The sequence below is a fragment of the Thamnophis sirtalis genome, unplaced genomic scaffold, assembly GCF_051295495.1.
Source record: "Thamnophis sirtalis isolate CommonGarterSnake01/CBP01778 unplaced genomic scaffold, rThaSir2_p1.2 scaffold_1, whole genome shotgun sequence".
NCBI classification, from domain to species: domain Eukaryota; kingdom Metazoa; phylum Chordata; class Lepidosauria; order Squamata; family Natricidae; genus Thamnophis; species Thamnophis sirtalis.
This window is the reverse complement of record NW_028261381.1, coordinates 79,099,759-79,158,534: the sequence shown is the minus strand read 5'-3', so window position 1 is coordinate 79,158,534 and position 58,776 is coordinate 79,099,759. Positions and strand designations below refer to the sequence as shown.

Sequence of the window (58,776 nt, the reverse complement as noted above, 5' to 3'; positions counted from 1 at the left end):
CTTTCTTCCAATTCCACCACGAATATACAAATTCAAACTTATTTAAAAAGAAAACAAAATATAAAAACTCTGAAAATTACAAAATAAATTACAAATGGTCTCCTATAAAGGAGTATTTTAAAACAAATGTATATGGTCACTCAACTTGACTCCAGGCAAGTTACAAAACTAAAAATGCACATCACGGAACCCATAATCCCTCCCATCCCGGTGACATCAATAAACACAATCACACCAACCCCTTGATTTGATTTGTATCCATCTACGATTTCTAGGCCTTTAATAAAACCACATCTTCAACGCCTTCAGGGCCTTCCTGAAAAATGTAATATTTTATATAGTTCTTGATATAATTTTTTTCTAAATTGAAAAGTTGAAACATTTTTAAACAAGGACAACATAGATTATTGCCTTTAAGATTTGAGAACAAGCCCTATAAGCACATGCGGAAGGAACTTGGGAGTTGAAAAGAAAAGAAGATAGAGGGGAAACATGTTACCAGTACAGTGTTCAGATCAGAGGTGAGCTACTGCCAGTTCGGCCTGGTTCAAGCGAACCAGTAATAGCGGGAGACTCTGCCCACCCGTGCATCCACAGAAGTGGCACGCGCAAGCATGTGCAGGAGTGCGCCCAAACCGGTAGTAAGAAAATTGGCAACCACCGCTGGTTCAGATATGTAAAAATGAGCCTTGGGGAAAATCATCAGAAATTATTTTCTACTGCCACATAAACTAAGACTAGAAATATTGGGTAAAAGTTGTACCTATCTAGGTTTCCTTTAAATACAAAGAAAAAAAACTTTCTGACGATCACTGTCCAAAAGGGGAGAAGATGACGTGTGGAGCATTCTTATAACTTTGTAGAGGGTTGGTTGTTTTTTTGGGAAAAGCAAAAAACTGGGCAAGCTCCTTTCAAGGATAATTATATGGTTTCTTGCACATTGTGGGAGGTTGAACTAAGAGATCCTTCGGTTTCTTTCCATCCTGTAATCGTATCATTCTATGATAGCTGGCAATTTTGAACTTTAATCAGAAACTGTATGAAATGATCATAACTATATGTTTTCTTGGCCTGGTTCACAGCTTCTTCCTCAGATATCCTCCTCCATAGTCACCTTTTCTTTTTTGATAGTCCAATCACAATAATCAGTCTGTAAATAACTTGGAAACAACAGCAATTCTCAAGTCAGTGCAAATTTGTTAAGAACGAATCTTGCCTTATTATTTAATCAGGTAACTTCCTGAGTAGATTAATGGAATGGTGTATATTCCATTAAAATAGATTGTCCCCCTCCCAAATCATTTGAAAATATTCATACCATAGCAAGTTCAATTTAAATGGGTAATATTACAGTGACATCGATACATATCTGGTTTGAAAATCATACTCAGTGAGTGTTATCAAGATGGAATAAAGGATGTCAGAAAATACAATTCTGGAAAATTCTATTAAGTGTATCAATTTATATCCTGAATGAAGAAGTAGAGGAAATGTTTCTCAATTTTTTCATGATGACATAAGATTCAAGATTCAGTGAGATTAATTTAATTCTATCAGACCTTGATAGGTTAGAGTAATAAGCCAAACATAATGGTATAAAATCAATCAGAGACAAAACTCTTCATTAGGAAACAGAGATTAAATGCTCAAATATAGCCCGAGGAATAATTGGCTTGATAATAATGAAAGATATAATGTAGTGGTATTTGATTACAAGCAACGTAAATCAATAATGTCACATGCCTGCAAAGGAAAAGGTTAAAAGCTATTTTAATTGCAGAAAAAGTAATATAATTTCCTAATCACAAGATGTAGCAATTCCCCTATTTTCTGCCCTCATCAAATCCCACATCTAATATTGTATTAATTACTATACAACCCCCAAAGGGCTCAACCAGACTGAAATAGATTCAGTGGGTGATAAGGATAATTATGACACTAGAAGCTAAATGCTATGAAGAGTAATGGAAGCAATTGGGAATATTTAGTCTTTGGAAAAGAATGGACAAATACAATGGACTCTCAAAATACCTGAAAGAATGTCACCCAGAAAAAAAGTCTTCTATATTTTCAGAGTTTAGCATGTGGAATCATAGATTCCAGCCATGGGAAAGCAGATTTCAGATGAACATAAGGAAAAATTTCCTACAATGAGCAGTTTCAACAGTGGGATCAATGACCCTGAGAAATAATGGCCTCCTAGTTCAAGTGGAAGATAGATAGCCATCTGTATGGGATTTGACTGGTGCAGGTGATTAAATCTAATGGCCTCCACTGTCCTTTTTCAATTCAACAAATACCTGGTTTTATTGTGATAAAAGTCAATCTGGACTGTTCAGGATCCTGGATGCTATCAAGGTATGTATTTAAGTCTGCTTGGAACTGACAATAACAATTACATTTTGCATCCTGTTGTTTAGATGCTGTAAGTTAGCTTGAATGTTATTTACTCTTCGTCTCTATCCATTAACTTTAATACAATGTGATACTTTCAGGAATACCTCAGATTAGGTGACATATTCAAAAGAAAGAAAGAAAAACACATCTGACAGCAATTAGAACAGAAACGTCTGTATTCTATTGCAAATACAACAGGCAAATAAAAGGATGTGCATATAGTACCTTTCCTTTTTCTGGCTGAAAAGACCACTGATGGACGCTGTTTTGAAACGGATCTTTGTGAAGCATCCGTAAACTCTTCTGAGCTCTGTAGCAGAGATGAACTGGCTAAAGTGCCTTTACACAGCCTGAGTTGGATCCCTCAGCATATCTCAAATATGGCTCTGTGCAGCTGAAACTTTAAATAGACACTGGCCCCTTGTGGGCGATGTGGTTACACGCATTTCTGCAGCTTCAACAATTTCACTTATTTAGAGACAGTGTTACAAAGGCACAACTCAAGGACACCACTGTAATTAAAAATTAAATTCAGCATGTTCTTAGACATCAGTCTTTGGTGTCTTTCTCTCTCTCTCTGTGTATGTGTGTGTGCGTGTATTTGTTAAATTTATATGCCACCCATCTCACTCAAGTGACTCTGGGCAGCTTCCAAACTTCATAAAAAACGAATGTGCAAATGAATTCTATTGGGGTAACATTTTCTGCCAGCTCAAGGACTGGTGGATAGCACTTAAAACTCTCATGGTTTCATTATTATTTTTGTCAAGAAACAGCTTATTTTTAAAGGGGAAGCCTCATATGATATCTACCTTTTCTAATATGAAGAAATCAGATTATTACTTCCAACTTTGCTCAGTAGATATTTATTGCACATCCTTTATGCTTCTGAATGTTTTTAGCTCCCAGAACATGTTTTCCTTGTGCTGATTTTAGCAGGAAGCTTCAATCACTATGCAAAGCAGGATGAACTCCTCAAGCCTTCCCTCTGTCAGATCCCTGGGGATGGTTTACCATCAAAAGACGTTACCTTATAAGAGTAATGGAGAAGTCTTGAAGTTGCCACTGGGACCTGAGCTTAATTCAAACTTAATAATAAAACATTGACGCAGACAAGTATTACAACTTCCCAGAGGAGAAATCTTTTATATAAGGCATATGTTGTAACAGGAATTGCCTCTCCCTCAAATTCTGCCATGTAGCCCTCTTAAAGGCAGAATCAGACCACTCCCTCCTTCCCTCATGCATGCACAGAATTCATGCTCAAAAGAAGCAATGTTCCTTTTCCTCTTGTCTCATTGCTCTTAAATTAGAACTATGATCTAGGAAGATTCTGTGCGAAAAACAGGAAAACATCATGTGAGAACAGTCAGTCAAAGGAACATCCTGGCTTCAGAAGTTGTGGGTGTTCCATAGTGGAGGTTTATAAGAAGAGATTGGACAGCAATTTGTCCAGAATGGTATACAGTTGCAAGAAAAAGTATGTGAACCCCTTGGGATTATGTGGAGTTTTGCATGAATTGGTCATAAAATGTGCTCTGAACTTTGCGTTTACTGGTTTCAAGAAGCACTGTCTGATGTGAACCATGCCTCGCAGAAAAGAGCTCTCAGAAGACCTACGATCAAGAATTGTTGACTTGCATGAAGCTGGAAAGGGTTACAAAAGTATCTCTAAAAGCCTTGCTGTTCATGTGTCCACGGTAAGACAGACTGTCTACAAATGGAGAAAGTTTAGCACTGTTGCTACTGTACTGTAGGTCAGTGATGGCAAACATTTTTTGGCTCACGTGCCAAAAGGGGGGAAGTGCATGGGGTTGCGTGTGGATGTACCACACCCATAATGCAATGCGCGACCCCCCCTCAATATGCATGCGCGCATGACCAGCGCTTCCCCATTTTTTTCCAGCTTTTTTCACCCTCCCCAGGCTCCAGAGGCTTTATAAGCCTCCTGAAGGTCCATGAAGGCTCTGGAGGACTAAAAACGGCCCTATGGACAAACTGGAAGTCACTTCCGGTTTGGTCGTAGGGTCATTTTTTTCCCTCCAGAGCCTTCAGGGAAGCCTCCGGAAAGCCACTGAAGGCTCCGGAGGACTAAAACCTGCTCTACGAGCAAACTGGAAGTCCATTCCTGAACTTCCGGTTTGCCCATAGGGCTGGTTTTTTGCGCTCAAGAGGCTTCAGGAAGGCTCCTGAAGCCTCCGGAGGGAGGGCCTCCGGGGGAGGGGGCTGTTTTTGTCGTCTCCAGGCTCCTATAAAGCCTCTGGAGCCTGGTGGGTAAAAAATGGCCTCAAAAAAAGGCTGAAGTCAGCTGGCCAGCACGGGCATACGCGCTGGACAACTGTCAGGGTAACACCTCACATGCCCTGACAAATGACTACGCTTGCCACTTGTGGCACAGGTGTCATTCGTTCGCCATCCCGGGTATAGGTTCTCCTACCTGAGTAGAGAGTTGGATTAGATCTCCAAAGTCCCTTTCAACTCTTTTCTATTTTATTATTCTGCTTCCCTGAAGTTCTTCTACACTCTGCTATGCTAATATACATAGTCCTCAACTTAAAACCGTTCATTTGGTGACCAGTTACAACAGCACTGAAAAATGACTTATGAGAGTTTTTCACATTTATTATTGTTGCAACATCCTCATGGTCACATGATCAAAACCCACACACTTGGCAACTAACTATATTTATGACTGTTCCTTTTGCAATCTTCTGACCAGCAAACTCAATTCAGAAGCCAGATTGACTGCAGTGATTCACTTAACAACTGTAGTAAGAAAGATTATAAAATGGGGCGAAAAACTCACTGTATAACTGTTTCATTTAGCAATAGAAATTTTGGGCACAATTGTGGTAAGTCGAGGACTATCTGTAGAGTATATATTAATATCTGAAATTAGAATTACTTGTCTCGATATCCAGCTCTTTATTTGCCATACTGAGCAAAGGAGATTCATTATACCTTTTTATTGTGAATATTTTTAGACCAAGCATTTTGTACCCATTGCAAGAAGTGAAATTTCTTCAGCCTCCTGCTTTCAATTTTTTTACTGATATTCAGTGGAATTTAGTCAAGAGTAAGATATAAGACCTTGACTCGGACAAGCATGATGATTCTTCATTGAAATAAATCACTTTTTAAGACACATGCGTTGTGAATGGGCGATGCAATGTCTCAGTGATTAAAGATGTTGTGTTTGTCATCTGGAAAGTTGTCAGCCTGGGTTTGAGACCAGAATGTCGTGCAACAGGGTTAACTCTCACTTGCCCCAGCTCAAATGTCACAGTTTGAAAGCATGCAAATGTGAGTAGATAAGTAGGTACCACTTTGGCGGAAAGGTTACTGCGTTCTGTACTTTCATACTGGTTACATGATGTAAGCACCTCTCAGATACACAGGTTCCCTCAATTGAGAATCAGAGATGAGCAACACTCCCTTGAGTCAGTCATGACTGGACAGGGGAAATTTTAAACTTAATGTTGTGAGTGGAATTGCTTCTCCTTCTGGTTTATAAATGGACACTACATTCAGACATGCACAACACATTAGCTTCTCCTATGACTTCCAAATTTACTTAAGAGCCTTTAATGAAGGGATTTTGTTGATGCAGAAGAGGCCCAGCTAACTTCAGGAATATTTAATTTATGGTTTCAGCTGGAAATATTACATGTGAGAGCTTGTTACTCTCTTTTACAATTGTATTTATTTACTTACTAGCATTTTTTCAATTACTATATTCTACATTTGTACTACCGCAAAGAACTCTAAATCCTTGCTTCCAATTGAACCACAATCTGATTTAAAGTAGGATTTAAACTGCGAGTTAGGAATGTGAAGAAGCATTATCATAATACATACAGTAACTATATAACAAATTCCTCCAGAGTGACAATGCTAAAACTATAATTGCAATCTTATTTTTAGAACTGATCCAGGGACCGTAAATTTTATCCATTAAGTCTCTGCAATAGAAAAGCCCAAAAAATTTCCCCTTTTAAAGCATCAAAAAAAAGCTATACCAAAAGAAAATTTTTTTTAAAATTCTATATTTTCCAGTAATTGTTTGCTTATTTCTTTATTCCAATAGCAACCATCATAGTACCTAATTGATACTATTTGTCATTTAAAAATTTTAAGTACATGAGTGTTTACTTGCTTTTCAAATACTTGCACTTTTTTTTCTGCTTTTCACCTAAGAAAAAACTGGCCGCCTATTTTTTTTGTTTGTAGCCAAGATGGGTATCTTCACTTTGTGTTTTTTGCTTTACAATGACACTACAGTCACTATACTTTGTAGGACTGATTGTTTTCAACAAGTACACAAGGCACAAAACATGGGTTTTTTTCAGTATGAATTCACTTGAATCCTTTAATGCAGAGGCCCAGAAGATTTTATGATATACACAGTATCCGGTAGTTTAAAATGTAAAAACAATCATTCAGAAAAAAGGCAGAAAAGTTAGTTTTCAAGCTTAGTAAACATACATTACAGACTTCAGCAAGACAGCTATCAAAGAGATTCACATTGTATTTGGATCTAGTAACAAGGGTTTGGGTTGTTTTTTTTTGTCTTTTTAAGTAGCAAAAGTGATGATGTTTTAAATTTCTGGAACAAATGAAGCTATCAATTTTATTTACAGTATAAACAGGAATTTTTATTTTTAAAGTGAAGATATCACCCTGTCACATGTTGAAAAAAAGCAGTATCTTAATTCTCGAATGCAAAATAAAGCAATATGAAAGTAAAACTATATATATATATTTATATTTATATGTATAAATAAATATCTTCTGCTCTGAAATTCTGAAATCTTCTCAGCTCGGTCGTACATGGGATTCTGATCAGAGTTCCCTTGGTCTTCATCATAATAAATGATTCTGAATCTTCATTCTTCTGCTGATGCTCTAATGAATTGCTTTTCATACAAGCTCATGACATGGTGGACAAACTGATATTGTTCACTAGTCTGGATCATTCCTCCCCTGGAAAGACAAGCAAGGAAGAATTTAAATTTTTAAAAGATGAGGAAACTAGTTTTACTTCCAGAAAAGTTATACAGTATAGTACAGTCCTTGATTTACAACCACAAAGGAGCCCAAAATTTGTGTTGTTATGTGAGACATTTCTTAACTGAGTTTGTCCCATTTTAAGACTTTTCTTGCTACAGTTGTTAAATGAATCATTGCTGTTTTTAAGTTAGTAACACAATTGTTAAGTGAATCTGGCAAGACCAAATATAAAAGGTCACATTTAAGACTGACTTAGGAAGCAGGCAACTTTATTGCTAGCTCTAATGCTTTTTCATAAAAAGGTGTTGTGACTCAGCAGAAGTCTCCTGTGAGTCTTTTCGGGATGCAAGATTAACAATGCAGCTGGGGCTCGTTAGTGGCGTCTTCTGGTGATAAAAGGACGGATGGTGCCACGCCCTGGTTGCAGGAGTCAACGTTCATTTATTCGTTCATCATTCATCGGTCATGGTTTGTTTGTGAGAGACACTTGGAGAAGTGATTTGCTTTCTGTAACCCTGATTCAAGGAGACACTTGGAGAAGTGAATTATTGTAAGAGTTTTGTTTTGTATTCTGTTACCTTCTCGTCAGAAACTTTATTTATGTTTATTTTTGGGCTCGCAGCCAGTCTGAGCCAAGAACTGATAAAGTGCTTTCCTTTTAAGTTTGTCTGCCTGTAGTCTGTTAACGAGCGAAGAAGGGGGACAGAACAAAAAGGTATTCAGAAAGGAAACTGATTTCAATGCATTTGTTTGCTGTAGTTAGATGGCTAATGAATTTTAACAGTAGAAATCGGTTGGTAGGTTATGGAACCCTTTGGAAAATGCAAGCTTAGTGCCACATTTGAAAAGAGTTATCAACAAAAAAGAATGAACACAAGTAAAACTGAACTATAGTTCTTAAATCACTTAAAATTTTAAAGCCCATTCTAAAATAATCATTTCAATCTCAGAGGATGTGGGAGGGTGAGAGTTTTGTTTTTGGATTCTATACTTAAATTAAGCTACTAAGGAGAAATACATTCCTGCTAAGTCTTTTTCTGAACAAATATTTAAATACAGGATTATCTGTCAAATGCAAACGAGGTTTATTTTTCAAAAAATACTACTGAATTAATATACATAGAAGGTTAAGCTTTAATTTGACACATAATTGTTTTGGAAATAATATTAAGTATAATATTTATTGTCATTGTACTTAAAAACAACAGAATTGGTTGCATTGATCTCATTGAACTCACAACTGGAAAAAAAAATCCATAATGATTCATTCTAAGATTAGTTAAAAGTCCATCTCATCCACTGTGTTCTTAGGCAATAAAAACAGAAAAAGTGAATAAAATTAAGTGGAATAAAATCAGTGCTACACAGAAAAAAATATCAAAAATCAAGAATTTTAACACTTTTTTCAAACTATAATATTTTTATGGTTAAATCACTGACTTTTCCCATATTTGTACATTCACAGTTTTATTCTGAAGCAAATACCTGTTTACATATTATAAAGTAATAAATGCTATTGAGTGCTGGATTAAGAATGCAACCTTCCACACTCTGATGTCTACAAAATACTCTGGATTATAATTCCCATTATTCCTGATCGATTTTAATATTTAATGTTTTGTTCCTTTGTTTTTATGATGTTTGTAATGCCCCCAGAGTTGCTTGATAGTGAGATGAATGGCATATCAAGTTAATAAATAAATAAAATAAAAAATAAATCAGGTGACCAAGACATTTGGGAGGCAGCACTTAGGGGAAGGCTACAATAGACTTGGTTTGAACAGAAAAATTATCTTACCTGTCTAACCGTAGCTGGCAAGTTGTTCTGAGTATATCAACCATGCTCTCATTTTTCCACTGTTTGCAGCAAATGCTGGTAGCAATAAAACAGCCTGTTCTCCCAATCCCTGCACTGGCCAGAGAAAGAAACAAAAAGTGACGACAAAGATCTTCCAAAAAAATAAAACATTGTTTAGAACACCTTCTTCACATCTGGGACTGAGTTTTCCATCTTTTCCATCTGGGACTGAGTTCATGAGTTTAAGGTCAGGGGGATATTATAACACCATTCAGAAGTCAAGAGTCAAAGCAGAAAATTGAACATAACTCAGGGTCCTTGGTGCTCTCTGATCTTGGTTTTTTTCTTGCAGATGTTTCATTACCTAAAATTAGGTAATGAAATGTCATTGGTGCTAGTAAGGAATGGGGTTTGTTCTCGTTTTATATTTTAGTGGCTTGCTCTCTCAGTGTTGGTGAGGGTGGTCTTAGAGATTCTTTTGTTGGGCTGTTTACTATTAACTTGTTTGGAAGTCTCCTTGATTGGGGTATAGAGTATTGTTTACTTCTTGATTGTTGGTCTGATGGAGTTAATCTGTGCTCAACTGGGTGCTATTTGCTGGTGGGGAGGCGTTTTTTGACCTTTTTGTTCCCTTTTGGGCTTGTTGATTGCTTCTTTTGCATAGTATAGAGATACAGTTATGTCTATGTGAGATCCAGGCTTCTAGAAATTCCCTAGCATTTTGGTCTTGGTCCAGGATGGTCACATTTTCCCAATTGCAACTATGGTTAAGTCTGTCCAGATGTTGTGAAATTAAAGAGTTTTCATCATGTAAAACCAGGGACTCATTTGAACTCTGAGCTGCGAATATTCTCTTTTATTGGTACTGAATGTAACTCTTTAGCTCTACCATGTATTCTCAAATTTTAGGAAAGTGTTATTATTTATTTCAGACAATATGGTTGCGTATAGGAATAGAAGTCTTTAGTAGACTGAAACTCTTTGCTTCCCCAAAGTGATTTCTTGTCCATGTGTATAAATGTGGTGACCTTCTGGTTTCTCACATATTATCCTCTGACTGCAAATTACTGGTAGGTGTGTGATGGGGGGCTGTTATTCTAGAATGTGTGGGGAGTAGATAGAAGGGCTACTCAACCCACAGACCGAATGTGGACCGAACATATGAAAAGACTCTTTAATGAGCTTACGTTTTCTTTATCTGGCTTATGCAACAAAAACCAGCAGAATATCTTTTACCATTGGCCCTGTATTATTTCAGAAAAAGGTTAGCAGTTTTATTGGATAAAATGTTACAGGATAAAGTTCCAGAGAGATGTTATGTGAGGCATCTGGTTTCTGTCAGCTTTTATATGTCAACATGTCATTTTAAATAAACAGCAAGTAACAATTACTTCATGGTCCAAGAGCATCTCTGTTTTGCAAGTCTTTAGCTCTGCTGAAAGCTTCTTAGATGACTTTCCATCATTGTCACTTAAATTATTTGGGCCAACAGCTAAGCCCTCAGGAAGAAGAAATGCAACTGATGTAGTCATTCCACTCAGATCTACAGATGTTATATTTGATTGGGTTCCCCCCCCCCTTGGTAATATGTATATGCATACCCTTCATACTATTCTCTATTGGAAATTACTTAAGAAATATATATTGCTTCATTAAAAGATTTTGTGTTGTATTTAATTTCATATTAATCCTTCCTATTAACCTCATTAATATTTCATCTGCTGTTTTTTTAATTAAGGTTCCACCTAGATTATAGCATTCTTTTGGGCTCCTTTGTGGGGGGAGCAGGGTCAGGAGCAGGAAGTATGGTTCTGCGGTAGTTCTTTTCCATCTTTGAGATTGGTTTCAGCCAAGGTTAGGAGGAGGGAGATCCAGCCCTGAATTCTTACATTCTGAAACCATGACTTTCTCCCCACTCCTATCTAACATCTGGTGAGATCATTCATTAACACAAGGTTAAATGCCATCAATATGTTGATGATATTCAACCGTACTTCTTTGCCCTGAGTTGTCCAAATGATACTGTTCAGATTCTTTCCCAATGCCTGGAGGCTGTAACAGTCTGGATCAGAAAGAACAGGTCTTAACTCAATTCTAGCAAGATCAAGTAGCTGTGGGTTTTAGGGCCTCAGAGTTGTGGAGACTATTTTTGACTTAGATGGATAGCACACCCCTAGACACAGATGATACACAATGGAGTAGAGGTCTTTGGGGCTGATGGTCAAAGAACAGGTGGCAGCTATGGCCAAGAGGACCTCCATATTCATTTTGTGCACCCATTCTTGAAGCAGGATGTTCTGCTTTATTCACATCTTATGTAGCTCTCAGTTGTAAATTGTTCTCCATAGGATGCTCATGAATTGCTTTCAAAAGCTGCTATTAGTCCAGAATGTAAGACTGCATGTGGTTTGGAACAAATCATGGTTTGTCTATATAGCATCACTGCTTTGCAAGTCACACTGACTCCCAGTGAAGAAATTCAAGGCATCAATGAAGTGAAAGTAATGTAAACTATACTTTTCAATATTATTAAATGTGAAAGCCTTGACTGATCATGTTCCCAATTGATAATGATCATGGCTTATGGAAACCTGTGGCTTCGGTGTGGAAAGTACCAATAAAGGAGAATAATTATAGCTCAGGGTTGAAATGAGGGGTCTTAGTGCTCTTTAGCAGTTAGCAGTTAGACTTATATACCGCTTCATAGGGCTTTCAGCCCTCCTTAAGGGGTTTACAGAGTCAGCATATTGCCCCCACAGTCTGGGTCCTCATTTCACCCACCTCGGAAGGATGGAAGGCTGAGTCAACCTTGAGCCAGTGAGATTTGAACCGCTGAACTGCAGATAGCAGTCAGCTGAAGTGGCCTGCAGTACTGCACACTATCCACTGCGCCACCTTGGCAGCTCTTTGAGCTTGCTTGTTTTCTTGCTGATGTTTCATTACCCAAACTAGGTAACACATCATCAGAGCTAGTCTATCAGTCCACTAGCACTGATAATGTTACCTAGTTTGGGTAATGAAACATCAGCAAGAAAACAAGCAAGCTTAGAGTTCACCAAGGATCCCTCACTGTGGAAAGTGAGTGTAAGGAAAGAGACTGTGGAATTTGATTGGAATACAGTGAGAATTATATTGCAAAGTGCCAAGACATATATGGGATTGCATGAATGGGAAGCATGAAAATGGATATTTGGTGGAATGATGAAGAGGAATAGGTTATAGGTAACTCTTGCAAAAACCGAGTATAAGGGAAATATATAATGTGTACAGAAAGAAAAGATAATTGTGAGAAAAGTATGTGAAGAAAGCAAGGAAGAATTAAGATTAAAAGAGGCAGAACATTTTGATAAGACATTAAAATTGTTTTAGAAGTGAGTGAAGACAGCTAAACAAAGAGACATAAGCAGGGAATGGAATTAAAATTAGAAGTGATGAAATAATTTGGGGAGAAATTAAAGCAAGGAAATGCTTGATGCAGCATGTTAATGATTTGTATGGGACTACTATAATATATGGGGATATATAGAAGAATGGAAATGAATGCTATAAATGTAGTCTCCAAGGGGGGGAAAATGATGAAAAGGAATACATACACATTGGAAGCAAGTTGCAAATAATATGCCTTGACGTAGAATGTAAAGAATTATGTTAATGTAAATTTAAAGCAAACTGTTAAAATGAGAAATACTGAATTTAAAGAGCACAATAGCACAGCTACATGACTGCATTATAACATAAAAAATATACTTTTAGAACATTCAGAACAAATGGTACTTTATTACTTTAGATTATGATAGCACATTATGTTCTCACATGGCTTGTGTTTATGAAAAATGCTGTAGAGATTCATGATACCTTTATCCCATTATCCATAATGTGCTTGTACAAGGGGTACTTACAACAATTTTGCATAACAACATAAATATTCATTATACAATATTTCATTTTGTAATCTTACTAAAATGAATTTAGCTTTAAAATGTTAAATGCTTCTTTCTGCTCACCAAAGTCAAATGATATGAAAAATAAATCAGAAATATATTTGCAATGGTTATGTCTCAAATTATACAGCTCAATTGAATATTTTCCTGAGGGTGGAATTAACCAGTAGTTGGTTACAAGTCCTGCAAAGATTTCTATGAAATCTGCTTATTGCATTTATAATCAGAGGCTTCCTTGGTACACTCAGTAGTAGCAATATGCTGTGGAACATCATAGAAAGCTCCTCCAAAGAGGCAGGGTCCTGTTAGAAAGTAACACATCTTTAGGGGTGTTGCTCTTGAACTTTGCTTGCTCACATGGGAGATAGTTTCTCACTGATTGACTGATTGCTGTGCTCTGTGTATTCCAGGAAGTTCTGAAAACTAATTAGCCCTGGGTGACATTGTCTCAAAGGAAATAATTACTTTTTAGTTGGGCACGGCTATCCTCCTAAAGTGGTTGTGGTATGACGGAGCTCATGCTTTAATATTTGATTTTCATTTATAATTGATGATTGAGACATATTTTTAAACTGATCTCTATAGTATCTGCAGCACATTACAATGGATAATAGGGGTGTAGCAGGGTGGGGAGAAGGGAATAGGAGGAGGTGGTTTTGGTGGGAAGAAGAGGGGACCGAGGAAGTGTGTGAGGAGGAAGGCGGCCTTTTTTTGAGAGAGAGAGAGAGAGAGAGAGGCTGGGGAAAAGGAGGCCTGAGAGGATAGGAAAAGAGGCTTAATGGGGAAATAGAGAAAGAAGCCTGGCGAAAGAGAGGGGGAGTGAAGGCAATAGGGAGGATAGAAGAGGCTCCTGTGGGGCAAGCCTGAGGGAGAGAAGGAGAGAGGATAGGAGAGGATTCTGTGGGGCAAGCCTGAGGAAGAAAAGGGGATAGGAGAGGCTTCTATGGGGCAAGCTTGAGGGAAAAAAGGTGGTACAATAGAGGAGGCTTCCCTGGGGCAAGCTTGAGGGAGAAAGGGGGGATAGGAGAGGAGCTTGTGAGGAAAGCCTGAGGGAGAGAAGGGGGGACAGGATAGGACAGGCTACCGTGGGGCAAGCCTGAGGGAAAAAAGAGGAGAGGTTTCTGTGGGGGGAAGCCTGAGGTGAAAAGGAGGGATAGGATAGAAGCTTCTGTGGAGCAAGTAGAGAATCCATGAAGGAGAGAGGCAGTGGAAGGGGAGCTCAGCAGGCAATTCAAGAGAGGGAGAGGAGAGAGAGAGAGCGAAAGGAAGACTAGCCACATGAATACCATCTTATCATATGACCCACCGCCTGGGAAAAGACTGACCCTCACCGCACCATGTAACATATTTGCTGAGAGGAGACTGACCACCACAACCCTACATGACCCAGGCCAGTAGAGGTGCCTGAGTGAGGGACCAGTGCAGACAGGTGGCCATATCAAAAGGGCCAGGAGAACCCCGGACTCTAGCGGCCCTTTCGGGGGCAATGCTACAAGGGAAGAGAGAAAAATGATGGGGAATGGCAACACATTGTGAATCAGATCCAGGACTGGTCAGTAAAAATACACAATAAGCCTATTATTAAAACACGATAACAGATAGAGCACCAGAGCTGGAAGGGACCTTGGAGGTTTTCCTAGTCCAACCACTTGCTCAAGCAGGACCCTATACCATTTCAGAGAAATGAAATGGTTGCACATTTTACATTTCATCTGCACTGTGTTAACAGGCACAAGAGAGTCAGTTACAGTGAAACCCAATGTGGAAATTTTGTTCCTCTGGATTCTACCAGTTTAGATGTAAGGGATATTTCCTTGCTAGAATGTTAAGAGTGGACACATAGAAAAGGTGTGTCTAAAATGGCAAAGAAAAAGTGAAAGATAAACTCAGTATTGTATATAACATTAAAAGTCAAGGATGTTTCAAATGATTGTCAGGGATATAGGAAAATTACCTAAGTATCATTTTTCCCCTCTCTTTTCTTTCTAACAATGTTTAATAGTTTACCTGCAGTGAACAATGATTGGAGCATTCTTTTCTTCTGCATGTTGCATGGCTTCTTCCACTTCTTGAACCAGTTGGAGCAGCGCTGGTGCTTGATCAGGGGTCTTTTGGTCTGGCCAAGATGTATACCAGTAGTGCTTCAGATTTCTTGTTTCTTCGCCATTCTATAAGACAGTGAGCAAGAAAATTGGGAGCAAGTGAATTAGAAATTCAACACATGAATTTCTTTGCAAATATGAAAAACATCTCTCATTAGAGAAATCACAAAACGCAGCCCTGAATTGCCAAAGGTAACAATTTTGATGACTCAGACTTTTAACACTCTTTGTTGATATATACAAACTACTGGCATTTGTTTGAAGATTCCTGAAAATTATATTCCATGGAGGGTTTGGGGGGGGGGAACTTTGCTGAAAAATATACATATTAGAAATATATATTTAGCTGGTTTTTAGAATGGGTATTAAAATATTCAACTTCTCTAGGCAAAAAAGGGCTGCTAAAATAATAAGATAATTCTGTAATTCATTATTATTATTTTGTTTCTCTACTCAACTTACTTTATAGAAACAGTGTTAGAGAAAGGCATGAATTATAAATATTTATTTCTATCTTTAGAAGGATTGATCTTTTGAGGATGAAAGAAAAGTGTCTGAGAACCAGCACTGAAATCTGTATGAATGTGTTTGCAGAAATAAAGTTTCCATTGAAGGTTTTCTGGCAATTGGTGAGATCACTGCAGAGTGCAGATACTTCCATATTGTGGTCACCATAGAGGTTCAACAATAGTCACACCAGTCACATGAAAGATCTTACAGACCTGATTTACAACATCTAACCTACTCAAATATAGGAATCTAGCTATGGTACAAATACTAAAGTTGTTATAAAGTCAGTACATTTAGGAAGACTTTTTAACAAAAGCAGGTCAGAAATGCCTATTGAGAAAACAGGTGGTAATAAATTGCCAGTGGAATGGCTCATAATTCTCATTGTTCTACAAAAAGCTTGATGGCCTTCATATTAGACATATTCTTTCTATCAACATTACTAAAGCTTCCTTCAATCTGGAGCTCTGCAAATATGTTAGGCTATAATTTTTGGATCCCAAGCTGCACAATTAGAACAATGTGCTGCGTACCCAAATGAAATTTAGAAAAAACAGCACCAGCATGATCCTGAAAAGAATATTTCTAAAAAAAAAATGAATTGTCTATGAGTAATCCCTTACTTTATATCTTACCTTTAGGGTAATAAGCCTTAACCGATAATCATCTGCTTGTATGACTCTGTTAACTGTAATTTCAATTCCTTCATAGGCAATTTGTTCTTCTGGCCAGTATTCTGTACATTTCTAGGTAAAAATAAAATCACAGCTATAAAGGCAGGTGTCTGCAAAAAGTAAATATGCTCTAATAAGCTTACGAAAAGCATAATTTGAATTATGGCAGAATGTTTTCAGAAATCACTTATGGGATAAGTAAAAATATTAACTGATGCAAAATGGTATTTTACCTGGGTCAGAATGTTTGGCTCTCTCCCCCCAACTCCCCATTAAACCATATATTTTTCTATATTTTTCTTGGTTTAAGAACTGCAGAAATGAAAACCCTATCACATTCAATTTTCTCATGTCATTATTACAGTAACAAAAGGAACCAGTAGGGAGTTGCAAAGCAGCCATGTTTCAATTCAAATTTTAACTTTGATGATGACAAGATTAAATTAAAATGTAGGATTCAAGGTTCAAAAACAACAAAATTAAATTTAGACCCATTTGAGACTATAATAAAAAAGCACCATCATGCCGAAAGCTATTTAATTTTTGGAAGAATGAGATACAGATAACAAGGCTAGAACATTTACAGGAACTTGTTTTTAAAAAAACATTAAAACAAATTTATGTTATACTGTCATATGTATTATACAAGGATACAAGAAATAACTTTATAGACAATTCAGAACTTTCCACAAGCATATAAAGCAGTGGTGTCAAACTCAATTTCATTGAGGACCGCATCAGCATTGTTTGACCTCGGGGTTAGGCATGGCCATCTTGACATCACTCATGTTGGGGGCACCTGTGGTGGCCCAAGGCTCTGCCAGCGAAAATGGGCTCCCAAGCTCCATTTTCAGTTGTGATGGCTTCTTGCAACCCTCTGCCAGCATAAATGGAGGTCAGGAGGGCTGCCTGCAGCCCTCGCAAGCTCGCTTTTCAGCTGTGATGTCGTCTTGCAACACTCTCCCAATGAAAATGGAGCTTGGGAGGGCTGCACGCATCCCTCGCAAGCTCCGTTTTCACTGGCAGAGGCAATGCATGCCAGTCCTTTGCCTTTTCTAGGATGGCCCTGTGGGTCAGATCTAAGCACCCTGCAGGCTGAATCCAGCCCCCGGGCCTTGAGTTTGACATTTCTGATATAAACTATACTCCCAGAAGACTCAGACAAAGAGAGAAGAAAATAGAAAGCATAGGATTAAAATAGGTGAAAGAGAGGGAGTGGAGATGCTGCAATGATTGTAAATGTGAAAAATGGCCGTAAGTCACTTTTTTCAGTGCTGTTGAACTTTGAATGGTCACTAAATGAATGGTTGTAAATCCAGGACTATCTGTTGTCAATAATGCTCTTATTACCACTCAATTTGAGATCTATAATGTCCTCTATATGGGTTGGCTGTGAAGATGACCTGAAAACTGCACCTGGTGTGAAATTTGATAGGTAGATGAGAAATGTTATTGTTGTATAATGCCAACTATTTCTTCTGCTGAATGTTCAGTTTTGTCCTCCCATCTGCTGGAGTCTACCCATTCATGTTTGTCCACTGTCAAACATGGGAAAGCATCCAGATTTTTTCTACCCCTTAACTAATAGTAGCTATACTTTGTATATTACTCTGTATACTTTGTAATGAAGAAATATTTTCATCTCTCTGTATTTGTGTGATATATAGTTTCTGTTCTATGGGCTAATCTGGGAGTGTGCAACACACATTTCCTACATGTGTATCAGAGGTGGGTTCCTACCAGTTCGCACCTATTCGGTAGAACCGGTTCGTCAAATCTACTGAACCAGTTAGAAGAGGTTCCACCAGTGGACCCGGAAAGCAGGCCACACCTACAGAAGAGGTTCCAAACTTTTTTGAAACCCACCACTGGTCCTTGGATATGATTATTCTACACTATCATGCTCATACTGATAAAACTCAGTGCCTCTGTGAAAGGTAAGGATGACGACTGCGTTTGTGGTGCAATCAGAACATTGCGTGTGTTGAAGTTGTTTTAACGCAAACCAAAGATGCCTTTAAAAAAACAAGTTTACATCATATTCTTATGCATGCCAGTGCTGTGGGTGAGGTAATTTAAGGTGGTTCTGACAAGTGTCGTCGGCATCTTCATATCCGGTCACATAGGCAGCAAGCCACTCCCATCCGGTCACATGGGCAGCAAGCCGCTCCCACAAAGGAGGCCACACCCACAGAGTAGGTTCGAACAATTTTTGAAACCCACCACTGATGTGTATGTATACAAGTGTATCTGTGAGGTCTAAACAGATACATTTAAGCTGTGTGTGTGTGTGTGTGTGTGTGTGTGTGTGTGTATGTGTGTGTGTTTCTGTTGCTTCAGTTTTTGTGTGTATGTGTGCACTGAGATGCACAGGATGGGCTGCTTTTGGATGTCTTGGGCCTTGTGACTAGGGGAAAGCAGGCTTGGATTGCAATATTCATAAACCATCCAAACCATTTCTCAATTGCATCTCCCATAGGAGTGAATTAGGGGATTTTTTCCTGCATAGTCCCCAGGTAAGTCTGGCCCATTTTAAAACACAATCTATATTTCCTTTGCTTTTCCTTCCATAGCAAATTATGTCTCATTCTGTTCTTTCAGTTTTTCTTTCAACATTCCATTGGGTATGTGTGTGTGTGTGTAAGGTGGTGGGGAGAGAGCACACACACTATCAGAAGTGCTAGTAGCTATCTATAGCTCAGTCTTGAAGCAGCTGAAATGAAGAACACCCACGCATTTCTGTGGGCTGTCTGTCAGTTCACATTACATTTTATAAGAGTGCTACAGTACTGAAGCCCTAATCTTTGCATTATTAGAATTAACGTATATTGCGTGAACACAAACATTCCTCCTGCAGTCTATATTTATATTTGAGTCACAACACAATTCTTTTTTTAATGGAAAAATTGTGAAGCGTCCCAGAGTCTTGAACAGTACTGAATGACTTCATTAAGCCACGTCTCTCTGATAAAGCACAAGTGTGTACAGAGATCTCCAGATGTGTAATATTTCCATTTCCTTTGTAGCAACTCTATAATATTGCAGCTGTAAATTACGATGAATAGAATGACAACATGATTGGTAAGGGCTGACTTATGCTACTTTTCTACATGATTGGTCAAACATTTTTCCAACTCAACTTTAGTTTTCTTAAAGCTACCCTCCTGTGCCATGGCTCAATTGGAAAGGGAAGCAAGGAGACAATCCAAAATGCATGCTAAGTTGCTAATGCAGAACAAAACAAGCTTTGAACAGGTGGAAAAAAGGGCCACAAAATTTGCTGGCAGGATATCCTATTGGTAGGGTCTTAACATTAGCCCATCATTGCTCGTGTACTTGTCAGTTTTTTTCTAGAAAAACTAGGTGCTGCTGCATACCTCTAGTACAGGGGTGTCAAACTTAAGACCCGTGGACTGCTGTGTGTGGCTCGCCCCGGCTCAATTTTCAGCCGTGATGGCCTCCTCAGTCATCTGCCAGCCAAAACGGTGGCCCCCTTGGGTGCAGCCCCTTCCCTCAAGCTCCATTTTTGCTGGTAGAGGACTATAGGAGGCCATTGTGGCTGAAAATGGAGCCCCAATGAGTGATGTTGAGCTGGCCAAGCCTACCCCAGCTGCACATACCCTGCCCCCCCCCCAAGGTCAAACACAACCCTGATGCGGCCTGCAATGAAATTGAGTTTGATAGCCCTGCTCTACTGCAATCACATTCTGATCAGTATTCATCCTTGCAGCTGAAGCACTAACAGGGCGAGAATCACATTTTCCTAATGACAAAATCAATGTGCAACAGGAATATTTCAAAAAAGAGGCTCTAGCCCCAAAAGAAAAATAGGAAATGTACTTTGGGAGTGGCTCAAATATACGTCTATGGAAATACTCAATCATCCAGATAGTGGTTGTCCCAAAGATGCTTTTTCAAAAGGCAATTGGACTTTCTTGGTTTTTGCTTGAAGACATTTCGCTTCTCATCTAAGAAGCTTCTTCAGTTCAGAACTGACAAAGCTTCTTGGATGAGAAGCGAAATGTCTTCAAGCAAAAACAAAGGAAGTCCAGTTGCCTTTTGAAAAGGGACCTTTGGGGTGCCCAAGTAAATGATAAAAGCTTTTATTCATCAAACGTTTATACTATATTCTAACTTTACCCGTGACCCGTCAAAAGCGCGGACGGCAAAAGCGCGATCGACAAAATCGCGCCTTTGACGTCATCACAGCGCGACGAAAAAGATCGAAAAATTCAAATAAAAATTAATAAAAATTAAATTAAAGCAAGCCGATTCACACAAAGGTAAGGGTTAGGGTTAGGGTTAGGGTTAGGGTAAGGGTAAGGGTTAGGGTTAGCTTTAGAGCGTTAGCGTTAGCGTTAGGGTTAGGATAAGGGTTAGCGTTACGTTTTTCGTTACTTTAACGGTTAGGTTTAGGGTTAGGTTTAGGGTTAGGTTAAGAGTTAGGGTTAGGGTTAGGTTTAGGGTTAGGTTTGGGGGGGTTAGGGGAAGGTTTTAGCTTTATTTTTACATTTTTTCGATCTTTTTCGTCGCGCTGTGATGACGTCACAGCGCGCTTTTGTCGAGCGCGATTTTGTCCTACGCGCTTTTGTGGTGGAACCACTTTACCTTGATTACCATGTTACAAAGCAGACTAGTTTTATGAATGGAATAATTTTTTATTCAGGAATATACTGAAGGCACAAAACAGAATTAAAAAAAAAATAGAAAAGATTCAGCATTACCTCATTCATCTCTTCTATATTGGTAATCATGACAATGATTGGAGAATGCTCCTGCCATACCATTCTCCAGAAATCACTGACAGTATTAACTATGGGTCCCTGAGTAGCAATGTACACCTTTTCTTCTCCTCTATAGCCCTAGCAAAAAAACAACAACAAAAAATCCAACAAGGTTCATGAGTGCTGAAACATACGTATACCGCAGTCCTTCAGTTTTCATTCAGAAGCTGTTTAGTAAATTAGAAACAAATATTCTCACACTCACGCTGCACATCAAGTGAAACAAATAAGCACCAGCAGCATAACTTTTATTTATACAAAAATGAATAGTTCCTATGGCAATAGGAGCAATTTATGCTATGTAAAAGGTATAGTTAAGCCAAAATTCATTTGAGTAGGGCTACAACTGGCACCCCATTTTGGGGCCTTGTTGGATTCTAAAGGTTATGGTGGTAAGCATGACTGTCATTCACTATCAGAGATTGCTAGCAAGTCATACTTTAAATCACCGCATGTATATTTTACAACGTTGAGATTTGAATCTGTGTCTCTTGTCAGCATGCTGGAAGGACTGAAATGATTGTGGAATTCTGGAACTACTGAAAAACAATAGAGGCCTAACAAAAACACTTATATAGAAAAGATTCTCCGCAGCTGCCAGTCTTACCCTGATGTAATTAGCATTAATGTAAGAGCTGAGAGGATCATCTTCATCATCTGAGGTAAGGCACACCCTGCTGTGAGGATCTGGAAAATGGAAAGGAGCAATGATGAGTTATAGATTGGAAGGAGCAAAAAAGGTCTCCTCTCTCTCTCTCTCCCACAAAAATGAATTGTACAAAAATATTACACAGCAGACCTTCAATCTGGAATTCTGAGAACTGGGCAAAGGTTTGATTTGAAGAAACACAAGAGCGACCCTTATGGTTTCAGCTAAAGATCTGCCTAATTCAGAATCTAATTCAGAATTCTGCTTCCCACAGAGACAATCCAGATGGCCCAGAGAAAGCATTCATTGCTTTTGCTCACCCACAGCTAATATTCGGTGGGATACAACCCTAGGGCTGCATTTAGATGCTATTACTGGTACCCATTAAGAGTTTTAACATCCCTTTCTAATTCGCCTCGCAAGCCATATTAGTCAATACTTTTACCACGTTTTGTGGCAGTGAACAGAACATAGCAGTGCTGAAGGAGCAGGGAGCTGCAGTATCTTTCACAATTAAGTGTTCTTTCCTATTGCAGAACTAATCATTATTAACGTTGCATGTAGCCAGGTCTAAATGCCAGTGCAAAGGCAGAGATTTGCTATAATTTTATAGGATTTAATGTTGTGCTGCGTTTGAGCCCCCTGAAAATTCTGAAATCAACCATTTTCATATGGTTAGGGTGGAATTTTTGAGACAAAAGGCTTAAAAGAAATTACCCACAACAAATCTGTAAATCCGCAAAAGAAATACAGTATGCATTAGCTGAATTAAAGACTATTATCATTTCTTTCGCTAAGTGCAATTAACTATAGTGTTGCAAACAACTAACTGATCATTAAGTTAAGTGCCTATTTATCTTTCAGTTCTAGCTGGAATGAACATCTATTTTTGAAATTTTTAAATATTTTATTTTATTTTCAGAACAACGTATTCCATTTTGTGGGCAACTTTTCTAATTGAAAACTGTTTAAAGCTTTTTTAAAGAATGGAATTGCAATTGTAAAGTGCTAAGACAGACCGAATGTTACAGAAATATTTCAAATAGAAGAAAAACACATCTCAGGAAGGATTTTGAACAGTTGATATAATTTTTTAGTCCATCTCATCAAAATAATCAGAATAATTATTGAGAACAGATAAATAGTAAATACAAACATCCAATGTAACATTTTCCATAATAAACATAATGCAGTTCAACCCAATAACCTTGGATACCTCCAAACAGAAATTCTAACAATTGGTCAAAATGGTATGATATACTAAAGATTTTGACCAATTTATCTCTCAAGCTCTGAGAGATACTGAAATCACTCAACATTCAATTTGTGAGATTCATAGTTACTGCCTAGGAACGTCACAGGTACAGGTAGTCTGACTTACAACAGTTCATTTTGTGACCATTCAAAGTTACCATGGCACTGAAAAAAGTGACTTATGAATGTTTCTCACTTACAACCATGGTCACATGATCAAAATCCAGACGCTTGGCAATTGACTTATATTTATGACGGTTGCAGTGCTCCAAGGTCATGTGATCACCTTTTGCGACCTTCTGACCAGCAAAGTTAATGGGGAAGCCAGCTTCAGTTAACGACAGTGTAACTAATTTAACAACTGCAGTGATTCATTTAATAACTGTGGCAAGAAAGGTCACAAAATGGGGCAAAATTCACTTAATAATTGTCTCGCTTAGAAACAGAAATTTTGGGCTCAATTGTTGTCATAAATTGAGGACTACTTGTACAAGTAGTCCTCAGCTTACAACAGTTCGTTTAGTTATCGTTCAAAGATGTAAATGACAATTGATTCATATTTATGACGGTTTCAGTGTCCTAGGGTCATGTGATCCCCTTTTGTGACCTTCTGACAAGCGAAGTCAACGGGGAAGCCAGATTCACTTAACAACTGTGTTATTAACTTAACAGCTGCAGTGATTCACTTAACAAATGTGGCAAGGAAAGTCATAAAGTGGAGCAAAACTCATTTAACAAATTTCTCACTTAACAACATAAATGTTGGGCTCAATTGTTGTCGTAAGTCAAGGACTACCTGTACTGCACTGCTGATCTTAATCCATATCCTTTGTGGGAAATTGGTGAACAATTCCAAAATGGTTCTGTAAGTCAGTGATCTTTCCTGACAATTGGAAATACCTATCTTAACCCACAACTCACCACTATGGCAAATCCCATCAAGTTTAAAAGTGTTTGTAAGTTCACAAACATACCAATTAACACATAGTTCAAAATGCTTCTGTACTAAAAATGGATTTCTATGTACTTACTAGGGAGAATTGTTTTGTAACGATTCTTTCGGACTAAACCTGGAATGTCATATTCCTTTGGATCAATAAAGTTCATTGGAATTGCCTGTTGAAAGATGCATCATAGAAATATTAGACGTATTACAATACTAATAACTTTTCACTTAAAAATGATCTAAGTGGATTTTAAAAAAAAGAACACTGTAATACTTGTGAAAACTCATTCAATCCAGATTCAAAACCAATGAATTGAAGAATTTGACTAGTAAAGGAACTGTGCAGTATATTGAAAGCCCTTTTATTTTAGTTTAATATGAATGGGATTAAACTGTAATATTGTAATTTTTTGTTATTTTTAGATTTATATTCTATTTTTTTCCAGGAAGAAAAGCCAGTTTATATTTCAGCTCTACCTTTTCTTTATTAAATTATTCCTGGGAAGCACATTGCACTGGGACAGAGCGAATTTCTATGGCTGAACTTTTTTACGAGCCTGAATCTAATATTTGTTGTACTAATATTTGTCCTACTGGCACTTTTTAATAACTTAGTTGATCGTTGGATAACCTTATAACAGCTCAAAATATAGTTACTCCTCTGAAAAACAATAAAAAAATTCTTATTATACTTCTGACATATCAAATAAATCTATGTTAATTTTATGCACTTCATTACTCAAGATAAGACCAAGGGGAATGCAAGTCATTAAAAGCACCGCTGTACAAAGAATAGTAAAACTAATCAATTTATTTTAATTACTGTGTGATATTTATAAATGACTCTGTGTGTTCTGATGATGCAGAAGTCCCATCTGGTGATAATATAAATAAGGCTGGAAAGCACTGTTGCAGCAATGCTACTAGGAAGAAACCTGCAACGCTTCATAAAAACAGGTGCAAGAATATGTAGGTTTTGGGTGTGTGTAATGGATCATATCTAAGTTAAGTTAGTCAATACTGTGAGATTAAGGATAGGAAATTACATTAACAGGAAATGTTCCCTGCATTCAGCCATTTTTTCTATACTTCAAGTCACATTTCCATTCTTTCAGATTTCCATTCTTACTATATGCCCCTACTCTTCAGTAAATGAATACAAATCTGATTCTGATAGATGCTAATGCTGTATGCTGATGTACTGTATAAGTTTATTTTTGTTGTATATTTATGAAATATAGAAATAATTGTTGCTTTTGCTTCCTTTCAAAGCTGTTCTGCTTTACTAAGGTCATGTCTCCTAAATCTGTCCATATTTCCTCCCTATTCAGCCATAGGTGGGATATATTTGAAACTTTCCAAATGCAGAGATTGGTTTGAATAATATGTTAAATGTGACTGCTGAATGATGTCCTAAAGGGAAGGTCGTTTCCAGAAATCCATGCATGAAATGAGGGGGTTGAGCCATCCTTGAAATATTTCCAGATCCAGGGCACCAAAAACACATTTTCCTTTCTTCTAATTAGATATCGCCTAGAGCAGGGGGGTTGAACTCAAGGCCTGCATGCCAGATCTGGCCCACTGGGTGCTTAGATCTGGCCTGTGGGACCATCCTGGAAACAGTGAAAGACTGGCTTGCGGTGCCTCTGCCAGTGAAAATGGAACTCGCGAGGGCCACAGGCAGCCCTCCCAAACTCCATTTTTGCTGGCAGATTTGCAGGAGGCTGTCACAGCCGAAAACAGAGCTCAGGAGCCCATTCACTGGCAGAGCACTGGGGCCACCACAGGTGCCCCTGACATGAGTGACATTGAGCTGGCCACGCTCCCTGGCCATGCCCCCCCAAGGTAAAACACAACCCTGATGTGGTTCTCAATGAAATCAAGTTTGACACCCCTGGCCTAGAGCTTAATGAATTTAATTTTTTTAAATGTCTTATTTATCACTGAATATTATACTTTTCTTCAGTTCCTTGTGAGAACTGATGTGCTCCAGTTTGGCTAATGCTACTATCAACTCTTATTAGGGAATGGGGACATCAAAATACTTACAAAAAATTCTGTCTGAAGAACAAAAGAATCTAAAGCTTTCTGGTGCAGCTCCTCTTCTGTGAGAATGTTTGATGCTGTCTGAAGGTATTCTTGAGCTGAATCGTCCTTGGGAGACATGATATAGCCAAACCCTTGTTCAGTACAGCCAGGAGTACACATGTCCAACGTGAGCGAAACATTTGAACCTCGCCTGGATATACAGAGGTAACTGTTAATGGCTATGAAACAGATCAGCGTGAATCACTCATGTCCCCTATCCAGATCCAGATAACATGAAAAATCCAAGATATATTTTCATACATTGTTTAGCATTCTGGATGTATTATATTACATCTACCTTCACATACTGTACTTCCAGTCAAAAAACTATGACAAGGTTAGCTGGGACCTTCAGTCAAATAGTCCTAGTGATAACCAAAAATTATAGGTAGTCCTCAGTTAATGACCCTAGTTGGGAACGGCAACTCCATCACAGAGCAATATGGTCCTAAAGTGAGAAATTGTGTGACTTGACTACCTTACAACCACCAGTTCTGGTTGCAGTTGTTAAGTGACTCAAATGCAGTTCTAACCACAAGTCGTGAATGTGACTTGTGACTTTCTGACAGTTTTCTCCCTGATTTTGCTTGTTGGAAACCAGCACTGAAGGTAGAAAATGGTGATCATGCTACTTTGGGTCATAATTGTGCACTGGTTGCCAAGTACCCAAATTGTGATTATGTGACTATAGGGACACTATTATGGCTGCAACTTCAAGGCCTGGTCAAATGTTTCCTTGTTCAGTGCTGTCATAACTTTCAACAGTCATTGAACAAGTGATACTATGCAAGGACTACCTGTATTATATTATCCTTCTGAGTGTAGAATGTTGAAATATGGAGTTGGATGCTACTTAGAGAGAAAAACATTCTAGTTAAAACAAATACTTCTTATATAAGCAATTAAACTTATATACCACTTCACAGTGCTTTACAGCTCTCTTTAAGCAGTTTACAGAGCCAACATATAGCCCCCAACCAACTGAGTCCTCATTTTACCAACCTCGGAAGGATGGAAGGCTGAGTCAACCTTGAGCCTGGTGAGATTCAATCTGCCAAACTGCTAGCAGCCAGAAGTCAGCAGAAGTAGCCTACAGTCCTGCATTCTAACCACTGTGCCACCATGGCTTCTTTATTAAATAAGATTCATGGAGATTCATGCCCCAGGAAGACAGGTCAGGGAAAGCATATTTATTTATTAGAAGAATAACAGACAATATAATAATTGTCAAAATTTGTCAAAGGCTTTAGATCCACAAGTATCGTAGAATTACCTTTTTAATGGTTTTTTTTAAGTTGATTTGCCTTGAAGATCAAAGATATGGAGACCTAGAAGATGATAACCCACCCTGTCTAAGACTTTTCTCAGATCATTCATCTCAGCAAGAGAAAAGAGGCATGAATGCGATATGCACTGCCTTTTCCATGGCATTCCCACAAAGATAATTGTGAGGTTTGGAGTAGTAGAGGAATGACTATAATATCTGAGAAAGTTGGTGTGAGGATAAGGCTAAATAATCCTCTCAAATGACATATTCTTGATTTCAAAGCTATCTTTTATTGCCACTGATTATCAAAACAAATCAAAAACTATGGGAAAAGCATCAGTGGCAAATGAACTCTATGAATAACAAATGGCTCATTTTCTTCCAAGGTAAGATTTATTTTTGTTCAATAACCAGAAATTCAACACTTTAACAATATTAATACCATTTGAGAAATACATAACATTTTCATAGAGTACATCCATAAATATTAATTGGGAATTAATTATTGAGCTGAGGAGGGAATTGCTTATTTTTGAAAGAAAACAGGTTTATTTGGTCCAAATTTAAGTTGATTGTTCATAATGGCTAAGCTTCCCCTGCCCTGTGATCAGCTGATTGCATTTCTTCACATGCTGCCTTACCTTTCCTGCAGCCCTACAGATTTAACTGTAAGAGTTGCTGGATCTGTTTCTGCTTTTATATCCATCACACAGTCAAAAACTGGTGACTCTGGTAGAGGATCTAAATCAAGGAAGTCATCATCGTTTTTATCTTCTGTCCATTCAGAATAAGTGAACGATGGTTGACGGCTTACAGACTGTCGCCTGTCCTCTTGGAGGGGAAATGAGGGATCTGGAGGAGCTTTCACAAGATGCCAAACCTATGAGAAAATAAACTCTACTGCATTTAATGCTCTCTAGAGAGGAAACCGATGGATTCTGCTGAAGAGAACAGGAAATGAAAAGGAAAATGCTATGCAGAGCCTCGGTATGTCACAAGAGAATTGTCTATTATAGTTTCGCACTCAGGATGGAAAGCTTTATGCCTAATAATTTTCTCAGTAGAATTGCCACTGAATACAGTGGAGACCCTAGAAAATGTGCAGGGATGCTTACGTGTATTTTACACAGTGATCCACTATTATGACATGCACAACCACCACATGTGAATTAGGTTATTACCAGGAACCGTTCTTGGATTATGAAAACAACCCCACCCCCCATGACAGAGATGAAGGCTTCTTGAATGAGAGCTTCGTGTTGACTTATTCCATTTTTAAAAAATCTCTTATAAACTGGTTTTTGTATTGTTTCAAAAATCTGCAAAGACCATTAGAACCAAAAAGGAACAAAGGGGGTCAAGAAATCCGTGCATTTTTTTTTTTTGCAAGAAATGTAGCATTCAAATAACTTCCAATTCCATCAACAATTATTCTGTTTCCACCCAAAACCTGGCATTAGGAACAGGGCTGTGTTTAATAAGGAAAACGAATAAGGATAAACGGACTTTGAGGAGGAGAAATGCCCTATTTTAGAGGTATGCATGATCCCTCTTGACCTCTTTTTCAGAGAATCCATGGTTCCCTGCTGACTTTTCCTCACAGTTCAGCTGCTTGCTGGGCAGAGGAAAATATGTCCTATGCTCTACTTCTTTTTCTTTATTTATAAAATCACTGCATTACAAAGATATGTACTACTGTACTCTAAGTTTAATGGGGGGGGGAATCAGCGCTCTATTTCTTAGCCATTGGTTTGGTTCCGATTTCATTATCAAGTTTTTTCACCTTTTTAGGCATCTGTTTGTGTGCAGTGTTTTAAACCTTACTCTGGAACTTTAGACAGCAATATAAAGTAATCTAGACTAATTAGACTAATCAGTTGACCCCACCTCCCCACTATGCTTCTTGTTCCTCCTATCATTTAATTCATATTATTGTACTTTCCCAGTTTATTTTTATTGTTTCATTGCTTTGCTATTGTTATGTTTCATTTTTTTTCTGTTTTACTATTGTAAGCTGTCCAAAGTAGCCCATTACGAGATGAGCAGGAAATAATTTTAACAAATAAATAAAAATAAATTCTGTAGTTGGCTTAACATTTAGCATTCCGGGAACTCAGGGTGTAATTTTGGTCATACGTACTTAACCAAAAACTTAAGCACTTGATGGAACATATTTTGACAATGTTGTGAATCTAGTTTCACTCAGAAGCTTCCTTGAATTCATTTTAGGTAGTTAGTCATGGTGAACCTGGCAGGGAAGAGCATGGACAGAGGAGACTGTAAGAAAGGAGGGATCAGACTTAGGAACTGTATAGTCATTTCCGAAACACTGGCTTCCATAGCAGATGTGACTACTGTACATTGCAATACACTCTAGCCAATTTAAGAAAACATACTGCCTTGCACATTGTGGAACTCTCAAGAAAATCAGAGTAATGGAAATTTTGTTTCTTGAAATATAACAGAGTTCCTTCATAAATATTGAAAATACAAAATAGTAGTGTGGGAGGGAATTTTAAACTATAAAAGATAAGTTCTAAATATTCAAGGTATGTCAAATATAGGTTCTTCTCCATCAAGTAGAACTAAGGAAAACTTTAATTGTATAAATTAGGTTGATCCCGGTTTCTATTTAACACTTAATAACATTTCATAGTCAAGTATTTTCATAACTTGGCTGATCATATGAACTACTGAATGTAAAGACTTCAAGATATTTTGTTAATATTGGTGTACATCTAAACTTACACTGTAAGAACCTTTCCCTGTACTTTTTGTTACTTTCTGATGTTCTTAATTAAAAATTAAATAGGAACAAAGTGTAGAACTCAATAAAAAATTCAGTTGGATTAATCCCACTGTTCTTATTCTGACTGTGTTCGCTCTACAATAGGGAATATCTCATGTAGAAGTGGTTTGAACCTTTTACAGTTCACTGTCAATTTAGAAGCTCGTCCTTTGCATTTTAATATGCATGATTATCCTGCTGTTCAGTAGTAGCTTATTATTTGGTCAAACAATAAATCTGGTGAATAAGAGCTTTGCAAAGAGCAAATGAACTGTACAGCAAAGCTAATCTTACTACCCACATCAGTCTTTTTATTGAGAGGACTAATTACCCTAGTAAATAATTTTTTAAAAAACCTTTTTTTTTTGGCAAAAATAACAGAGGGCACCCTACAATTGTCTAATTCCCAGAATCTATCAAAGAATAATGTTTATGGAAATATATACGTACATTGCTAGGGCTTACTTAAGCTTATTTTTCACTAGTAGAACATTCTAAGGAAACTCAGAAATTATTAATTTATTCAGCAAACTCTTCAACTGAAATTAAATGCTTCCAAGATGTCAGCTTACCAATGTTGCTACGAGTAGCAAGCCAAGGGAGAAGAGAGACAGCATGAGGCAAGACACCGTGATACCTTCATCTCTGATCAGATTCTAAGGAGAAATATAAACCTACAGTTATTTTAGGGTAGTGAAAGACCCAGAGAGGCATGCAAGAAAATGTAATGTATGAAATTGTTCTGAAGGTGGCTGTAAAATTATGTAAAGCATTTTATTTTTTTGACCAAATATTAACAATTCAAACTTGAAAATAAATTATTTTCCCTCTCTCGTTAAAATAAAAACTTTTTCCAATTCATCCAACTACAACTAACCTCCCCTCGGTAACTGGGGGCTATTTAAATCGTGTATGATGTTATGAACTGATTCAGAAAAACAATGTGAAATTATAAGTTTCTGAAATATGATAAAAAAACAGGAAGAAACCAAGGGAAGCATAAATGTCAAAAACTTGCTAGTTTCACATCTGTGATAATTAAGCACACCTTTCTTGACTTCTGAAATAGATAATGAAAGGTTCACTCAATAGAGAAAAGGCCCTGAGATGAGACAATGACTACGGCTTAACTTCTCGTGAAGGTACCATTAGCAACTTTAAAAGGGGCTGTAGTTCGCCACTCCTTGGAGGTCTTCTCCAAACCCAGACACCTTTCATAATTATTACTCAAGCTATAACCTACTCTTGGTCACTGAATAATTCTGGAGTATGCTGGAAAAAGATTATCTAAATCCTTTGGAATCCAGATCCATACTTGAGCATAAAACAAAGATAGCACTGATAACTCTTGTGAATTAATTGTTGACAATTAATTCCCAAGAGAGAATCTCTGTTCAGGACAAACCATTTGTCTTTGTTACCATTTCTCCTTGACTTCTGAAAGCAACTTGAGAATAAACTTCTATTGAGTGAGAATTTGTTTCACGTTCTTGAGTTCTACTTGAAAAGGTAAACCAGACCAAGAAACAGACGCCACATAGATTTAAAATTATTTTAATAAAGATGGGCGATAGTAACAAAATCTGCTTGTTCCCTTGATCTTCCCTTTCTTGTCAAGACCATCCTCTTTATTCTCTACAGAATCACTTCTATAATCATTGCTACTACTAAGATCACCCAGAAATGGAGAGGAAGGAAGAACTAGACTATGTGGTAGAGGCAGAGCTTGGAGAAGTTTTGGTGGCTTCTCCAGTTCTCATTCCTGGCCACGTAAGTCTTTTGTTTGGTTCAGTCCTACTGCTGCAGTAGGAGGAGTAGCAGTAGGAAACAAATGTCTGTGTGTCTTATTTTTCTCCCGTCCATCCATCATTTGCCACAGCCTAGGAGGAGCTCAGCACCTGAGCTCTCTCACTCACCCTACCTAAGTGACCCCTGTTTGAAAGATTTGCCTTTAGGGACAAGAAAGCTCTATTTACATTCCTGTTAGCAGCTAAAGCTCCATACCTCTAGGGAGAAAGGGGTAGAAGACAAATTGTAATTGTTCCAGTTTAGGTCCTGAAAGCAGGATAAGAAATAATGGATGGAAATTAATCAAGGAGAGAATCAACCTAGAATTAAGGAGAAATTTTCTGACAGAACAATTATTAAGAACGACCTCCCTCCATAAGTTGTGGGTTCTCCAACACTGGAGGTTTTAAAGAAGAAATTGGAACAATTATTTGTTTGAAATGGGTAGGGCTTTCCTGCTTGAGCAGAGGGTTGGACTAGAAGACTTCCAAGGTTGCTTCCAATTCTGTTCTTCTGTTATAAGCCCATTGCTAATGTTCTTTTTACAACACATTACTGTCTACAAAAAAAAATGGGCCCTGCAACAGCAACTATAGTGGCAAAAGATGTACAATTAGAGCTTGGAGAAAGGAAGTGATTATGATAGGACTGCCAATCTGTATGGTGGCATAAGGCCAATAAAAGAGAAGAAATGAGTCAGAGGTATAGCCAAGAGCAATGAATAAAGAAAAGGGACTCAGATGAATAAGGATGTAGCAATAACTCAGAGCACTCCAAGCTATTAAATCTTTACAACCCATCACAGAAAATGCAATCCAATTATACTTTATATTATCACTGTGATATTGCTTTCAGATAGTTTTCCTGAGCTGACATAATTCAGGTATGAATAAAGCAGTTTTACACCAAGAGTAAAACAATGGCATTTATAACTTATATATCGGAATCGTGATGTTCATTGGGTTTTTTTAACTTCAGGAAATTATAAGAAGTTACATTCAATCATGACTGAATGAAGTTCCTCTTTCACTCTAGTGTCCCCTTGAGAACCCCAGATCTGCCCAGGAAGATCTTTTGAAATGGATCCGGAAAGCACACAGGATAGACTAAGGAAGGCAGGGTATAAAAAAAAGGGGAAAAGTCTATGGAGATTCTCAGTAATCCAGGTCATGGTTGCCCCAAAGGTGCTTTTTCAAGAGGCAACTGGACTTTCTGTTTTTTCTCTTTTTTTCTCTCTCTTTGAAGATGTTTCACTTCTTGAATTGCCTCTTGAAAAAGCACCAATGGGACAAACAAAAGGGAAGTATAATTTGCAAATAGAAATTCAGTCATGTGATGTTGAAAGTAGCTGTTTCCAAACATCCTTTTGAGAAACGGGAAAGAAATGACACAAATATTCATTCAAAGCGAATATCCTTGTCTGTCTTTTATAAACACTGTAGTGCATTTAACAGGAAATATTATGCAGTTTCCATTTGTTCAATGAGGTCTGTACAGTGCTAATGTCAAGTTCAAAACTGCTCCTTTATTCATCATTTAGCTAGAGAAGCTATTCATAATGTATAACGAACACTACTTTATGCATTACATGAATTATTAATATTTCATCTAAGAAGATATTAGCACTACCAAAAAGATCATTGATACACCACATTGAAGTATACTGAAATCACCGAACACACCTTGTTAGAATTGGAATCCAACAGTTGTGATGGATGAACAAGTTTGGACAAGACAGCCAAAATATCCTGAACTGCTGGGATTGTCTCACATCCACCACACCAAAACATAAAGAAGAAAACCTGTGGTTTAAACAGATCATGAACAGTGAGGTTACTGCACTTTTTAAATGTTAAATAGCAAATCCACGATTTCAATTAATAATCTTCTATTTATAACCATGCCTATTTTTAAAGCAGAGGCTTTTTGCAGCTGCAAAATTAACTTGAATAAAAAGACTGAGTTACCTGATGTAACACGGCACATCTTTTGATTTAATTTCAGCTATATCAGCATTTATGACGTGGGAAATCTGCCCCTAAAATGTATGAATCTAAAAAAAACAAAAGCAATGTTTTCCTTTTCTTTTGTCAGAAAGCAACGTCCATCCCAATTAAGATAGAATCCTTACCAAGAACAGGGAGAGGATAAAGAGATACAGATTTCCACTTGTTGTCATCCCATTCCACCAGGTCACCCAGCGATGGTATGGAGACACTTCAACACTTTTCAAAGGTGGTTCTGTCTTGCTTTGTTCTTCTGGCTGGCCATCTGTTCCATTCAGTGGTTCCATTTCTGCTGACGTGAAAACACCTTCAGAAATAAAAATGATACAATCAGGAGATTGTATTGTCCATGTTCCTACCGAAACAACCCAGAGTATATCATCAATTCTGAAGGTAAAATTACTACATGCCAAACTTGTAATGACGATCCTTAAACGCACTCGTAGATATGAATAGGATGCCATGGAAGTCCTGGCAACCTTCCTTAGAAAAAAGAAGACTGGAAACAATACTGCACTTTTTTTTCCCTCTAGAGCAACAAAATTGGGGTTTTCTCATTTCCCTTAACCATTTAGGCTGATTTAAAACAAATGCACCAGTCTTTGATTTTCTGATTTGACACACTGTAAAAGATGAAAGCATTAATTGTTTAACAAATTAAGGAATTGGATTTAATTCCTTAAACCTTTTATAAAGATTATTGAAGGGCATCATTTCAAAATGCTGATAAAAAAAGTTATTTGAAAGTATTTCATAGGTTCCACAGTATTCAAACCACAGTTATGTTTTTTAATGTAGCCTCATCAAAATAATGCCTACTGAGAAACTGAACATATCACCCACATATGGAGCTTGGATACTATTGTGAAAATGAAGCATTTCTGAGCCATAATGTAATAATATTCCCCAACATCAATGCCAATTTCTAAGAGCAAAACAGCTACATTGCTTCACTTTGATTTATTTCAGAACATGCCTTCTTTGGCAATTTTGAACTGCTGGAGAAAGATTTGGCAATGAGAAAAATGAAGCAAGTCTTCAAGACGAACCATGTCTCTCCTCACTGCTGTCCCAACTGTGTGCCAGGGCTGTTTTCTGGCAAATCCGGGCTATAAATTCAAGAAAGTATGTGTTATGTATGTTTAATTGAAAGCCAATTTCAACTGGGATTCAGCCACAGGTCTGTGTGTCTAAAAATGAAGCTTGATAAAAAAAATTTACACCCCACTGAATTCACTTCTGAGCAAGCTCACAAAAAGGCTTGATTGGAAGTCTTTGGAATGAAACTCATGTAACTATTTCTTCTATAAATGTACCAACAAATCCAAGAACAAACATCGTTCTCAAGCCATGCATTGATTTCAGAATAAAGAACAACAGTTAATTTCTACCTAAAGATCAAGCATACATAATTCACAATTGCATTAGTATACTTCTCTCCCCCTACCCCCACATCCCTTACTAAAATATGTGTGGGTTACACATCGAAATGGATTGTGACTATCACATAGGGAATCTGCTGGCTATAAATTATCAACCTGAAATTCATAAATGGCTAGAAATACAAATACAAGTTTCCCCTCCTCAGCTGAATCCATCTTCATTTTAATATGCTGAACGTTCTGCCTCAGTTCTCAGCCCTCTTCTCCTACCCCTTCCCTCCCACAGATGGCCTCTTGCCCTGTCTGAGCAAACTGAAGAGAAGCCATGTGCTAAAACACTGGAGGAGAAGGCTTGATTTTAAACAGTCTCCGGTGAGTCACCATGTCTTTCCACACATTAATTTCCACATTGCGCCCACTCAGTCCAGCTGTCATTTCATATGGAATAAGAGACGGGGCAAGTAAAGAAACATTCTCCATTATTTCACAGAGGATGGTTTTTATGACAGAATGGCATCTTAGTCAAGAGAAGAAGGTAGAAGAAGGGTATAGCTTTGGTGCCTGGTTACATACTATTCTAGTCTTTCCCGACCTCCAGACACATTGAAAGTACAGATGTGTGGGATCATTCTCGTAATTATCAATCCAAATGACCAATTCTGGGGGCTGTACATGCATCTGGCAGCTGGATGAGGGTAGGCTCTTTTGCACACATAGGTAAAATTTTTCAAGCAATGACTAAGGGGACGGGTGAAGTATTACCACCTCTGACAGCCTTGCTTAGCAAACTATGAATGTACAGAATATGCTATCAACTCCCACTATTTTCTACCACTTTCTTAATTCAGTTTCCTGTAAAGAAGATAAGAGATAAACAACTTCAATAGGGAGGAGAAATATTAAGTCAGAAACCAGCAGCAGATTGGCCTGGAGACATACAAGTACAGGTAGTTCTTGACTTACGACCACAATTGAGCAGAAAATTTATGTTGCTAAGTGAGAAATTTGTTAAGTGAGTTATATCCCCATTTTACAATTTTGTTAACTAAATCACTACAGTTATTAAGTTAGAAACACAGTTATTAAATGAATCTGGTTTCCCCATTGACTTTGCTTGTCCGAACGTTGGATCATGTGACCCCAGGACACTGCAACCATCATAAATGTGAGTCAGATATTAAGCATCCAAATATAAATCACATGGCCCATGGAAATACTGCAGTGGCTACAAGTGTGGAAAATGGTCATAAGTCACTTTTTAAACATTTTTTTAAACATCTACTGAATTAACTGTTATAAGTCAAGGACTACCTGTAATATAATGTTTCACTCTGAAGGACATTTAAACCATACTTGTATAGTTAAATATGGAAGAAAACATGTAGCTTCAATTTTACAAAGGAATCTGGGACATAATTAATTTGGAGCCAGAGACTCCAAGTGACACGTTGTCATAGACGGGAGCATTTTATTCTTAAAATGTTTCCTAACCTTGTGTTTATTAATAGTAAACAGCACGTAACAGAAACAGCTGTGAACATCTGATGTTGAATCGTCAAACAGAACTGAAATAAAAGTATACAACTTAAATAGTGGTCTCAATCTAGTTTACAAACCAGTTTTTTTCTTTAAATTCTTAACAATTCAGTAGAGTAGAATAAATGAAAAACATAGTGAACTATCAATCATGACTGAAAGTAGCTTGATCCTGATCAGAGAAATATTTGTTTGTATTGTATTATGTTTATGGTTACTGAACAAAAATTCAAACTGCTATCTTCATTTTAAACAAAATTCATTCAAGAAAAAAATTTAAAATTTGAGTGTATATCATATATCAATAGCAAACAAAGATTATAGCAAACAAAAACTCATTACAACTTTTCCAGTAAGCAAAGACACCAGGCACCTCTTTCTCTTATTATTTGAAATTGCTTTAGAAGTTTTAGCAAACAAGACTTGAAGAGAGACAAATACTTATGATTAAAGTGCAGAGAGAATAAAAGTTGAAATGCTATGCAGATGATGTAGTAAAATAATGTACCATTATTCAATTACAGGGAATTATTAAAAAGTTCATGAAAACAAATATAGACTTGGTGAATTCTCCTGATTTAAAATCTGGAGTTCCCCATTACCTTCATCATCCAATATCATTTACTCGAAGGACAACTATTGTAAGAAAGATTTAATCATACAGGCCAATATCAAGATCCAGGAAACATAGGCAGAACTATTCAATGAAGGTAGGAATTTGCTTAATGTATTTACTTTTTAAAAGTGATCTCAAGATGGAAGGAATTATTTTGAAAAAGATCATTGAATTTGTAACTCTCATACAAAACTAAGATCACCTGTTAGGACAAATAAACAAATTGTTATTGAAATATGACATGAAAATGGAACAAATAAAAATAAGATGAAGTTAATGCAAAACTTAAAAGAAATGATCATAGTTGCAACAATAAGGATGACACAGTATATAAATCTATCAATAATGACCAAATTAGAAAAATCATATAAAAATAAATATTGGAAATGCCATAATAGACACAGAACTTTTTGTCCTATGCAGTAGTTGTATAAAAGAATTCAAAAGTACTGGGAAAAAAGATAACATGTTCAGAAAATCATTTTAAAAAATCACATTTTAGCTAAACTAAAAGATTCTTGTTAGGTATAATTCAAGAAAACCTAAATAAAAAATATCACAATTTACTAAGATAAATGCTGACAATTATAAGAGCTAATCTGGTACAACATTGGAAAAAAGCGAACTTTGTTGGTTAAATCAGATTGTAACACCAATATTGGATAATATGCAACAATGGCAAAATTATCAGTATAGAAGCTCAACCAATTTAATCAAAAATGGCTCCTGTATGTGTTACATATTATACAGCAGGGCAAATTGAAGCACTTGGAATATGACTTTGAAGGAAAACATAATGAGACCGTTCAAAACCAATAGATGAAAAGACTTAAATATATATACTAGCAATAATCTTTCGTTTTTAATGGAAAATATAAATATTTAGTTTGTGTTCAGCAATTGGGGGAATAAACAAAAGGAATGGGGCAAGTGTGCTTCTAGAAAATTTTTCATAAATGTCTTATGTATGCTTAGTAGTTGTTTTTGTGTTATTATCCAGCGTAGATCTTGTTTTCCTTTGTATTTCATTATTTTAAGAATAAAAATATCTTACTTTTTTTTAAAAAATGAGCCTATTTTCTCAGCGAGGTTCATAGCCAGGTAGAGCGCCCATTCAAACTGCATCACTTGATCAGTAAACCATTGTGAAGTAAGTTGTGGCCTTCGGCAATGTGTGAACCAAATCAACATGTTCATGAGATGAGTGAAACAGGTATACAACATAAAATTGTTTTAGATATGGAAAGTGAAGCCTTAGAATTGACACTACAAACTGTCTGATTCAAATGTTGATTTCTATTAACATAGAAAAGCTCTCTGTTGGTAGATGGGGTGACTCCCAGGACAATTAGTGTGTAGAATTCATCTCTTTTTTTAAATCCCTAAAAACAAACAGATACCAAAGTCACCATACATCATTTCTATGCAAAGTTTAATTCTCTCTAGAAGAATTTGAAGAAAATGTATAAAGAAATGAATTTCTCCTTCATCACAAGCACAAATAATTTCAGTAACTTATTGCTTTCTCTGAAATATGACAAAAGAGCTCTTCTTCCCATTTGCTTTTTAATGAAGCCATCACCCACACCCTGACAAAGGCAGAAGTTGAAAAAATAATTGCTGTCAACAATGCACACCTACGCTTTTCTAAAAAACCCGGACTAGGCTGTGCTTAAGTTTGTTAAGCTACATGCTCTTCTTCCCAAAGACACTCACAATTAGCATCAAATGAATATGAAAATGTGTTCTTTGTGCTGATACATTGCTCTGATGAGTTGTTGTGTGTTTGCTGCATCAATTGCTTGCACACTGTAATGGTGTGTGCAGCTCATGGCTTAATAGCAAGGTGGCAAAGCACCTACTCATGAGTCCTCAAACATCTGATTTTTCTCCTTGCAATGTTTCTACTTCAGGCAAACGGGCTCTTAGCATTGTTAAGAACACAATAGTTTTCAAGAAAGTCTTAATTAAATGAAAGAACACTACTAAGCCAAAACTTGAAGGTCACACCGTGTATGTTTATTGTAAAAACAACAACATGTAAAAGAGAAGAACGTGGGGATAATTTATTTTACTTGTTTCCCCTTTCTAGAGCACAGCGATATTTCTTTGCCCTTAAAAAGAAAAGCAGGAGGGATTCTATTTTAAAATGAAAATGAATCTAGTCTTTAAAAAAAAAGTATGTTAAGCAGCAAACATTTAAAAGGCCGCTTTTCATACTTATTAGCAATTGTATTATATACTGCATTCCTCTGCATACCAGTGTATTATTAGAATGTTACATTAATTTTTCTTTTGAAATTGCACTGGAGGACTCCTTAGTAAGAATTCCAATAGAAGAGAATAAATGTAGATTGGGGTTAAACTGTAAGAATTTAATAGTAAGAACTTAACAAAAAAAATAACTTACATTGCCTGAGTAAAATAAATCACACTTGAATTGCACATGCTTAATTGTATTTGCAAATTAGAACAGTGCAAATTATAACTGAAGTTGTGAAATATTTTGCATAATTAAAATGTAACCAACTTCTTTAGGAAAAAAGGTACATCCTCACCAAGCATTTTTTGTAACCTTCATAACTATAGATTTGTGATTGTTTTGGCACTTTGTTCTAAGTATGAACAAAGTGCCAAATTAAGTATGCCCCACTTCCTTGAATACTAAATAGTTATTAATGGCAGTCCTTCAGGGCTTAGTTTTCTCATGAAATCTTACTGGTGTCTTCAAAACATTCTGCACATTAGACAACGCTTTCCTGTGTGGTGCTACTCAGCTGTAAGGGAGTGCAACATCACATTCTCAACAGTTGGGTAAGTTATTAGCTAGGAGAATAGCAGTTATAGTCGAGCACTTCTCAAATACAATGCGATAATTTGTCAATTAAAACCAACAAAGTCATAACAGCTTATAAAATAAATTTTCTAATACTGTATTTTCATTCTACATATATTTATTACACTTTCTCTTCCAACTCATTCTGTTGATTCCTATAAAGGAAGGACCGGCAGAACCTGGGAGTGAAGTTAAGAGGAACTAATCTAGAAACAGCCTAACTTCACTTGAATTCTGTTGACCCTTACTTAACTCCTAACAGGTGCTAACCATTAGTTGAGAACATTTCTATGCATAGACATGAGTAGCAATGTCAGCTTTATTACACCTCCACATGCTGACTTAATCTTTTATGCCTGACATTTCCAAAGTTTTTCTGTGACCTTAGCTAACAACCCCTCCGATTCTATTTTCTTTCAAAATGTCTGTTGCATGTTAATTCCACATTGAGAATTACTGACTAAGTTATTCATGTAGCCCTAAGCCATAATGAATGTGTTTTACATACAAAAACAAAACTATTTAGATTATGTGTGAAAAGGTTATTGTATTCTTTTTACTAGAATCAATTGACAGGACTCTTGTTTCTTGCAGTTATATAAAGACTGTGACTGCAAAGTTGGTAGCTTGAACTTCCATTATTTCAAGAATCATGTGCTGGAGGCCTTTGTGCAACTCTGTGCAATGGCACAAGTCACCCATTAAAAAGAATCTTGAAAACATTCAATGATTTTACTTTACAATCTACTGCGAGATCATAAACATTTTGCAAGTTCATAACATAAATTTCAGATTTTATTTAAAAATATCAATCTCTCAGCTGCTTAGCAATGTAAGAGATTTAGGGGGGTTATTTTTAATTTTTCCCCCTGTAAATGGAAAGGGTGTTTGCCATTGACACCCTTGCACTCAAGGATGACGTTATTGCTAAACCAGATCTTGGAGATTCTTCATTTGCTTGCATGTTATAATAGTCAAGTCAATAATATCTGAGAATGAGGATGACTTGATTTCAGAGAAATTGAGATCCAAACTAAAATTTCTCCACAGTCATTGAAGAATAGTAGCAACCTATCTTCTAACTCAAGTTCTCTTGTGCTTTTCTTTAAAAAAAAGTTTTATTGGATTTTTACTTTTAAATATACATCAATATCAATACATGAACAGTGTGGCCTCTGGGTATAATTCATTTTGATACAAACAGTGATAATAATAATGGTTGTTACATTAATCAAACTTATATAATCCTAGTATTGATTTAGATGTTTGTTTTAAAGTAGTTATTCAATATTTCAATGTTCTCTGATTCCATTTTTACATCTCTTAAAATATGTGTGCTGATATACAAGGTAATAAATACACTTTGTTATTGCTTATTCTTGTGCTTTTAAAAGCTACAAAACCAGTTTTCTTCAGTTTGGAACCATTTTTACGTGTGTTTAAACACTGATGATATGTACAAGCCAAGAGTAGAGTACCAAAACCAAGAAAAACAAATATGGATCAATTTTAAGGGAGTCTGGGGAAAAAATCCTTCTAGAAATAAAACACTTAAAACAGCTAAAGATAAATTAGGACAACCTGTAAATTTTCTACTAGCTGATAAGAACACAAGGATTATTATTAGATTTCTAAGCAGTCCAATGATACATCAGATTTTAAATCTGGGTTTTAAATTTATACAGTATGGTTTGTGTCAGCGAAGATAAAATCAGAATTCCTGTCTTCAAATATGAATTTTAAGTAGTACTGGGTTAAATTATCCAGAAATGCTTTAATTGGTTGGATATAGGTGATTGTGCATGATTCACTTAAAGAAAATTCAGATTAGGAAGTAGAATTCTATGTTGTTTTCTAAACTCCAGGGGAGTGAGTTTCATTATGGTATTTAAGACAATTCCAAGAAAAAGAATTGCAAAAAATGAGCTCTTGCTGTACCACCCTTTTTCAGCTGCCTCATTTCATTCAGCACAGTAAGATACCGTTATATAAGCCTTGTGGAAGAAAGGCTAATAATTTATTAGTTCAGTAAATATTCAATTTGCCAAGTGTTTTTAACAAACTGTTTAGTGTTATTGTTGCAGATATATTATGTTTATCTATGCATCTTATTCAGGATTGAGATTTTTTTAAAAATGCAAACAAGCACAGCTGGAAAAAAGAAGAGTATTAAAGGTTGTCATATATTCAGGTTAAATTCCAGCAAAGAAGCTTGTAACATATTCTACATAAGAGAAATAAATTTAGGTGGAGCTATATTATAATTTAATAAATCTAAAACTTGATTAACAGTTCCATCCACAATTATTTCATTGCAGCTAAGCTAAAAAGATGTATTATTTGCTTATTTTAAAAATTGGATGGTCCATAGTAGGTCCATAATAATTAATAAAAGCAACATGATCATTAAAATGTTAAGAAACAGCTCCAGAAGGACCTAGAATAAACCGATTAGTTGGACCCCTTTCAGTCAGGATTCAGGTCTGGCCATAGTACTGACACACTAATGATTGTATTCGATCATATCCTTTGGCAGGGGATAGTACACCCACCAAGGTTAATCACTCAGAAGCTTTTAGACAGTCAGGGGTGGCTCAGAGAATTGGGAATAGACGTACTGTCCTAGGACGGTTCATCTTTTTCCAGGATGATTTAAATCAATATTGATGGAGGAAAGAGGTCAAATCAGAGGCCTCTATTCTGGGGATGTCCTTTGTGGCTTTTTTCTCTCTCTCTCCTTCTATTTAACATCTACATGACATCAATGGGTCATATAGATGGTATCCCAAAAGCTGTATGTCATCACCAACTTTTGTTTGACTGTTTGCTCCATAAATATTAGCATGATATGCTTAGAATTTTATTTCTCTCTGTTCCATGGACATCAAAAAATAAACATACCCATCTTTTATGGAATTTTTGCTGACACTTGAACAGAAATTATAATTTTTGGATTTGTGAATGGATACGATGGGTGTATATTTATGAGAAGAAGTAAACCACATATTAATTTCATAGTGGGTATGGAAAAATTAACCTGCCACTATTTGTTGCAAGGAAGATCAGGAGCTGCTTGGTTAAGTCTTCTTTTCTATTTTTTTCTTTTATCTTCTTTTTCTTTTGCACTTTCAATTTTGTTTTCTTTCTTTTTTTATGATTTCACTTGATATTATGTTTTAGCATTGTGAAACTTTAAAAAAAAGCATTTTTTAAAAAAAGTAAAGGTACCCATATCAGATATGAGAAAAACCCAAAATATATATTCAGGCAATAATTACACTAATTCAAAGTCACTAAATAAGAGTCACAGAGTGTGAGCAGTCCAACATTAAGCCTTCACTCAGTGAACCTCCACAATCAGCTGCAAAGTGGGCGAAGAAAATCAATGGCACTAGTAATTGGAGTTAACCTAAGGTAAGTTGGAAGTTTTCTACTTGAGAAAGCAGAAAAACATTGCTGCTTTCTGTAGCCTACACTTTCATTATTTCTTCCACATATGCTGTCCTCCTTTTGTTATTTACACACAATCCACATCATTCCATGTATAAAGGTCTATGACAAGAAGTTTTATTCAGTTATTCAAATGTTCTCGTATCTCAAGAACATTTGTTGTTCTATTAGCTCCTCAAGGGACAATGAATCAGTCAATGCAGCCTTCTGTTCAACAGCGGCACTGGAATATATACTTCTCTCCTCAAACAAATGGTTACGCGTAGGAGTTCCTCATTAATAATGAATACAATCCCAAAGAAGGATAGGTAAGGAGCATTACAGAAGACAAGTTCCTGACTTGTTCTTTGTTTCTGTATGTGATAATAATCAGCTGCTTAAGATGCATCTCTAATTTGTTTTATTTAATCTCACCGTGAACATTGTCTAGCTGCATATTAGTCACTATATTCTATGTTCAAACACTTGCTAGGTATCAAATGGCCAGAGTTCATCAGGCAACACAAGATCCAAGAACTGCAGATCCATGAAAAGGGAAATAATTCACCAGAATTATGATAAAGAACATTTAAATCTATATTAGAGCAAGAGAAAAATATTCTATTTGCTCTATATATCGAGATATAAATTACAAATCAATGTATGGTATCACAGAAAGTTAACATAAAGAAGAACAACTGTTTTTCTATGTACCCTGCCATCTCTTATGTTCAGAACTGAACTTGTAAAATAATAATAATAAACAGTCATCACCAAAATGGAAGGTTTAGCTGGAAAATAAGACTGCTAAAATCAAATGCAAGCAAGCTAGAACAGATGAAATAAAAGAAACTGTTCTTGCTACACCACCTAATCAACAAATATCACCCAGAAACAAGTAAGATTAAGGAAGCTTTGGAAATAACAAAACAACAAATAACAGTTATACCAAGAAGATCGGATATGAAACTCGAACTGCATACTATAGGCAGAATCTCCAATTTCAGACAAATCAGAAACATTTCTACCAATCTATCAATGGAGAGACTGATCTAGTGAACTGGTCAATATCTGACAAAGAAAAAACAGTGCAGTTCGGGGCGACCTGAAAAAATATAATAATATAATAAGACTGCAGCTTGGATAAAGGAGGTGGGTGAGAATAAAGAAAAGGGTGAATAAAAAAAACTTGTAATAACAGCAGCAATTGTGAAGAAAAGGGAGAAGACCCAGAATTAGTCAGCACCAGGTGAAGATTCACTGCATGGTTTTTAGTTGAAACATCTGATTGGTCTACACCTACTCATTGACAAGCAATTTAACAACATACTGGGGGGAGGTGAAATTGAATATTAGCTAACCTCTGGCAAAACCTACATAACAAGGCAAAGTATTACATGGCCAGTATGCTAAAAAAACAGACAAAGACAATGATCTACAAACACCATTGTTAACTGATGTGGTAACCTAAGCAGTCCAAAAGGATCTACTTGAAAGCAAACTCTTCCCACGTGAACAGATAGCACAGGAATGAAAGATCAGCTCTGAATAAACAAGATGTTTTTGGAGAACTGCAAGAGAAGGAAGACCAACTTGAATATAGTTTGGATTGATTACAGGAAGGCACTCCATTCCCTGCCACATGATTGAATAATCAAGTGCATAGAAATAACAGGAGTCAGTAGAAACATCACAAGCTTTGTGCAAAGATCAGTGGCAGAATGCAAGACACAGTTGCTTGTCCATGATGATAAACTGGGAGAGGTTAATATTGAGAGGAATCTTCAAGTATCTTTCACACCTAGCACTATTATTTGTCACTGCATTGATTGTCCTGTCAACAATACCAAACAAGTCAGGCCATAGCAATCAAACATCAAAAACATCTGACAGGCTATCACACCTTCTTTCCATGGCTAATCTGATGCTATATGGAAAAACACCATCTGAAATAGAATTGCAACTCAACACGGTCCATATATTCAGCCAAGATATTGCAATGGAATTTGAACTGGACAAATGTGCCACCCTAATTATCAACAAGGGAGAAATAGGGAAAACTGAAGGAAACAAAATGCCCTATAAAAATAACATCAAGAGTCTGGGTGAAGACAATTACTACAAATACCTAGGCATTTTTCAACTGAGACCATGACAACATCACACACACTGGACTCAAGAAGAAAGTTAGAGGGTGAATACATCATGAGGATGAATAAGATGTTAAAAGTCAAAACTCAGTGGAAGAAACACCATCAAGACAGTTAACACCTATGCAATTCCAATCATTAGATACACAGTTGGAACAGTGGACTGTATTCAAGCAGAACTAAAGGCCCTGGATAAGAAGACCAGAAAAATAATGACAACGAATCAAGCCCTTCATTCACTCAGGGATGTTGACAGACTCTACTTACCAAGAAAAATGGCTGGGTGTGGAATGTTACAAGTACATAAGACAGCTGAAGAAAAAAAAATGCCATTGGAAGGAGGGCAGTGAAAAAGATGCACTGAAACTAGTATAACATGTAGGTTTCCTGAGTACTGAAGAGACCAAACTGCCCTATAAGAAAAACCAATGAAGAATAGGAAATAGACATGGCAAGGTAAAGTATTCCATGGCCTTTGCCAAAAGCTGGCAAAGCAGATAACAACAAGGCCTTCCAATGGCTAATAGCAAGAAAGTTCAAGAAAGGGTTGAGGGGGGCTACTTCTGGTTGCACAAGATGGAACCTTAAGAACAAATGCATTCAAGCCAGAATTGGATGTTAAAACCTTAATTTCCCAGCATTATAAATTAATCCGTATTCTATGATTTCAAAAAGCGTAAGAGTTGGAGCATGAAGAAAAAGGAGAAATAGGCAAAAACATGTAAATGTACATTTAGCACAGTTATTTGAACTTCCTTTACATCATCACTGTTAGAAGCATTGTATTTACTTAAATACCCAAATGCAATTCATGATAAAACCAAAGATGTGAAGGCCTAGATTTTTTTTCCCCATGCTTAAATCTATGGTTATGCTTTTTTTTTTAATGCTACAGCATTAAAATTCTGGACAGGGCACTATGGGGGACACATACAGAATTTTAAAATGACCAGCTGCCATGTGAAACAGAAGCACAATGAAGAACTATCACCTTCACTTGCTGTTACTATGACAACTGGAGCTGGGGCACTGTCTTTTCCAAAGGTGAAATTGTTATTTGGTCTTCCCTTTCATGGTGTGAATGAAATAGATAATAGTCTTTGTTTCAAACCCAGAAAAAACACTTGCATTCCAGAAATTCTACTAAGCTATTTCAGGTCAGTTATGGTTTGACTGTTCCAGGTCCCAGATGAAATAAAACTCACATAAGGTGAGGAGAGCAAGGGTGGTATGCATTGCCTCCTTCTTCTAGCTTCTACCCACCAGTTTCCAGCATGGCATATATTCCCCCAGCACGTCCAGTTTCAATCTTGTCAGTGTCCCCCACTTCTCTCTCCTTAGCTATTCCTATTATGGTCCCACCACATAAATGTTTCTCAACCTTGGCCACTTTAAGAATGGTGGACTTCAACTTACAGATTTCTCCAGCCTACTGGCTGGCTGGGGAATTCTGGGAGTTAAATGCCACCTCTCTTAAAGTGGCCAAGGTTGAGAAACACTGCAATACATTATATATCTCACCAGGCCACCTTTCCCAAGTTGTCCCAGCACTGACTCTTCTTCTCCTGCCTCCATTCATCTGCCAACACAGATGTAGTTGGCCCTCGCCCACTGCCAGCCTCCGTCCCCCCTATAAAATCCCTCATTTCATTCTATGCACATAAGTAGATAATACCATTTCATTCTGTGCACTAACCAAAGCAGTGGACTTCAAGTCTGAGAGCAAGCACTACTTTTTATAACAAAGATTCCTGTTTTGAGGCTAAATGGAGGAATACAAATATTGAAAGAATGCAACAAAGAAAATATATTTACTTTATAATGTGAGAGTCACAAAGTTAATTTACTCCACTTACCAGAAAGAGAAATCCTGAAAGGTATAGTTTTCTGCAGCTCTTTGACCCTGGAGAACTATTTAACTTACAAACCTATTACTTGTGAAATTGATAAATATTCTAGTTCTCTCTGAAGTGCTTATGTGCGAGTAGTCCTGGCCACCCACACAAAAATAAATAACTTAAATTAGTACGTGGCCCAGGAGGCCCACATCAATTTCATTTCCTACCACAGTTACTTTAATGAGCATCCAGAAGACATAAAAGTTTAATTTACACAGTGTTCTTGATTCCAAACCCCTTTCTTAGGTCTTGCTGGAATAACAATGAGCAACAAGCTTGAATATTTCATTTCTTTCACGTTCTTAAACCATGGTTTCCCATAAAATCTGCACAAGCAAACTACTTTCAGGCAGCTCTTCCAAAGAGTATTTTGATGCCGACTTCCAGAGCACATTTAAATTGTATTTCCCTTGTTCAGACATTATAGGAAAATAGTTTAGCTAAGAAGGTAGTGTCTGCTAGTCCTTATCTGCACTTCTTTCCAATCAGTACCAAAACAGCATTAGTTGCATTTGCAATTGACTTCTACAGGGTGATACACCTATCTGGGCTCTTCTGGATTTCTCAGCAGCTTCTAAATCAGCTCAGGAGGTTGAGAGGCCCAGCTTTGCAGTGCTTCTCCTTCCTCCAAGTAGGAGAGTTCTAATTGGCATTGGAGGGAGAGAAAATCCTAGACCCCTGATGGCGAGCCTATGGCATGCATGCCACTGGTGACATGCGGAGCCCTCTATGCGGGCACGCGAGCTGTCGCCCCAACCAGCTCCACCGCGCATGCGACTCTCTCCAGCCAACTGATTTTCGGGTCTCTGCCATGCATGCGCGGGGAACAAGGCACATGTGGGAAACGCATGCGTATGTGTGTGGGGGCAGGATGTCTCACACACACATGTGCAGAGGTGGGAGGAGCATGGGGGTGCATCACGGGGACCCCTGTAGGTACCAGGAGGTTTATTGAAGCCTGATAGGCCCAAAATGGGTCATAGGTCACACACATGCATGGGGGTGGAGGGAGTGTGAGGTGTCACGTGCGCATGCTCAAGGGGACAGGGCACAAAGGTGTGTGTGTGTGTGTGTGCATGTATTGGGCATGTGCACGCGCACTGTCATTTTCGGCACACAACGACAAAAAGGTTAGCCATCACTGCCCTAGACCCTAACTGAATGGGGTGACTTGGAGCTCTTTTTTTTCTCTACTGCTATTTAACAGCAACCAGATGAGGTCTTCTGCTGGAATTGGGGGGGGGGGGGTTGAACTGAATCCTCAGCATGCTATATTATAATCTCTGCCCTGGGTTTTACAAGTGTTGCTTTAGTTTAGGGCTGGGGAACTGTGGCCCTTTTATGACTTGTGGACTTCAACTCCCAGAATTCCTGAGCTAGTCATGTTCTTCTTTAGTTGCTTATCCAGTGTATAGAGGCAATAAGGGTCTGTATAGAGGTGAACAAGTTGTGACTGTCAGCTTTACAAGATAGTCCAGACGAGAAACACACCTGGAAGAACTAATCCTTCATTGCTGTAACAGAATCTTGCAAGACTGAAAGTATTTTTCCCCTCTTCTCTTTTTAGTCTCTGGAAAACTAGGGAGGGTCCCTTCTGAAATGCTTGCCATGCTTCCCCCCCCCACCTGCAAACTGAGCTGCATCTTATCAGATTGTTGCGTAGGTTACCCATACCACTTAATGACGGCAACTAGGACTAGCAGGATTACCATCATTAAGGGTGGTCATGTGATGCCATATTTTAAAACTTCATTACTTAGTGACCAAAATTCCCATCATAATCACCATTGTAAGCTGAGGACAAACAGTAGTTTTTCAAAATTTCTACTAATGTGATTATTTTACCAAAGTTGAATAATACTAACCATAATTCTAAACTAAGAATATTCTGTCATTTTATGCACAACCCTTTAGTGGAAAAACACAGAAAATAGGAATGTTTCCCATCTGTTATCAGCAAGCCTGATACAGTCTGGATGAACATCAATAACAAGGCACATACATTACTAATAATCTATTAAAAGTTATTTAGTTTGTATTAACAATTCTTTCAACGAGTTCTTAGAAATGTACCAATTAAATATTAGCTTTTAAAGGGGCATTTCAATTACATTAGATTTTAAAGGCAATTATTCCAATTATCCTTACAGGCATAACATAAAGATCCCCTGGTGATTGACACAATACAAGACAAAATCCCATGCCACAAGGAAAACTCTGTGGATATGGTAATAATATTTTGAGGTTCCCCTGGTTTCACATCTATATGAAGAACAGCATCCCTTAACAGCATTCCTAAAGCTTCACTTATTGGACTTGCTAAAAACAGTTGTTAAAATTCATGTACTGTAAACTAGGGATGAAGACTAAGCCATTATTAATTCAAACTTAGTGTTCTGTGCAGATTTGAGGACAAGTTAATTTCCCATTGCTGATCCAATGTTGCATTTTAAGCAAGAGCAAGTAAAGTATTTTGTGAAATCTAATCTTAAAAGAGCAGCTGATGATGGTACTATATGAATGGGTTGCAATTATTTCTTGGACATACAGATTTTCTAGATACACATCGTCTAGTGAGAAAGAGTTCTGGCTTCTGTTTGCATTTTGAAACAGTCCAGTTACTTAGTTATTAAAGAATTTACATTATAGATCAAAAATCCCAAACCCAATCTTACTTTTCAGTTAGGATTTAGGTTATATGCTGTTTAATTCTGTCCCAAGAGCTGATCACAAATCAATTTTTATTAAAATATTTATCATGTTTAAGAAAAAACAAAGTATTTGCAGTGTGACCAATCTAACAAAGTCAGATTTCTTTGATATTATTCTAAACATAAATGAAATCAGCCATTAGATGAACATTGTCCCAAAACTCTACTTCAATTACCCCTATTTCTGTTCTTCTTGCAGTAATCACAGATTTCTTCGTATTTCATTTGGCAAATGCAACATGACCTCTTATTTAGGTTCGAGTTGATCAATTATTTAATCAATGCTGCAGTAACACAACTAGGGTCCTTACTTAGTTGTACACAGTTCTCAAAATGCACAAATAATCCTAATCCTTTAGAATTGTTTTGTTTTAAGCCTTTCTCTTTTCATGTGTGTGTGTGCCCATGCATGCTTGTTTGTGTAAGTTAAAGATAAGCCCTTCAATACTGATAAGTTGTTGTCCAAGGTGCTGCTATTTTGTTCCATTTAGATAAAACTCAAAGGTGTGTGTATCAAAGGATACAGAATCCATAAGCACATGAGCTATGTAAATTCTGTATAAGATGGCACATTTTGGACTCACCCTTAATATCTTGTCAGAACATTAAAGCAGAGAGAACATAAATGTTTTTGGTTTCTTCTAAACATGTTGTTTAGTTAGGATCCTTCAAACTAGTTATCTTACAAAAGCTTAATAATGCACAGGAAATTTAGCTGAAGTTACTGGCTGAAGATTGGTGGGAGTGAGGACTCACAAAAGATTGACAAAATAATGAGTCTTCTGAAATAGCAACTCCTATAACATCAAGGATATTTATGAGTTGTTCAGTGTCTTTAAGTAAAACAGAAATTGTGTTATTTTTCAGAACCGTGACAAGGTACTCACCATCTGACAAGCAGCTCAAATTCTCAGTCACATGATTAATTCTTCTAGTATTTTCTTTGGTCTTCTGACAGAAATGGTATTCTCTAAAACAATACCTTGTATTTTAAAATGGTGGGTTTCTTTTTAAAAAGCACATCTTTGTAAAGAAAAAAATGAAGAATTTATTTATTATTCATTGCAACATTTATTTAGTAGAAATAGTTATTCAAATAACTTCCATTTAAGATAATCAAAGCAACAGCAAAGAGAGGAAACATTCGTCCCTTTTGTGGAAGCCCTCAACTATCGTGAGAAATTTTTTTTTTTAAATAATAGATCCAAATATCCAGTTACAAAAAAAAGCAACTTATTTTGGAAAGTGAAAATAAAAAAGAATAAGGAAAGGTAGTAAATGATGAACCTAGGGTTTTAAATAAAACAATTAAAGTCAGCCTAATTTACATGCTAGATTTTCATAACATGGGCAGAGAGCATCTTGGTTTCTGTTTGAACATTTGAACCTAGCTTGTTTTTTTCTCCTCTCTGAAAGCAAAAGCTTCACAGGCATCCTAAGATGAAACATCTTTTTTTGTTTATCCACTCAAGTGATATATAGATAGATATATAGATAGATAGATAGATAGATAGATAGATAGATAGATAGATAGATAGATAGATAGATAGCAATAGCAATAGCAATAGCAATAGCAATAGCAGTAGACTTATATACCGCTTCATAGGCCTTTCAGGCCTCCCTAAGCGGTTTACAGAGAGTCAGCATATTGCCCCCAACAATCTGGGTCCTCATTTTACCCACCTCGGAAGGATGGAAGGCTGAGTCAACCCTGAGCCGGTGAGATTTGAACCGCTGACCTGCTGATCTAGCAGTAGCCTGCAGTGCTGCATTTAACCACTGCGCCACCTTGGCTCTAGATAGATAGATATAGATATATAGATATAGATATATATGTGTGTTTTATTTGTGTGACACTATATATATATATATATATATATATATATATATATATATATATATATATATATATATATATATATATATATATATATATATATATATATATATATACACATACACACACACACACACATATATATATGAAATTTCAGAAGTTGGGAGTCTAGTCTTCTAGGCTTAACCAACCTTTTCCACACAGTGCAGCTAGCCACTTCTAACCACATAAGATCCAGTTACAGCTTATTCAAATTTCTCTAAGCTCTATCAAAATACAAATATTTGAACATTCTTTGAAAAGCTGAATTGTTGCATAAGTACTACTCTAAATTTTTGAAAAGCTCAGTTTTGATAATACTGAGCCACAGTAGCTAATGATTAGATGAAAATGTACAGCAACTTTCTATATTTATATATGTGCCAAGCCTGTGGATAAACAAGTTCTACTGAACATTGATATAATATGACCTACAGGGAATAAATCTCTTTATAAATTTCATTTCCAGCAGTGAGCTTCCAAATGTAATAATTCTTTCCTTTTTAAAAAAAAAATTACAAAACGTTACTGCATGCCTTGCTATACTAGGTTTCAATTATTTCAATATATAATCTAAAAGCCAAATATTTAACACTGTAATATACGATTTAGGAAAATGTTTGTCTTTAGACATTTCTGGTGAATGCGGGCTAGAATTTCATGTTCTAAAATAGAGTTAATATTGAGAAACAAATCCAATTCTGTTACCGTAATGGGAAATAAAAGCATATGAGTCATTAGTCCAACACCTTGGCAGTTTTTTCCTGTGTGGGAAATTCAACCAGTCAATTTCAGATTTCCAGTCTTTAAATAATGCAATCCAATGTACAAAGAACATTTATCATTTAGCACAAGTGACTGCCTCTACAACATAGCAAGCAAGAATATTCTATTATTAAAAATAATAGAATATTTATTTGCAATAATTATTTCAAAATGTAGGAGAGGATTATTTGATCCAATAATTAACAATAAAATCAAAGTAAATATCTTTGAATTGGTCCCATGTTACATCAGATCAGCTTCTAATGCATATATTTAAACAATTTGCTTCTTTTACACAAATGTATAGCAAATACCATCAACTTACTTAGCAGTCAGTAATTCCATGCCATTCTAAGAACCACAGTTCTAGGACTTCCACGGCTGAATCAGTAATTATCGACGTCTCCTAAAGCATGAATCAAAAGGGAGGGGAAAAAGAAAGTATTCTTCAATGGATATGAATTAGAAATGTATTATAAAATTAAACACAGCCTTATATTTAACTAAATTAATGCTTCTGTGCAATAATGAGGGAGGAATGTGAAAACAACAGAAGGGACTAAAGCAAAAGAACAGAGCATGTGCAAAATCGAGAGATCATTTCTAGAAGAAGAATTTCTAGAAGACTGCAATCCAGCAGTCTCCTAATTGATAGCATTATATATACCATCATATTTGAACCAATGAAGCTCTAATTGTGCTTTGATTACACAACTAAGTTTCTTGAAAACTGATCTCAATGGATAGCAGAGGTTGGCAACATTTTCTAGCTGAAAGCTGAATTTCCCTGAGAAGAATATGCAGAGGGGAATGTGTCAAAGATGAGTAGAATTAAAGCAAATTGTGGGTGGAAGAAGAGTCAAAACTGAACAGAGTCACTCATTTTCTCTCTAGCATCCTTTTGTCCCCTTTCCCCAACATAGCCTGTTCCTTTCTACATCACCCCTTAGGATGCACAATGAGACAGAAACTACTCAATGCACTACATGTACAATACAAAGTTTCTGACCAAAGGCAAAATTAAATTAGACAAGTTATATGTGGCCCAAAGACCACAGGCTGCCTTTCCTTCTCCTTATGCAATAGCCACAGCAATAAAGCAACCAATGTGCATTTGCCTATTTTTTTACAACAGTGATTTCCTCCACTGAACCAGTAGTCCGTTTAAACACAAACGTTATATTCATGAGTTCACACGCTCCTTCCTGCAGTTCCAGATAAATATGATTTTTAAAAAATATATTAAAAATCCTTTAAAGAAACAACTAACGTTTCAAAGGCGCACATGTGACAAGAAGTCACAAAATTATATAATTTTTAAACATGAGTCATACAATTAATAGAATATACTATCTTGAAATCATCAACTATGATGGATTTTGCATTACAGGATTTTGCTAATACTACATCTAGGTAAAGAAAAACATTTTATTGAAAATGGTTTTTCAATAAATCTAATAATTTTCTTCGCAATTTTTCATCAACATAGCAGCAATTAGGGTGGGGTAAAGAATTATGGAGGCAAACTGTGCCAAATCCATTTAAGGATCTATAATAATTGAATCAAGAGTTAAGATACAGTATGTAAGAATCAGCTGAAAACAGGAAGATATTTACTATAGCCTCCTATTTACCCTGCTTTTCATATAAATAACAATATAGTGCTTAAAAAACTGATTTATTTAAATAAAATAATATAGATACCATGACAAACAACCAGCTTTGTTATTTTCAAATAAATCACCTGAACTGAATTTCTAACCAAAATGAGTCAATTGCAAGTATTATTTAACACACTGAGCTGAAATTATAGTTGATACTAGATCATTTTTACATCATATCTTCATATAGCCTCTGTAAAAAAAACTTAGCCTACATGTAGACTTCCAGAATTATTTGGATAACCATTACAGAAGTAAAATGAAAAGCCCTCAGACCTGGTTAATACCTGGATGTGATAACATTAGGACAATTGGCTAGGCAAGGAATTTGAAAAAACATGACCAAAAAAGTCAGTGTCATGCTGTTGTCATGAAAAGTATATCCATGAAGTCACCAGGAGCTAAGCTTAACTTAGAAGAGGCTTTGTGATGAGAACTTATGTAGTATTTGATGGATCTTTTATTTTAATATTGTTTCTTACAAAGAGAGGCCACAATAGATTGTCCTACCTAAATAAACTTGGAATCATCATGGGAAAATTTGTTCTCATTCTCAGACCAAAATTAAAACTCCTGTTTTGCCAAAGAAAAAAAATTAAAATCTTGTCCCCATCAAGCCACCTTTTCTCATCAATATAAAGTTGTCATGGCTAAAGATAATATGATACATCACCTCATATTTCCTTTGGTCCCTGCTTAGTATGGCTCTGATTATGTGATTTGGCAAGACAAATGCTTTGTAAATGGGGATATTTGTAGTTAAACATAGTTGATACGTATGTATATATGTTCTTGCAGGAAATGGGGAAAACTATTTGAAGCAGGCTAGGTAATATATTAGTTAACTGAGTTCTAATCAACCTGTATGATTTCAATCACCTAGAAAACAGACTTAATTCAAAAGATATGATTCATACCTCATGATGGTTTGCTATTTAACAGGAATGTTTTTACCAGATAAGTCGTGACTGTTCCACATAGGGCCAATTAGACAAGCAAGGCTGAGTAGTCTCAGTGTATGGTTGACATAATGAAGCCAGGAGGAAAGGTTTAGATTCATGAGGCACTGGATATCTTCTGGGATAAACCAGGTCTTTACAAAAGAATGGGTGGCACCTGAGACAAAGTGTACCAAACTGTGGGCACCCAATGTCAGAAGAGTGGCATAGCAACTTTTGAATTGATTTGGGGGGAGGAGAAAGAGGACAGAATTCAAGGAATCTTAGAGAAGAAGGATGACCTTTTTTTTGTAACTGTTCAAAGAAAAATATGTAATTCTAGGAAATGAGCATGAAGAAAGCCAGAAGGACAAGGACATGTCCCAGGAAATTCAAGGAGACTATATATATAGTATATATATGAAAATATTAGAAGCTTCCAGGCCAAATGAGACAGTTGGAATGCTTTTTGTTGGACACAGCAAGCATTAGAAATACACAGAACAAATGAAATATTCTGCTTGGAACAGCTAGCCAAAGAATCAAGGAGACACCACACCGGATTAAAACATTTAGTAGCACCTATAATCTTGCCTGAAACCCAAACATTAACTACACCAGTTAAAAACACTGATTAAAACATTATAACCTTCAACATACATGTACAGACTTGTGCAAAATCTCCAACATGAGCACATTTCAGAAGAAAATTCAGAAGAAATGTCTAAAAATGACAATATTGGAAGAAATGGTAATGTAAAATGGGTACGTGATACCAAACTTCTTGATTTTAGTAGAAAATAAAGCTGAAAATGGCATAACACCGTGGGACTGTTTTTTAGACTGGACAGAAATAAACTGAAAGCAGGGATAAAATTTTATGACAAGAGAATCTAAAATAAATAGGTTTCTCAAAAGAGAGAAACACTGAAAGCACAATTACAAAAAATTCCAATGAGGAAAAATAGAGAGCAGCTAAACCTAATGTGATTACAGTATAAAAAAGGTATAAAGAAGCTTTAAAAGATTTAAAGGAGACTCTAGTGCAGAGAAGAGCAACAAAGATGATTAGGAGATTGGAGGATAAAACATATGAAGAACGGTTGCAGGAACTGGGTATGTCTAGTTTAATGAAAAGGCGAGACATGATAGCAGTGTTCCAATATCCCAGGGGTTGCCACAAAGAAGAGGGAGTCAAACTATTCTCCAAGGCACCTGAGGGTAGAACAAGAAGCAATGGGTGGAAACTAATCAAGGAGAGAAGCAACTTAGAACTGAGGAGAAATTTCTTGACAGTTAGAACAATTAATCAGTGTAACAACTTGCTTCCAGAAGCTGTGAATGCCCCAACACTGGAAGCTTTTAAAATGTTGGATATCCATTTGTCTGAAGTAGTTTCAGGTTTCCTGCCTAAGCAGAGGGTTGGACTAGAAGACCTCCAAGGTCCCTTCCAACTCTTTTATTCTATTCTCTGTCAAGCTCTAACAGAAAAAAAAATCCTACCTATAGGATAGGAGTCAGCGAGAGAAATGTTACTAGAAAGGACACATAAAGGTAGTATGGAACTGTACAAACAGTACCAGAAAAAAAGCTATGGAGAGATACATAAAGAAAGAAAAAAAACTGTGCATTAGAAGACCAAAAAGAAAATGGTACTAAATCTCCATACATCTGTTCTCTCTTGTTCCAAAATGTAGAAGACAGAACAATAGATTTTCTGGTCAGATTCTGGTTGTTGTTGTTGTTTTTAACAATACTGTTCAGCCACAACTGAGGGAGCTTAAAGGAACATAGATGAAATAATCTCATCAAGTCCTCTGTTAGCTTGGGCCAGAATCAGTCATAACTAGTCTCTATCAAGGATTCTGAAACATGCTCAACAGCATGTTTCAGCCAAACTGAGTACCAAAGGCAGAGAAATGCTGAATATGGAAGAGCACCTCATGAATAAAATGTGCGGCACCTGAGAATAGCTCAATGCACTCAGGAGGTTTGCAGCCACATTAGGCTTAAAGAGGACAAGTTACATTGGAGAATAATAGCTAGAGCTACAGCTTCGGTATAATGTTCTCTGGGAGCAATTAATGGCTGGAAGGAAATTTATGGGGCGTTCTGTCTGCAGGCCCTTCCTAACTACACCAGTTCTTTATTGCCTGGTTCCAACTGCTTTCTCGCTTTTGACTTCGGAATTAATTTATTGACTGTGTCTCCCTTTGACTGTGAGCAAATCTTTTCCAATTTGATTCAGGAGTCTTCATTTTTGTCCTTGTTTCTATGCTTACTTGGAAGACAATATGCAGCTTGAAAACCCTTACACTGGTTTTACAGACAGCCCTTGTTTAGTGGCCACAATTGGGACTGTAACTTGGTTAATAAGCAAAGCAGTTACTGAGTGAAGTTGCAAGGGTGCTTATGATCTTCACTTTTTCCTTTGCTTTATTGACCTGCAAGTCACACTACAAGCAAAGATTGTTTGCACAGTTAGTTTTTCAACATCTTTGCAACTATGAACAATTGCTAAACAAGGCAGTCCGTGAATGAGGATTACCTTATTTTTAAATCTTCTCATTTAATTATTTCATTGTTTGCCTATAACGTAATACTATTCAACCATAAATCAGAAAATAAACTATTTGTGTTCCCCTGCTAAATTACAGGAGAGAAGTCACATTTTCAGATCTCATAGAGCCGGGATGGCGAACCTGCGGCATGCAGAGCCATTTGTCAGGGCATGCGAGGCCATTTTTCATCCTCCCCAGGCTCCAGAGGCTTTATAAGAACCCGGGGAGGGCGAAAAGAGCCCCCTATCCCCCCCAGGGGCCCTCCGGAGCACAAAAAAATGGCCCTATGGGCAAACCGGAAGTTCGGGAATGGACTTCCGGTTTGCTTGTAGGGTTGGTTTAAGCCTCCGGAGCTTTCAGGGACCTTCAGGAGGCTTCCCTGAAGGCTCTGGAGGACTAAAAACGACCCTATAAG

At 36.9% G+C, this 58,776-nt stretch overlaps 1 protein-coding gene across 4 annotated transcripts; it reads right to left on the bottom strand.

Moving 5' to 3' along the window:
* Positions 1-6,772: 6,772 nt before the first annotated feature.
* Positions 6,773-52,029, bottom strand: PTPN5 (protein tyrosine phosphatase non-receptor type 5). 4 transcript variants are annotated; one of them, XM_087717010.1, is made up of 13 exons: positions 51,448-52,029; positions 34,128-34,309; positions 33,679-33,798; positions 30,781-30,864; positions 28,062-28,300; positions 26,115-26,304; positions 24,151-24,235; positions 21,824-21,903; positions 21,157-21,294; positions 16,394-16,504; positions 15,154-15,314; positions 9,206-9,319; positions 6,773-7,380 (listed from the first exon to the last, which is right to left on the bottom strand). In XM_087717010.1, the coding sequence occupies exons 2-13, from the start codon at positions 34,287-34,289 to the stop codon at positions 7,284-7,286; spliced, it is 1,581 nt and encodes a 526-aa protein (XP_087573136.1). In that variant the 5' UTR covers positions 34,290-34,309; positions 51,448-52,029; the 3' UTR covers positions 6,773-7,283. The 4 variants fall into 4 exon arrangements, with proteins under 4 accessions (XP_087573136.1, XP_087573141.1, XP_087573138.1 ...); XM_087717015.1 differs by having other exon boundaries at positions 9,206-9,314; positions 51,448-52,028; XM_087717020.1 differs by lacking the exon at positions 51,448-52,029 and adding an exon at positions 33,964-34,049 and having other exon boundaries at positions 6,774-7,380; positions 34,128-34,265.
* Positions 52,030-58,776: the final 6,747 nt, after the last annotated feature.

What these genes read in the sequence shown, in the direction of transcription:
- PTPN5 (XM_087717010.1), bottom strand. Translation starts at nt 34,289, where the DNA reads ATGGAACCACTGAATGGAACAGATGGCCAGCCAGAAGAACAAAGCAAG. An exon ending in TTATCCTCTCCCTGTTCTTG is followed by an intron (nt 33,799 to 34,127) that starts GTAAGGATTCTA and finishes TTTAAACCACAG; the next exon opens with GTTTTCTTCTTTATGTTTTG. An exon ending in TTCTTCAGACAGAATTTTTT is followed by an intron (nt 24,236 to 26,114) that starts GTAAGTATTTTG and finishes ATCTTTCAACAG; the next exon opens with GCAATTCCAATGAACTTTAT.